General features: G+C 30.7%; 7 protein-coding genes and 2 pseudogenes across 15 annotated transcripts; 4 read left to right on the forward strand and 5 right to left on the reverse strand.

Annotated features, from left to right (window-relative positions):
• Positions 1 to 2425: 2425 nt before the first annotated feature.
• On the reverse strand, positions 2426 to 3886 carry LOC111317525 (nudix hydrolase 18, mitochondrial-like; annotated as a pseudogene). The gene is made up of 5 exons (XR_016333609.1): positions 3681 to 3886; positions 3276 to 3381; positions 3063 to 3146; positions 2823 to 2951; positions 2426 to 2713 (listed from the first exon to the last, which is right to left on the reverse strand). The product of XR_016333609.1 is annotated as a nudix hydrolase 18, mitochondrial-like (transcript).
• A 15493-nt stretch (positions 3887 to 19379) lies between these two features.
• Positions 19380 to 19826, forward strand: LOC149520174 (uncharacterized). The gene has a single exon (XM_089754380.1). It carries the CDS (start codon positions 19404 to 19406, stop codon positions 19722 to 19724), a length of 321 nt encoding a protein of 106 aa, XP_089610506.1. The 5' UTR covers positions 19380 to 19403; the 3' UTR covers positions 19725 to 19826.
• Positions 19827 to 20137: 311 nt separating this feature from the next.
• On the reverse strand, positions 20138 to 23751 carry LOC111318087 (Rubisco methyltransferase family protein). 2 transcript variants are annotated; one of them, XM_022920728.2, is made up of 6 exons: positions 23325 to 23751; positions 22192 to 22358; positions 21579 to 21878; positions 21205 to 21468; positions 20603 to 20691; positions 20138 to 20429 (listed from the first exon to the last, which is right to left on the reverse strand). In XM_022920728.2, exons 1-6 carry the CDS (start codon positions 23641 to 23643, stop codon positions 20312 to 20314), a joined length of 1257 nt encoding a protein of 418 aa, XP_022776463.2. In that variant the 5' UTR covers positions 23644 to 23751; the 3' UTR covers positions 20138 to 20311. The 2 variants fall into 2 exon arrangements, with proteins under 2 accessions (XP_022776463.2, XP_022776462.2); XM_022920727.2 differs by having other exon boundaries at positions 20138 to 20691; positions 23325 to 23745.
• A 1201-nt stretch (positions 23752 to 24952) lies between these two features.
• LOC111317527 (putative calcium-binding protein CML25 pseudogene) lies at positions 24953 to 26112 on the reverse strand (annotated as a pseudogene).
• A 4907-nt stretch (positions 26113 to 31019) lies between these two features.
• LOC111317709 (L-ascorbate peroxidase 2, cytosolic-like) lies at positions 31020 to 32822 on the forward strand. The gene is made up of 7 exons (XM_022920131.1): positions 31020 to 31028; positions 31754 to 31802; positions 31901 to 31983; positions 32244 to 32345; positions 32473 to 32531; positions 32626 to 32688; positions 32789 to 32822. The coding sequence occupies exons 1-7, from the start codon at positions 31020 to 31022 to the stop codon at positions 32820 to 32822; spliced, it is 399 nt and encodes a 132-aa protein (XP_022775866.1).
• A 3102-nt stretch (positions 32823 to 35924) lies between these two features.
• On the forward strand, positions 35925 to 38973 carry LOC111318090 (ankyrin repeat-containing protein At2g01680-like). The gene is made up of 3 exons (XM_022920735.2): positions 35925 to 36464; positions 36963 to 37372; positions 37922 to 38973. Exons 1-3 carry the CDS (start codon positions 36149 to 36151, stop codon positions 38795 to 38797), a joined length of 1602 nt encoding a protein of 533 aa, XP_022776470.2. The 5' UTR covers positions 35925 to 36148; the 3' UTR covers positions 38798 to 38973.
• Positions 38974 to 40063: 1090 nt separating this feature from the next.
• LOC111318088 (ARM repeat superfamily protein) lies at positions 40064 to 49215 on the reverse strand. 6 transcript variants are annotated; one of them, XM_022920729.2, is made up of 20 exons: positions 48853 to 49215; positions 48626 to 48739; positions 48468 to 48533; positions 46950 to 47039; positions 46738 to 46857; positions 46618 to 46646; positions 46360 to 46502; positions 46184 to 46278; positions 45850 to 45936; positions 45531 to 45638; positions 45310 to 45401; positions 45040 to 45121; positions 44208 to 44273; positions 43056 to 43171; positions 42744 to 42864; positions 42383 to 42544; positions 42123 to 42251; positions 41383 to 41451; positions 40837 to 41118; positions 40064 to 40521 (listed from the first exon to the last, which is right to left on the reverse strand). In XM_022920729.2, the coding sequence occupies exons 1-19, from the start codon at positions 48940 to 48942 to the stop codon at positions 40840 to 40842; spliced, it is 2058 nt and encodes a 685-aa protein (XP_022776464.1). In that variant the 5' UTR covers positions 48943 to 49215; the 3' UTR covers positions 40064 to 40521; positions 40837 to 40839. The 6 variants fall into 6 exon arrangements, with proteins under 6 accessions (XP_022776464.1, XP_022776465.1, XP_022776467.1 ...); XM_022920730.2 differs by having other exon boundaries at positions 40064 to 40580; XM_022920732.2 differs by lacking the exon at positions 42123 to 42251.
• A 5019-nt stretch (positions 49216 to 54234) lies between these two features.
• Positions 54235 to 64517, forward strand: LOC111318091 (nuclear pore complex protein NUP155-like). Of its 2 annotated transcripts, XM_022920736.2 has the most exons (13): positions 54235 to 54701; positions 55254 to 55423; positions 56123 to 56249; positions 57541 to 57803; positions 58057 to 59716; positions 59797 to 60009; positions 60153 to 60400; positions 60497 to 60911; positions 61116 to 61321; positions 61783 to 62140; positions 62652 to 62870; positions 63054 to 63382; positions 64224 to 64517. In XM_022920736.2, the coding sequence occupies exons 1-13, from the start codon at positions 54543 to 54545 to the stop codon at positions 64339 to 64341; spliced, it is 4485 nt and encodes a 1494-aa protein (XP_022776471.2). In that variant the 5' UTR covers positions 54235 to 54542; the 3' UTR covers positions 64342 to 64517. The 2 variants fall into 2 exon arrangements, with proteins under 2 accessions (XP_022776471.2, XP_022776472.2); XM_022920737.2 differs by lacking the exon at positions 62652 to 62870 and having other exon boundaries at positions 54253 to 54701; positions 64224 to 64464.
• A 1600-nt stretch (positions 64518 to 66117) lies between these two features.
• RIE1 (RING-finger protein for embryogenesi) lies at positions 66118 to 70857 on the reverse strand. Its single transcript, XM_022920743.2, has 5 exons — positions 70007 to 70857; positions 68032 to 68151; positions 67444 to 67576; positions 67190 to 67348; positions 66118 to 66554 (listed from the first exon to the last, which is right to left on the reverse strand). The coding sequence occupies exons 1-5, from the start codon at positions 70516 to 70518 to the stop codon at positions 66393 to 66395; spliced, it is 1086 nt and encodes a 361-aa protein (XP_022776478.1). The 5' UTR covers positions 70519 to 70857; the 3' UTR covers positions 66118 to 66392.
• Between the last annotated feature and the right edge of the window lie 182 nt (positions 70858 to 71039).

Raw genomic sequence — 71039 nt, forward strand, 5'->3', positions numbered from 1 at the left:
CACATCATGCAATTACCTTAATATCCTGAGAAAAATCTGGAAGCCAAAGGCTTTTGAGAAAAACAATAAAACATAAAACAGGGTTCAGGAAAAAAAAAATCTTAAAACAACATGGTGGGTCGAAGCAAAGCATGACATGCCTCCCACATGTAAACTAATTTTGAGGGCTTGAAAGTAGTTGTGTAAAGTTGGTAAATTTGAAGGAAAAGCAAAAGGTATGGTTCTCCTCAATTTTGAGGCTGTCAAATCCAAATCCTAACTTGACTTTGTACGGCTTATATCCTATTCCAACCTAATTAAAAATTAATACTCATAAGTTCCATAATTAATGTTAGAGTTTGAATTTTTTTTAATATTTTTCAATATTTATTGTCTTTTATTTATAAAACTATTTTTAATTAATTTAAAAAAACTCTTTAAAAATTTTAAGCAAATAGTAATTTTAACTATATATTTTTTAAATTTAATTTAATCAGAAATCTAAAAAATGAGGTTGAAATTAAAAAATTAAATTTATCATAAAAGTCAAATTATGATAATATTTATGACATGGAAAAAGAAATATTTTAAGATGCATGATATGTCACAATTAATTTCGATAAGGATCAAATTTCTCACTTTATTAAATTGAAAGTTTCAAACCTCCTTTTTTTTTTTTTTTACATTTTTATACAATATCACTACCTTTATTCAATTTTTAGTGCAATTATACTATTATTTGAGTGAAAGAGGAATATTACATTAAAAACTTTAATTATTTTAGAATAAAAATAAATGTTTTATTTATTAAATAAATAAATAATTTTGTGGCATGACATAAAAAAAATAAAAACAAAAAAAATGGGACGGAAGGTAACATAAATCCATCTCAATTAGTATTAAAACCCCAATTAAGTAGTACTATGATTATTAAAAATGTTTAGTGAATTAGTTGATTTTTTTTTTTGTTTAACTTAATTAATAAACATTTCTCTGGGCATAATTTTCGTGGAGTGTTGGACACAATAAAGAAAATGAAAAAGGTGAGGAAATAACAAATTCAGAATATGATACCTTAAGCAAATGATTGAATGAAAGAAACTTTTGCTTTTGGCCGAACATTTTTCATGCTATTTTCCACTGAAGGATGGATAGGAAAGACGAAAAGGAAAAAAAAGAGAGAGAGAGAGAGAATATATGCCCTATTATCCTTGATTTGCAAGATGACCTTGATCTCAATTCATATTTGAACAATTTGGTTTTGAGTTTGCTTTTTCTCTTCAATTATTTCTTTTGAAGATGTGGGGCAGATTATCAATATCATGTAGTTATTTTTCAAAACTCAATAGCCACTAATTGGGTTGGCTTGATCTCACATCTTTATGTTCACATCATTGATAGCTACATATCATTAAATTTTCTAATAAAATTTATAAAGTTACGTTTTGAAATTTTGAATTTAAAAAAGAAAGATTTAAATTTCAAATTTAATATAAATTATATGTTTTTGAATAAAATATTTATAATTATTTTCAAATTCATAGATTGGTTGGATATTTGAAATACATGTGTATTTTGGAACTTATAATTCATTTTCTTATACTTTTTTGGTACAAATAAGGTTTTAATATAGGGATAAACATATTAAATTTTAACTAATTTGTGTAAAATAAATGCATTTATTTTTATAATTTACGTACAAATCAAAACAAAATTTACTTTTTCAATTTCATTTTTTCAAACATATATGCAATAATTATTTTTGCATCATGCAACATTTATTATTTGCCTACCTTCACCTTACAAACCAATAAGGGTGGCCGACATCTTAATTCAACATCATAGAAAAATTAGGGTCACGAGTAAATAAACAAAAGCTTATGCTAAAGACAGCTCTTGAAGATATTGCACTTGATCATTTGATTATGTCCTTTGCTCAAAGGAATTAGGTTTACTTCTCCTTCTCCAAATTTATACCTTTTTTTTTTTTATTTTTGTTAATAGATGAAGCATTTGAACTCTGTTCTTTGACAGAGATCTTGATTTTGCACCAATAAATTGAACTAAATACTCGAATGTATTTAACTCAAAATTGAACTTAAGTAATAAATGATATTTAGGAAAAAAAAAATACCAGTCGTAAATCGCATTGCTTTTTCTTATGTACAAAAATGAAAACCGAAGCGCATTCTTATAGAAGAGATTTGCAATAAACATAAAAGAATCATGAGCAAAGGGAGCATGGCTCATGCAAAGTGGATTGATTTTGTTTTTTGTTTGTTTTTGTTTTGTAATTCAATCATGGCCCATTTGATCACAAGTAATGCTACTTGTTATGATGGGCATGGGTTGAAATATACAGCTTGTTTTAAGATCTCTTCACCTAGGTTTTTTTTTCCTTTCAAATGAATTGCTTCCTAAGAAGGTTAACTAGCAGCACCAACCATTGCATCCACGAATTAACAATTTTTTGCTGAACATATCTACCAGTTGCGACTGTCTTCTTGGGAGTCAACAAATTGGCCCCAACCCCTGCTTTCTAACAAAGATTCAAATTAATGAGCCTGGCAATTCCCTATTTACAAACAATCCATCTTCACTACTAAATCAGAGAACAAATTGAGATATTTTGCTCCTTCTGTTGCTGCGGGGATGTCAGTCTATCAACCAGTATGTCTAAGGCTTCCTTCATCCACCAATGCTGGCACACATCCCTGGCTTCTTTCACATTCATCTATTTAAAAAAAAAAGACAAATTAGACTCTTAATTTTGAACAAATCTGCTATATAAAATATGAATTGGAAGCAATTAAATTGTTCGAGGAAGAAGAGTAATAGCTTACCCATGTCCTTCGGCGCACATGTTGCTCAGGCCAGAAGGCAAGTTCCTCCTTCACAAGCAAAGGGAACATGTAACCTTCATAATATGTGCCATTCCTTTTGCTTATAAAATCCCATTTGCCCAATTCGCTCTGTGTTCAAGTACAAACATATATAAAAAAATTAGTTCAAGATTACTCTTGGGATTTTGATTATATAAACAATTTCAGAACAGGATTAGCAGTTAATTAACTAATACCAACCTCAACATTGCCTAGAACACCAGCTTCTTCAAGTGACTCTCTTAAAGCAGCTTCTTCTCTAGATTCATCAAGCTCCCAACCACCCTGATAATTATAAACAAGAGATCATGGTTAATCAACCCTTTAATCAAGTTTTTAAAGTTTAAAAACTTCAAAAGAACATCATATTCCCTTTTATTTTTGTTTAACATGAAAAATGAACTTTGTGTGTACCTTGGGAAACATCATTTTTTGACATTTCTGGGAGGAGATTACAAGAACCTCCAAGTCATTACTAACAGTTCCATCACTGTTACATTTGTATCTATAGGGAATGCATCTGCAATTATCAAAATTGAAGAAAATAATTAATTTTTCATCCTTCATTGCAAGTAAGAATTGAATTTTTCATGGACAAAAAAAGATGGAAACAGTCTTAGTATGAAAAATCTGACCAAAAATGGCATAGCCCAAATTCAAGGAATTACTTTTTTCCTATCGGACGCCACGCCCAACCCCCCGCCCCCCCCCCCCCCCCCCCCCCCCGCCAAAAGACAAGCAAAAAGAAGATACAAAATCCAACAAACTCTTTTCAGAATGAAAAAGACCATAAACTCTATAGGAAACAGGACTACTCACCCGACAACTTGTCGGCGACCCAAGTTGTCGTATCGCTGCAAGTGCCTCCCGGTACGAGAAACCAAGCAAACCATCCTCAAGGAAATTGAAAGAAACAATTGAACAAGAACTAACACAACCCAAAACGATTAAAAAATCTTCAGGAGCAAACAAGCTTAGCCCCAAACAAAATTGAGAAGATTCTTGAAGTTATAGCAACAACCCAACAAAGGGAACTTGCTCCTTTGGAGTATCAATAACCAGATTATTACAGGAAAGCAACACCAATCAGATATGGAAATATTGTAAGTTGGATAAAGCCAAAAAGAAATTGAATGGCAATTGAGATATGAGCGGAAGACCACGGAACAACAAAATGGCTATTTATAGAAGGAAAAGAGAGTAAACAAATTAATTAATTTATTAAAATAATCATAGTAATAATGATGCTGATGATGATGAAAATGACGTTTAAAATTAGAAATGGTTGGTGATGAGACGCGTCTCCTTTTATGAGCTTCGATGTCGTTTCGTCTACAAGGATTTTCATATTTGAGAAAATGGTTATTTATTTATTTATTATAACACTTTTTTTTTCTATGGAAAAAAGGGAAGGAAAAAATGGTTTGAGATTTTCTCGCGGCCAACACAGACACGGTCGATGCACTAATGGGATCTGATGTAAAAGCCGTTGACCTTAACAAACAGTATCACGTGTGCGAGCATGGCAACTTGCCAGTTGCCGCCCATTTTTTTCTCTTGTTGGCTGTTTTTCTTTGAGAAAAAAAATTAAAAAATAAATATAATACAAATAATAATCACATGATAATAGAAAAACAAAAAGAGGAAAAAAGTGCGTGGTGGGTCTTATTTTCCCTTATCTAGTCTAGTTTAGACTGTGGTTACTATTGGTCAAGTTCAGGTTTAAGAATAAACAAAGCCTTAAAATAAAATTAAATAATTATTTAAATTTTTATTATTTTATTATAATTAATTAAATTCTTAAATATTTATTTTTATTCAATTAAATTCTTTTTAAACATCATTTTTATTTAATTTAACCCTTAATTAAATGAAAATAAGTGTCAGCCGTTAATAAATTTTTTACTAATAAAAGCTCAATTAGTAAAAATAAACATTTAAAAGCTTAATTAATTGCAATAAAATTATGAGAATTTAAATGATTATTTAATTTTAGTCTATGAACATTTTTTACAATTTTTCTTTAAATTTAGTTTAAGAATATATCATTTTGAATTACACAATTAAAAATAATTAATTATTTCTTGTCTCAAAATTCAAATTCAAAACTTTTAGATTATATTTTACAATTTTCACTTTGAGGCATGGAAAAAATATCACTTGCAATTTTCATAAAATATTTAACATGAAAAATTATACACACATAAAAGTATTCATACATATATATCCATAATTGATGCTTATCATATCAATTTCTTTAATGTAATAAAAAAATTATCTTAATTTTAAAAAATATCATCACAAACATAGTACATATGAGTGTATATTTCTTTTATATATATATATATATATATATATATATATACACATTTACAATTTGGATGTTGAACTACCAACCGACACTTTTGACTATGTAAGTATTGAAATTTAAAACCCAATTTTGTGAAAAGTTCATTTACTTACCAATTTAATTAATTGTTCGTATGAATCAAACAATATGTGAAGGAAAGCATTTTTTTTCTTTTTTAGTAAAAAATAATTAATTAATTTTTGGTAACAAAAATCCTAAACGTATTTTTTAAAATTACAATATTAAAAAAAAATTATCATTAAAATTTATGAAATTTATTATCATCTCTTTAGCATGTTGCTTGCAAGTGTTGGCGAAGATTATTGTATTTACAAGGATGGATAAGTACTCTTGTATGTTCCAATGGAACGAATCTTTTAGTTTCCTTTCGTACTTTCATTTTAATTATATTAAAAAAATAGAACATCATTGATGACATTTATCTGGGAGGAAAGTAATTCTCTAGGCTAGTGTTTGGATCCCGTTGTTTTCTGTCGTTAAATCTGTTAAGAAAAAACATATCAGCCAGCCACCGTCCATCACAGTCAAATTGAGATCAATATAAAAACCAAATATCAGGCTTACAACTAAGAAAAAAAAAACATAGATTCTTGTACTTATAAGAGAAAAAATTTAACACGGTTCAACGCTCTCCATCTACATTCACGTGTGGAAAAAAAAAATCCACTATAATTAGGAAAAATTATAAAATTATAAAAAATTTATATTTAATGTATTGTAATGATATTATTTTATTAGTTAATAATTATTAATTTTTAAAATAAATATAAAAAATTTAAATATTAATAAGATGATATGATCTAATTCACCTCATTAATAAAGTAATATTATTCAATTCACAATATATATAAAAAAATAAACTATAAATACCAAAATCAATAGCACAATCCCATATATAGATCAAAACTCTTCCAAACCAGACAGCTATCCATTTTCTACTTCAGGAATTTCTTTCTTCATTTATTTAAAACTCTATTACCTTTATACAATCAAATAATTATATTTACCCAAAAAATCCACATGTAGTAATAATTCTTTTTCGTCAAGCAAACTTGTTTAATAGATAAATTAATGAAATTTGTAGTAAACCCTTTTTCGTCAAGCAAACTCTTTTAAAAACTTTGAATTTGAAGAGAAATTCCCAACAAAATTCAGGAAAAATACCAATAATAATTTATGAAATTTTATCGAGATTTAATATAATTGATTTATTCAATTATTTTTTAGATATAACATTTAATAGTTTTGTAATTCAAATTTCAATTCTTTTAATCTCTTATCCTATTCTCAAACTATAACTTTTTTTTTTATAAAAAATTATGAGATTTCTAACCTAGGATAAATCAATGTGAAGATTTGAATAATTTATAGTTTTGCTGTATATGAAGCGTAGATAGGCTTACTATTCAGCCACCACATTGGAAATAGATGCCATGTATAAAGGTTGGTGACACCTTTTGGAAAGGATTCGGGACATTCACCTATTAAAACGCAGCAACGCCATTTAAACGAAGGCTCCAAGAAATTAGCTTAAAGTCTAATTCTGAAAATTAGATTCGTCCATCGCCAAGCATCTGCCAGACGCGCTGGGTCGAATTTCTAGCATAAAAAAGCTTCAAATTTTCTGCACCAAAAAAAGTTACTGCCATCAATCTAATTTATTTATTGGAAGGTCATGAGGATCAATAATTACGCCTCCGAAATGTAGATTCCTATTGTCTAAGTCCATTTGTCAATTGTTTAAAAAAAAAAAAAAAACATCTAAGATGGAAGTTGGAATTTTATTATTCTCATTCTCCTATTTCTTTAGATAAAAAAAAATATAGATTTCTGTCATCATTATTATGCATGTATTCTTTTATTTGGATTTCATTTATCCAAATGAAGGAAAGGGCTTCACAAAAAAAAAAAAAAAACTAAAATTATGTTAAATGAGAAATTTTAAAATTTTATCAATTAAAAAAATAACAACATATGTAATTGCATTATTTTGATAAATATAATTTAAAAAGAAAATTTGAATATTAAAATTTAATGAGACAAAAATTAGTTACAATAGAAAAATAATTATATCAAAAATAAAAAATATTAAAAAATATGTTTAATGTGGGATGTTAATAGACTTGTAAAATGTAAAGGTATTACTATGAATACAAAAAAAAAAAAAAAAGCTCATTATGCCTAGTGACAATAATTAAATTGATATTTAAAGAAAGAAAAGTATGATTAAAGTATTGTAGTCTTTTGAATTTAGTGAAAATAATGTATTAAATATAAATTTTATTTTTAAATACTATTTTAACTATCCTTCTGAAACAGTACCTACAGTCTACAGATAGCCAAAAGTTTATATAATGATCTAAATAATCCGAATAGAACACGTAGTCAAAAGATTCAAAGCCAATCTATAAGTTATTATTTTCTATGGTTTTGAGGGTTTCACTGTTGTTTCCTTAAAAAAATATGTATCATTTTAGGGAACATATCACCAACAATTCTTATAATATAATTAATCAATTATAATTTAGAATTATAAATACAGCTTTCTTACATACACTAATATAGTATTATTTTTGTGATCACAAGTAAAATATGTCTTAAAAATTTAAGTTATTTACACGTACAATATTTGTTTTTAATGATTAAAGTCCGAGATCCTTAATGTGAAAGCATAATTTGCATAGTTTATTGTTATATACTGAGAGCCTTCATATGATAGATTAGGCTTCTTATATCTTACGGTTCTAAGTGGCAAAACAAAAAATTTTCCGATACCGTTATATGTAATTTGCGTTAAAAAAAAAAACAAAAATGCTTCTTCTTCGTACCAAAACGAAAATTTTCTATGCAATTTTCTCCAAGGAACATTGAACCTTTGGTTAATCTTTGACACTCGTATAAGTTTGAGCCCACACCCTTTTTTAGAGTCTTCCTCGGATTCTTTTCTATTTTTGTGGGCGGGCGGATGGGTTTCGGAAACGGAATTAATCACAGTAGTTAACACAATATGATCGGATGAGCTTTTAGTGAAAGGATTTTCATGTTTCTCTTTTGTTTTTTGCATGCTTTCAAACTTAAAGTTTACTTTTATTATGCCGACGAAAGGACTCAACCGGCAAAAATCAATGTTATCAGCTGCTGCCTTCTACTTTTTTGCAGTTTTCACCTAAGTCATAAACAGTGAGCAATATTTTTATAAAGTTCATGCCATAAAAATCTTACCTCATATTTGACCGCCATCCAAAAGTTGGAGATCAACTTCATGGCAAATATTTCCATACAAAAAATATTTCACTTTTTCCTTTCAAGTCAACTAAATATATGACAATCATGATAAAGTTAATTCTATAGATGAGATTTGTTACATTAATCTTATCTATAAATTAACTACAGCATCTGTCTCTAAGATGGTAACTAGAGATTTTCAAAATATATTTTGAATATACAAGTGAAAATGCACACCCATATATATATACACAATGTTTTTTTGTTTGTTTATATCAACGCATTATATACAAATGAGAAAAAGAATCGTATAATGTAATTGGCATTAATTAAGTTTGAATTAGATTAACCCATTGTTGTGTAACGGTGAAGGTTATATCCATCAAATATTAAAATGTAAGTAAGCTGACATCGTGAGAGGGTGTGTGAAGTGGAAAGAGTGAGTGGATGAAACCTCCCGTAATTCTTTATTTTGTTTCGTCCTTACTCATTGAGCAGTGGCATGCTATGAGAGATTCGATGATCTTATGCAAACTAAATAAAGATCATGACTATTTTTATATATATAAAAAAGCTCTTTTTCAGCAACTTCTTCCAAAGGGCAATTATTTAAAAAGAAATGAAAAATATAGCCTTTCACACACACAAAAAAAAAAAAAAAACAACAACGTGTCATCTATATATACACTTTTTTTTTTGTGTATATATAAACATACCATACGCGAATTAATATAGTATTTGTTTGAATGTAAGTCAATCATATTTGCAATTGAGCATTTAATTTAATGTTGAGTGTATGTTTAACCTGATAAAAACCTGAATTTGAGTCCTTTATTATCTCAAAAATTGTATTGGTAGAAAAGAAGATAAAAATTATATCCCTTACCAAATTAATAGTCAAAAACAAATTTATCCAAATGAGCATTTAGCTCATTGATTGTTATATACATGTATTCCTTGCTTAAAAAATTAGTGCCACCTTTGATTGGTTGTAATAGCCATTCTATTATTGCGTCATTCGAGTTGGTTTGTTTTTGTTTTCCCTCAAAATAGTCATTTGATCATCAGAATTAGCTATTCCTTGAAGATAAAGAACAATCATTTCAATTTTCAAACTCCATCCCAAGAATGGCTATTACAAAACTATCAGAAATGGAGCTAATAGTTTGTGGATAATTTTGGCTTCATTTATATAATAAAACTTTCATGAAATTTTTTTAAAACATAATTTAATAAAAATTTGATTGATAAAATTAAATATAAAAATCAATAATATATAAAAAATTTTAAAAAATTTATAATTCAAATTTGATCGATACATATTTACTAATAAAAATTTTATTAATATTTTTAATAAAAATATCTATTTAAAAATATATATCAAAATTTATTAAATTTTTTTATAAAATTTTACATACTTAATTTATAAAATGAGAACTTTTAATTTATTAATTTTAATTTAATTATTTTTAATAAAAAAATTTTACGACCTTTACTTAAAATTTTTTATTTAATTTTTTTCTCATTTATAAAGCTCAATTTTAATCTTATCTCAATACAAACACAGAAACTTGACACGAATAGTTCCTAGCACCACCTTCAATGTCAGAAATTTCATTGAAAACAAGAAACGCAAGCACCCCAAATCCCTTGGCCATTTGGAGCGCCGTGGTCGAATCTGGCAGCTTGAAGCGGATTAGCCTGTTTGTTGTCAGACATGGAAATGAAGAAAAAAAGAAAAAAAAAATGAAGGCAAAAAACTAATAAAAACTTAATAGTAAATTTTTATTAATTATGGTTAATATTATTTTTAAATAATATTAAAATTAATTTAATAAAATATCATAAAATAATCTTTATATATTTATTCCAATAATAAATTTTAAACTAAACAAACATATTATTACTATTTTTAATAATAATAATATATTCCAATAAACCAAACCTTGCAATAACTTTTTTACTTTATTCTCACTCTAATATATTCTCACAAAATAGCTATTTTATTCTGTCCCTATTTCGTTCAGCAAACCAAAGGTATAGTAAGTTAAAATCTCTCATCTTTCGAAACGTATATACTTATTAAAAAAAAACTTGGCCGACCTGTTTTAAAAAAAATTAAGAAGAGAAAAGGAATAAGACAATCTAATTTGCATTAATTAAGTTTGAATTAGATTAACCCTTGTTGTATAATGGTGAAGGTTATATCCATCAAAAAACTAAAATCCAAATAATCTGACATCTGAGAGACATTGAAGTGCAGAGAATAAGCAGATAAAAGCTCCCGTAATTCTTAACTTTACTGCGTCCTTATTCATTTAGCAGTAGCATGCTATAAAGATTCGATGATATATATATATAAAACTTGTTTCCTGCAACTTCTTACAGAGGGTAATTTTTTTTTTTTATAAAAACATGAAAAATATAGAAAAAATAATTTGCAATGTGTCGCCTCCTACAATGAAGACTTGGTGATCCTTTGTGATTTGAAATGGTCAGACTCACATGGGAGTGGGAAAAACAGGCAATGGCGCCTACTTCATGTGAATTTATTCCGTCTCTCTTTTGTCTCCTTTCCTGTTTTTTTTTTTCAAACTTATACAAATTTAGAATGACTTGAAAGCTCTCTTCCAAGCCAAAATTTAATTTAATTAATAATGGACCAGTTGGAGTTTTAATTTTTCTATGATAGCTGCCCCACGTGATTGTCACCTTTCGCCTTTGGAGTTTTGGGATTAATTTTTTTAATCAGAGTATATATTTATAATATATAATTATTGTTAGATTTATCAATTTTATCCACATAAAAAATGTTTAAAAATTTTTTGAAAATATCCGGAGAAATTTTTTTAAAATTTTTATAATTTTCATGGATTTATTCTTCAAAAGCCCTAAATTTTTTATTAAAGGGATTAATAATGTTAATACGGTTGGGAGTTGGAGACTATTGATCTTTGTTTGTTGGGAGGCCTGGGGCATGCCAAATTTGAAGTTAAATATAAAAAATGAAATAATGTGGGTCACATGGGGCATTCGATTGATCATAAATTTATTTGGATTGACCAATTAGTGAAATAACAATGGAACATTTACAAGTTAGAAAAGCTCTTAATCATTTCGTAACTCATGATGCAATTGATGGGCATTTAATGATATCAATTAAAAAATTAAGTAGATTTTGATAAAATTATATTCAATTCTTAATATTTACAATTTTTTTTTCAAATATATAACTTTTTAACCCTCAAATCAAGCCAAAATGTGCGCCTCAAATTTTTGATTGATTGCATTCAAGATTATAATAAAATAATAATAATAATAAAAAATAAACCAAAGTCGAACCCAAGTTGTCATGTAGCCAACTTTATTTTTTATATAAGATAACCAACTCTTTGATCGAACAATTTGTATATAAATCAAACCAAGAGTAAGAAAGTTGCTCATGGGTTAAACATGCAAGCTACTTCGTACATTTGCTTTTTTTATTATTATTATTATTATTTGTGTCTTATTTTCAATTTATTTTATTTTTTAATAAAAATAAAAATAAAAATACTAATCAAACGGAAACTCAAAATAATTTTACAAAAGAATTTTACAAATTAAAGAGAAGAAACTTTCGCCTAAATCTCATCTTTTAATTTTAATTACTTCATTTATTTTTTGGAGAAATTTTCATTTTACTAGAATACCACAAAACCTCTCATCAAAGATCAATTAAAATGTCAAATCTTCATTTCATACAGCGGCATAGTGTGGAATGAAGAAAGCTGAAAAACCTGTGTGCTTAACCTTTTGAGTTTGATGACCATATTTTGATTTAATTTAGTCCATAAGAATCTTCTAAATTTCTAGAAATTAAATGTTGCAAAAATGTATGTCAATACAAGAGACTAGCTTAGTGACAAATATTTTAATTTTAAATTACTAATAAAGATTCGACTTATGCTCACTTTTTTAATTTAACACTTCATTTATTTTGATAGATTAATTTTTCATTTCGTTAGAATCTCAGAAAAACTCTCATCAGACTTTCAATTAAAATATAAAATCTTAATTTCACACATTGCTAGTGGATGGTTTAAAATCAAAAAGAAAGCTGAAAAACCTGGGTGTTGTACTTTTTATGTTAATTTTATCGACAAGTTTGATTTAAGTGTAAAAGAATCTTCTAAATTTCTAGAATTTAAGTAATCATTCTCAAACTGGTTCAAGAAAAATTTGTCATATGAAGAAAATGTAAATGTCCAATTTTTCTGCCACCGTACCCTAGTTATTAATATAGCTATAGCTATCTACTTATCAAACCCAAAATCCTAAATCTGTGGACTGTTGGTATCGCTGTAAATTATTATTTATTAATAGGATTACCTTTTATAAACTAATAATAAAATTTGAAAATATTTTTTATAAAAAAATCGTAATTCGAAAATATAGTAAAAATTACAATTGTTAAATTTTAAATCTTAAATTTATTAAATATTATTTTTTAAATAATTAAATTAAACCTCAAATTTTTTTATAAATATAATTTAATAAAACATGTACCTATCCAATCTCTTTATTTATTTGCAAAATTTTAAAATTTTACAATATGAGACAATTTTTCTTTATAAGTATGCTATTCTGAAAGTGGAAGTCGTAGCACGTGACCAGAAAATTGGAGCCTCCAATGCGGATAAAATGAGAGCTGAGTCATCCCGGCCGTGGCCTGACGTGATCTGATCAATTGGAAATTAAGCGCCTCATGTCCGTCTCCCCTATCCCTAATTAATAACCATTGGCTAAGAACATTGGAAAAATCCTTTGGCTCCTCCGGATTTTGTCTGTGGCCCTCTCGTACGTCATTTGCATCCACTAATGTCCAATGTTCAATTATTGCTTTGTTTTCCTTTTACCATTTCCTCTCATAAGAGGATAAGACGATTTGTGTAGGATATGTATTTTTTTTATAATATAATCAAATTTGACGGAATTTAATTTCTTCTTTAAATAATTTTATAAATAATTTTTTTCGTATCGATTAAGTGTATTTAAAAATTTTAGTCTTAAAATGTTCCTAGGAAAATCAAATTTAAATTGACAAATATATTTTTTTATTCTTTAATTATGATTATTGCATAAAAATGACAAAAATTATATTAAATAAATCAATTAACAAATTAATACGTAATATGTTCGAGATTGTAACCTAAAACGTAAAAATCCAAAAACTTTCATTGTTATTTAGACAAGACTTCGTCAGCAAGGATTCTAACACGGAAATTACTGTAATTGCATGCCGCAGCTCAACATTCAGACACTTTAGTCAATTTAGATAATGAATCCGTGGGCTAACTGATTTGTTTTAAATATGATTGGCTTATGTGTCACCTGAACCCATTCTTATCAAGCAACCGTATCATAAGTTTATTCAAACTACATTGGTTTTCTGATGTTTTTTCTGTTTGCCTTGATTTGAGGTGCTATGTTATGAAACTATGATGTATGCTTTGCGAGGGTTGCCTCATTTTTTAATGAAATTTGACTTTGAAAAAAAAAATTATATAAGTTTATTCAATTAATTAGCTTAATCCACTGCATAAAAATGCCGGTTAATTGGGGCAGGTTAACATTCTAGAAACAGTTCCTCCTATTGCCAACACCCTATATATCCCATTAATTTCCGGCAATTTATCAAATCAATTACGACTTCTTTTGTATAAAAAATAATCAAAACCGACTAAAAAAATTTATTTTATTTTTATTTTAAATCGTTAATGGTTTCAAATATTGACCGGAAAAAGTCTTAAGTTGTGGAGTTTGTTTGCTTCATTTGAAGTTGACAAATGTAAATTTCAACTTTGGTTTATTGTACAATTTGTTATGAGGTGAATGTAGACATTATATAAAAATTAATAACGATTCAGTGTATTTATGTATTTTTTTTTTAAATGTAAATGATAAATTTCAAATTTTTTTAGTTAAGGAAGATCTAACTAATTAATAGAAATTTTAGAGTAATTATGAATGTCTTATTTCCATTGACTTTTTTTAAAATGTTTACTAATTCTAAAATTAATTCAAATCCCTCATTTTTGGCAAGTACAATTTTTTTTTTTTATAAAAGATATCAAGTAAGAGAAAAATTATAAGTGATAAAATTTGAATTTAAAATTTATTAAATATCACTTTTTAAAAATATTTAAACTAACTAGATTTTTAATTAATTTTAATTAAATTTCAAATTTATTAAATGTTGCTTTTTAAAAATATCTAAACTAACTGGGTTTTTTATTAATCCTAAATATTCATGTTTGAAAGAAAAATTGGAGAAATGAAAACATAGTAGGTTGTGCCTATTTGGTTGAAGCTGCATTGATTCACTAAGTAGATAACAAAATGCATTATCAATTATAAAACACAAAGCCCAAAAAGGAACAAAAATGCAATATGAGCTATAAATGCATTATAAATTATAAAAAAAGCCCAAAAGGAAAAAAAATGCAATATGAACTACGTATAAAAGCATATACAAAAGAAAAAGAAATTAAAAAGCAAAGGATGAGACCTTATCGATCATACATACGGTAAAAAGACTCTAGTACAATCTCTTAAGTTTTAGATTCAAATACCAACTTTTCTTAAAATAAATATATGTTAATTTGTTGGTTATTAATTTTTTTAAGCGTATTAATTATTTTTGGAACTCACTTTTGCTTCTTGCACAGTATATGAAGATTGAAGAACTAGGAATAAGCAATTTATAAGATCAATTGGATTAATTACCTAATGTGATGCATTATTTTTCATGTTAATAATTCCATATATATCTCAATTTAATTACCCAAGTTAGTATATATCTCCCCCATTCTATGCTTTTAATACTTACTTTTATAAGTATTAAGTGCATATATATCCCTTAATTGAAAAAAATTAAAAAAAAATTTTGAACATTTGATTTAATAATTGATATATATATATATATATATATATATATATTGAGTTTTAATATCTCTTCTTTCAAATTAAAAGAAAAATCAAAATTATAATTTGAACTAAAAAAAATAGTTGAAAAAAATTGGATGGTTATTCAATTTCCCAGGTCTCGTAACAATTTATTTTTTTCCCTATTATGGACAATACAGGCAACATTAACACTAAGAATCAAGCCCACTGCCCAGCCCTTCATCATCAGGGACATACAAGGAAAGCGTTTCAATCGGGCGAAAGGAAAACCAAAATAATGAAATTGGGCCAATTTTATATGATCTAGCAACTAGGTTGAACAGGCTAGCCTGGTGGAAATGCTGAAAGGTCTGGGCCTTGGCCATTTAATTGGGCTGTGGATTTCAATAAAAGAAATATACAGAAAAACTAGCTTAGTAGCTTATTATTTATAAGAGACGCATGTGTCAAAATTCAAAAAATATGATTATTTAATTCTCACGCCACATTGACATCAGTTACTAATATGTGATCCATCACCTCTTTTCAATTTTATAATTGTTGTATTCTCTTTGCAATCTTTTTTCTTTTTTCTTTTTAAATTGCACTTGTAATTAAATTTATAATTAAATATTATATTTGTATGATTAATTATTATGTAATTAAATAATTAATTAATAAATTATATCTTTAATTAAATAACTAAACTCACACATAATAAAAATTAAACTCCCACGTAATTTTATCATGTTTATAATTTTATTATGTTTCCAATCTTATACATTACTGTATACTTCTATAAAATATGTGAAAAAATTAAATTAAAAATTTATTTAATTAAATTTATTCAATCATTTTCAAAATGAATATTTAATAGATATGGATACAAATTTTAATATTTACTGTAATTTTTATATAAAAATAAAAAAAAAAAAACAAAAATGAAAAGAAAGTTAATGAATTGACGAGGTTGATGACATCTTATCCTAACTCTTATGGAAAATTGACTTTGAGGAGTCGTTAGCTGAAGGGAAATTGGGTTTATCGAGAATGAAACTTATCTCGAAAGGTGGAAGGTTCTATCTTTAAGAAAAGAAAATTACAGGATTTATCATTCAAAATCAATGCTAGTCAAACCCATTGGCTTGGACACGAGTTGAAATCCTATTGGCCTTGAGATTACCACAAATTCTGAGCTGAGCCACGTCAACGTGCACATCTTCCAAAAAATCAAAACAGTGGAATTGGAAACCCAACTATAACAGGAAATCTTTACCGTTTCTTTTTATACGAAATCTCTACTTTTCTATAGAATAAAATCTCAAGCAAATCCTCTTCCGCCTCGTGGCAGCATTGCCCTCTTGCTTCACGCAAGGGGACGCTGCAGGCGGGCCGACAACTCGTAACTAAATGCTCATATGCTAACCCATCTCCTACTTAACCCATATAGTTCATGAAATTTTACAAAACAGACCTTCGAGTTAAACTTTTTTAGTTATTGAAATTTCCGATCGATACTAATAGTTACATGGAAGGCTAGTAAAACGTGAGAATTTTAATTTTTATGATTAGGATTTGAATTTTAACAATGTTAATATATTAAAAAATAATTTTAAGATATTAAAAATAATTAAAATAATAGACCAATGAAAGAGTGAATTTCACTATTAATAATTACAAATTTTATGCTAAGAACCATCATAAGTCCACCTAATAATTAATTAAGCAAACATAATCAAAAAATTTTACAAGAGAAATCTAAGCTTAAACTTTTATTTATTAAAAAATTAAAACAAATGATATACATTCATCAGTAAAAATGGAACCCACAATTGCAAAATTCGAAACCAACGATCCTATTAATTCAACCAATTTGCAATGGTCCTTCGATTAAATTTTTGAAAACGTGATAACGGTGCCAAAGTCGTGAGTCATTTTCGTCAAATTTCAGGTATCGAGTGAAGATCACGTGGAAGAGTGTCTGCGTTTGGCACCTTAGGACTGTCATTGCTTTCAACGTTGGAAAAATTGGCTTTGTGGAAATCAATTTAAGATGGAACGTGGACCCAAAACCAAATCCTATTAAATAAATGTATAACAACTTTTGGTTTATTAGGTAAGTACAAAATGAAATTCAACCACATGATTCTCCATATCTTGAGAATTAAGGCTCCGATTAGTAATGATGGAATTTGAATTTTTATAAAAAAATCGTAATTTAAAAAAAAATTATTGATGTTAAAATTTAAAATTTTAAACAATAAAAATATATGATATATATGGAGTGTACTTAATGCGTCCGACTTGTCTTATTAATATATTAAAAATGATCATTTATGATGGATATAAAGCTAAACAAATTATTTCCACTCTAAAAAAAAAAGGGCAACGAATATTTAAATTAGCTAAATTAAATTCTTGATCAATGAAACATGAAGAATTGGGTTATATTCGTTAGGCCAAAGAATTGTGACACTAACCAGATTTCTACCATTTTTATGCGTATTTAACATCAATTATAATTTTATGCGTTATACAATTGAATTTAACAATTTATTCTCTATAATTTTTTATTATAATATTATAATTATTAAATAATAAAAAAATATGTAAAAATCCACCACTTATATGTATAAGATTTATATAAAATTTTGATAGATATCACATAATTTTAAATTATAATTGATTAATCAAATGAATATTTTATAATTATTGTAATTGCGAGTTTTAATAAAAATAATATTTACTTAAAAAGAGTCATGTGATAATGACATTTAAATTCAAATTAAAAATATTATGATGTATAATATTTGCATCTAAAATTTAAACATATAATTCGTATGGATTAGAATTTGGGTTATTACTTATTCCAAAATTTGAAATGCAACTTCCTTCCATGGGTGGATAGCTTTTCAAATGGAGTACTTCATTTTGTTGGAAGGGAAAAACTCCCCTTGCTCAAAATTAAATAGGATTGAGCTTTTTAATTTTGAAGATGATGTGAAGTATGAATGGGAAAACGTACCTCTTCAAAATTTGAAAATAAAATGCGAGGTTGATGCAATTATGTATACCCTAATGTTTTGGTACATGTAAGTATCCCCATCCTAAATCATTAACATATACACGTAAGTAAATTACCTTTTACAAGGTGTAAATGTGACTGACTCCGCATGAGTCATAACCCAAGAGCCTAAGGTTGCACAATTGTTAGGCTTAAATTCTTAACCTGTGACATAGGCATCATAATTACCTTTTAAAAGGTGTAACTATCACAAATTTCGCACGAATCTTAGTCTAAGAGTCTAAAATCGCATGGTTATTAGGTTTAAGCTTCCAGCTCATAGACATCAACCTAACAATGATGCAATGCGAAAATATCCATATATGATTTTACATTATTGCCCACACTTTGCACCACCATAATTCACTTTTTAACTTTTGGCTAGATAGGAATTACTGATTTATTTTATCCTTTTAACCATCCTCAAAATTGCAACAAACCGAAAGAGAAACAAAAAGCACATAAATATCGCCCTTTTGAAATGGTCAAATTCGAATCCATCTTCTTCAAAATAAAAAGGAAAATTTCTATCAGAACTCTCTAGTCCACAAGAGGTAAAAACGTGGTAAACTTTTTCCAACCACAAATCATCAAATTTCATTGTTTATTCCAGGTTGACCAAAGTCTGCATATACAAAATTTTCTACAAGTTGAATCTAAAAAACCAGTCAAATGAGAAATTCCTCTTTCACATATGTGAAGGAGCAGTTGGGCAGCCCAGCAACTTCTAGCAATTCACATTATTCGTTGAAAGAGATGAAAAAGGAAAAGAGAAGACAATCCAATATCTTAAGGGGCATTTTGGGCATGCAAAATTAAGATTTCAAAAGTGGAGAAAGTTACATACCCTTTGCCTACCAGCTTCCTTATCCTCGCTATTCATGAAGAAATCACGTCTTTTTCATTGTTCACGCCCTATATAAACCCTTAAAACTCTCCAAAAAAAAAAACAGGTATGCAAGGCCTTTGGCATGAAGCATTTGCAATTTGCAATCTGAAAAGAGAGGGTGTGAGTTTTGTTTTACAACTTCAGAATATGGAGCAAAAGAAGATCAGCAGCAGCTACGAAAACAATAGCAACAACAACAACATAGCTATAAGAGATGAAGATGGATATAAAGGTTTTCCAATTCACAGCCAAGTCATGAAGATAAAGCAAGAGTTTGAGAAGATCAAGCAGCCAAATATGAGACGGGTGGTCCGGGAGATCGCCAGGCAACGGTCCCGTTCCCCTCTGGGATTAGCTGAAAGACCCATATCTGTTGGAAATTCATAGAAACTACCATCGCAGTATGGCTAATCATCTGTAGAAGAGAAGAAAGAGAAATGGTTACTCTCATGGCGGCAGGTTTTTAGGATTAGAAACAATTTTCTTTTATCTTGTTTCTGGATCTTTTTTCTATCTGTTGTAGATATCCTTCAATATGTTCATGGAGAAAACCTTTTTCCTTTCTTCTCTTTTTCTTCCCTGTTAAACCAGCTCCCTCGGTTTCCTTTCCTTTTTGGTTATAGTAAATCACCTCTCTATTTTTGAAACCCAGTTTCCTCTTTACCTAAACTCTTTCCTTCAGCTTTCTATTTTTGTTTTTTTTTTTTAAACATGTATTGCCTGCAAAGATGGAAGGATAACAGTGATAACACCACAATTATGATATAATGATAAAAAATACAAAATGGTTGCACCAAATATCATCAGCAGTTAAAAGCAGACAAAATTTTCCATAGATGTAAAAATTTAAATGACTGAAACCAGCAGCAAATCGTATTACAAATATGAAATTTATACGGGTTATAACAACATAGATGACAAAACCAGAACAAGTGTCAAAGAAGGAACAAACTGCAGTTGAATGATTCTATATCCTAATAAATTAGGCAGTGGTGGTCTCCTTTGATAACAGAAGCTTCACCCTCTTTGTGAGATCTCTCATGACATCTATAATCACAGATTTCTTCTGCATCCGGAACTGTATCGCCAACTCTGTTGAAATGGAAACATCTTGTTTCAGTAGAGACTCATCATCCATTATCTTCGTTGGGAAGTGTCCCAATGCAATCACACAAAGTGCAATAACGGTACGAAAAGCAGCTACTTGATTCGCAACTCCAAGGGGAGCTTCAACTGATAAAGATTTGAGGGCATTCAAATCATACCTCTGCACTGATTCCATGTCATTTGATAGTAGAACTCTTAAAGCAGCCAATAAGCGTCCCTCTACCAATTCAGGACCTCCTATGATTACCTATCAGGAATAAACAAAAGGGCCAATAAATATTAGAATTGACCAGAACCATTAACAAAAAACTTTAACCCTTAGCTGAGTTTGGTACAACTTAGGACTCATGAAACTGAAAGGGCAAGTTGAAAGCATAACGCCAAGGGATTTATCTGGCAGGCAAAAAGGCAGTTTTCTTCATCTTTCTGCAAGCCACATACCACAAAAGGTTTTTACTTCTTGTATACTTTATCAGGGCAGTCTTATTCCAATCTTTTGAAATAGAAGCAAAGAGAGAAAAGATCCTCCAATATAAAAAAGGTGAAACAGACAAATCAAAGTGTACCCACGTCGTCAAATTTTGAACTTTGAGAATTCTTAGTAATGGCATTTAACAGTGAAACTTATATTGGAAAAGTGATTTGTTACAAATCATAAACTGTTTAACATTAGCAGCCATTACTTTATGTACTGTTCAATTTATTGAAAACAATCCAAAAGACGACAACTATTTAAAGTAACATGAAGGAAAGAAATAACCTTGAGATTTGGAGCTTCTCCATCTAAATTAAGCTGAGAGAGAATTTCTTGTTGCCATGGAGCTGGTGAGGAGAAATTAGGTGAAGAAACACCAGCAGCCATACTTGCAGCATCCATAAGAGCCCCATCATATTTGAGCTCAATATAGTCATACGGGTTTGATGGTATAACAAATCCATAATCCAATAGGAAAAAGTCATTGCTTAGACAACCATAATTCAGAAGTAAAGGATCACTTTGTTGGATCTGCCTTTCAGCTACAACCTGATATGAGAGAAAGAGATATGTATGAGATAATCTATGGGCTATTTTAGCTATTTATCAAATCAAAACTGAATGAAATTACAATGATAAAATTATTGACAAAGACCTGCCTTTATTAGCATTTTTGGATTCCCTGCATCTTGTTCTTGCAAAATTCGGGCATTTGGATTGAAGCTATGGTTGCACATATCAATCAGAGGGAGCATCATTGGGATATCACTGTGGGTTCCATCTGGAAGCTTTTTCCCATACAAACGAAATGCCCTTGATGAGACTGCTGACATTGCCCATCCAAGGGAGGATGCATCTACACCTTGCCCACCAAAAGGGTGTTCACTTGGTTTAAGACTTTTAAGAGCATTTTTTACTTCTTGCTCAAACTCCAGAAGAAAACAGCACCTTTTATTCACCTGCTTGGGGGACAAAATCACAATTAACTTTGAAGCTAACTGCAGAAATCAACAAAATTTCAAACAAAATCGAGGGAATGTATACCCAAAATGGGCCAAATTAATTTGAACATTGGCCACGTTTTCAAACATATATTTCAAAACAGACCATAATTTGGTCAGTCAAACCATTAGTTCAGCATAGATACTGGCTTCCATCATTTTTTTCCCTTTAGTCCTACTAGCTTCCATCAGATTGGATCAACGAAAGTTCATTGACACAAGGAAAATAAGATATTTCCTTCCCTGTAAGGTAAATGATGAAAATATATACCTGGTAAAGCAGAGGAGCATATTGCAAGTTCTTTATATCCTCTCCAGCAAAGAAGATGGGTACACTGTAAGTTTCAGGGAGATTGCTGATGTATGTCCACCAGAAGGATCCAACCTTTGCTCTTTCTTGCAAAAGCTTCAGACCCAACTTCATTGCCCATAGTTCCTCTGTCAAATGCTCCCACAGAGTCCAATTTAAAACTCTAAACAATCCAATTTACGAAACTTGGTAGTTATCAACCTATATGAATAAAGAAAATTTCCATGATAACACTCACTAAACCATAGTAGTGTTTGGTGCTATCAAGAAATTGATACCAATCTCTAATGCAACTGAGTAAGCTTGCAATTTACTTAGTTGTGAACAATAAGAAAGGAATGTTCACTAAACATGTGAAGGACGGCGGAACCAGAAATGGATACATCAAACTCTCTTCTTTTTACCTTTAATTTAACTTTGACCCTCAAATTCTCCAAACATATTGCAACGTGGGCCACCTTGAAACCTAATGAACTGCCATTAGCCTATGATGCCATTGTAATACTAGGCTTAATAGCTACCTCAAAAATATGTTCATTTAGCTTTAATTTCAGGTTTACTAGGTTAACATAACAGAATTTATAGAACTTCAGTGGAAAGTAACTCCTATGCATTTAGAATTAAACAAAAAAAAAAACATTGCAAGAATCATAATCTCCTACGTTTCAGCTCATTACATTAATTCATTCATCTCTTGAGCAGTACGAAAAGGCATTGTATATACACTAGCAACTAAAGCAATTCAGTGCTATGAACCAAACTGCATTATAATATAGATGGATCACAATTGAACTTCCACATTTAAGCTAAATGAAGTTATTGAACCTGATAGAACTTAAACATAACAGTAGGGCCCTTTCCTAAAAGCTTAGGCTTTTCGAGTCACCTAATTTAAGAAAACCCACACCAAAATCACTCAAATTCAAATCTTTATGGAGCATAAAGGAGTTAATGAGCAGTTCCAATGCTGCGAAGCGCCAAGAAAAAAAATCCACATAAATTTTTTTTTTTTTTAAGTAATATCAAACATTTAAAAAACAACAAAGAAACCGAAGAAAATTGGAGTCCAAAAGATAGGGGAAAAAAATACATACCAGGAACTTGGTTAGACAAATGGAGCAAGACAGAGCCAGCCCCATCGCCTTTGTCTGATTGAAACTTCAAGGGAACGTGATCAGGGAGGACGATAAGATCAGAGCCTTTGGGGATTTCTCTAGAGGCGACAAGGCCTAGCCCGTGGGTAGTGTCCTGGGTTATCTTCACTGCCTCGTGCACGAACCCACCTTCCCTTTTGACCCACTTCAGGAGGTCGGGTGGGTGAGGGACCAGCCGCCCCGGGTATGAGGCAGTGGCGGCGCATGTTAGAGGGCGGAAGTGGGTGAGAGTGGGGATAAGCATCTTAGAAGCAGCCATGTTTCCAACTGGTAGGCTGACCACTGCCGAGAGTGGCGATGGTCTATCTGCTTTTGCTGCCGCTACTATTGTAAAATGTTGGTTACAAACGTTTAAAAGTAATGGAAAGGGCAACAGATACCAATGTACTTAGGTTAAATTAAACTTTTGGCTCTGGCTTCAAAGATATTCAACACATTTACAATGTAAAAACAACTAAAAAGCATCCCAATTTGTTGGAATTTCATGTAATTAACTGTTGAATTCACTTATTTAAAGTACCAAATCATTTTCCTATCAATTATATTTATATTTAAGTATTATTTGCCTTTTTTATAATCTAATTAGGGTTTTTTTTTAATTTTATTTAGGTTGCAATTTTTTTTAGATGATTTTAAAAGTACATTCTTTCGTGTTAATTTACAAAAAAAAAAAAAAAAAAAAAACTCACATTTACTGAACTAATCATTTGTGAATTTTGTGTCATTAATTTATAAAAAATTATTAAATATATTGATAATGAAATATTTTATTAAAATGATGACACTCTCGCTTAGCTGATATTTGGCTTCTTTTTCTTTTACACTTCATAGTTAACTTAATTTCGTTTATTTACAATATCAATTTTTTTTATTCTCCCTTGGCAGATATTTGACATGGGATGATTATTTTAAAAATTATAATAATTTATATATAATAATTAAATTATCATATTTGGTAAGAATTTAATGATTTTGTATGATATATAAATGATATAATAATTAAATTATCATATTTGATAAAAATTTAATAATTTAATATAATATATAATGGTGATCTTAAATAATGGAGAATAATTAAATTATATCTTAAAAAGTAATTTAACTTTCATCCATGAAAAATTTTTCATTACCGAAGTAATGTGAGTTGTAAAATTAACTATGTTACCGATGTGTAAATTAAAAATTCTATTCCTCTCAAAATTATTGTTACTTTATATTATAAATTTTTATTTTTTCAAAATAATATTAAACTGATATTATATAAAAAACCAACTCTTTATTTTTAATTAAAAAAAATTTCACACAATTTGACGCTACCACATCCAATTCTGGCTTTCATTAACAACTTTGACAATTCATCAAATAATAGTAGACCCAAACACCCAAAAGAAAATAATTTTCTATATAAATTCCAAAGATTAAAAAAAAATAAAATTTAAGTCAAATCATTCACTCATCTCTAAATTTCTATAAAACCTACCCTTTTTTAATCTCTAAACTTACGGCCTCATTGTAAAAACTTAAAAAAAAAAAAAAAAAAAAAAAAAAGCAAAAGGAACAAATCTATATTACTACTAAAATAACCATTAAATTCCATTGAAAGTAAAATCCAAAATAATCCAAAAATATGCACAATTTCGATATGATCAATAAGGAATTTGAAGGAAAAAAAAAAAGGCCGCTCCTGACTAACTAGCAAGAGATCCAGAAATCCAGAGAGCAGAATAAAACAGAGTTACCCTCCAAAAACTGAATCATATCATTCGATCTTGACGATAACACCTCTCTGAGATTCCATGGAATCATACCTTGGCCCCAGCCATCATCATAACCTTAAACTCTTCAAAATCAATCATCCCGTTTCCATCATTGTCCACTCCGCTTATCATCTCCCTACATTCTGCAATCGAACATTCATCTCCAAGGCTTTTCAGAACCTCATGAAGTTCCTCAGGCGAAATCGAACCATTCCCGTCTATATCATACACGGAGAAAGCGTCCTTCAGATTCTCCAAAACCTCGTCGGAATCGACTCCTTTGGTGTTCAGCTCGACGAATTCTTTGAAATTTATGAACCCGTCACCGTCAGCATCGAATTCTTTGATCATATTTTGGAGTTCTTCGTCCGAGGGCCGTTGGCCAAGGGAACCCATGATGGAAGCTAGTTCAGATGATGAGATCTTGCCATCGCCATTGACGTCGAACTTTTTGAAGACTTCTTCGAGTTCTTGTAGTTGGGTTTGGGTGAAATTTCTCGACGGGGTTTGCATTGGAGATTGAAGGAACGATATTCCATTGGGAGGAACAGCTGGAGAAGCTGTTGAATTTTGGGAATGTTGCTTCTTTTTTCGATTGAAAATCGACCCAAATCCCATCAGATTGTATCTATTTGTATAAAAAAGAAAAACAAAGGAGATTGAAGAAAAGCAACGACAGATTGAAAACGCAGCAAATTTGTTTTTGAGATAGAGAAAAAAAGGGGGTTTGTTATGTATATATATTGAAGAAAAAGAGATCCCAATCCCAATGGAATTGGAATTTGAAAGAAAAAAAATTTTGGGATTTTGTTTTTACAATTGATTTTATTTTTATTTTAAATTTTGGATTTCTAAATATGGAGGATGGGTGGTTCTTTTAAGAGGGAGTTAAGGCGGTGGTTTGCATATAAATTTGTGGAGAAAAACAGAACTTGAACGCATGTTTTTACAATTTTATTTTGTGTGAGAGATCTTTGGTGTGGGGCAGTGGGGATCCAAATATTAAATAACCTTTATTTTTATTTTTTATATTTTTTAAAATATAAATATAAAAATTTATATATTTTTTTAATTTTTTATAAAACCTTTATTTTTATCGTATTTAATTTAATTTTTATATTTTTATCTAATTAAGTAATATAGTATAATTTTTTTAAAAGATTATGGTAGTATTATTTTTGTGTAATTAAATCTCTAAAAAATTTTAATCAAGATCTTATTTAGCATTGTGTTTAAGTTTCAAGACGTAATTTTTAAACACAAAAGCAATCCTAAACACTATGGTTTCTATTAAAATGAATCATTTATAAAAGCTAATTAAAAGATGTAATTACAGTTTGAAATTTATGATTTAAAGATAAAATAATAAAAATACCTACTTAATTTTTTTTTTTTTATAAAAATAACCCTTTTTTTTTCCAACATCAAATAGTTTTAAACATTTTAATTTCTCACTATTAAACACTAGAAATCTTAAGCCATAGTTTTCACAATAACTTTTTACTAAATCGAACTTTTTTTCAATGGCAACAGATAATCCCTATTTTTTAAACTGTTTTTAATAGTTTCATGCAAAATAAGGACTTAATCAAACAAAAAAAAAACTCTAAAAACTCAATTAGATACAATAAAATGATAAAAATTTACTTGAAAATTATGAAAAAATATAGGGGTTTTTTAATATTTTAGTATTTTTGTTTTAGCAATTATTTTTACTTTCTTTTTATCATGCTGTATTTAAATTATGAAAAGATTTTATTGGATTTTAAAACGTGATAATAGCCTATGATTTTGCGATTTTACATGCTACAAAGTAAATTAGGAGATTTAAGATTTTTTTTTTTTTTATGGAATAGATTTGAGAATTATACATTGAAACTAGCCTTTTTTAACCGGTATGACGCATGAGATTTTTTTATTAAAATTTTCATAATTTCATGATTTTAAATTTATTTTTTAATTATTGATCTAATATATAATCATATATTTATAAATGTTAAATTATAATTAAATAACAATTTATAAATAATATATTATAAATGATATTGTTCATCTAAAATAAGTCTAAGCATTTGTAAATTTTCAAGAATTATAAAAATCTTTTCTTTTTGATAAAAAAATATTTTCTTTGATTCATTTATTAAATATTAAAAATTTTGCTACCACTTTTTTCTTGTTTGATAAAAAATCAAGAATCAATATTTAAATAGTTAAGATTAATAATTGATTTTATGATAAAGTTGATATGGGTGTGTGTGTGTGTATATATATATATATTTTATTAAACAACAAATCATAATTATTAATTTGGTTATAACCATTTGTTTTTTATTAGTTCTTATAATTTTTGACATACTTCATGTGATTATTATATAAATATATTAGGCTAACAATTATTTTATATTTGTCAACAAAATAAAGTTATTTTTTAGATAAAAAGAAAACAATGATTTTTTATGTTATGCTTAAAAATATTTATTTGAAATATTTTTTTATTTTTAATCATTTTTAACATATTTGATAGTATTTTTGTGGATTAGATGTTGCAATGATCATCATTCTTCTCATACTATCAATCGTATACGAAGAAATTTTATTAGTAAAAGGAAATAGAGAATATAAGTTTATATATTAATTTGTCAAAATTAAAGATATATAATAATATGAGCAAATATGCTAATAAATTAATAGAGAATAAAAGCATTAAAGAAATGAATAAAACAAATATATATATATATAATACGAAAAGTCAATTCTAATCATTCTAAGCAAAATTAAAAAAAAATTATGGATTAAAGAGAAATAAATAAATTAACAAAATATATAATATAAAAACATTTGAATTAGAATATAAAAAAAATATTATATTTATTTTCAAAATAAAAATAAATTTGTATCTATTTTTTTATCAATATTCAAATGTCTCATATCCAATATATATATATATATATATATATATATATATATATTATAGGATATAAAATTATCAAATAAGATATGCTGGCATGTACACCTATGTGAATAGTTTTTTTTATGACACATACGATAATATTTATATTATATTATTTATCAAGTAATTTTATTTAATAAATTATTTAATTTTAATATGTTCAAATAATTATGTAAATTTAATATGCTTGGATAATTATTTAAATTCAAATCAAAATCTATAAAATATTAAAAATTTTACATAAATTTTTAATTCAAATATATTAAATCGTAAATTATCTTTATTTTTAATTTAATCATAATTTCAATATATATAGGCTTAAGCAACTTTTATTTGCTTTCAAATAATTTTATTTAATAAATTATATAAATTAAATATTGTTTGGTAACTATTTAAATTCAAATAAAACTTTATTAAATTTTGAAAAATTGACATAAATTTTGAATTTAAATATATTAATTCATAATTTATCTTTTTTTTTTCAAATTTAATCATGGCTTTACATATATATATATATATTATATATGCATGTGTAAGTTTAATAAATTTTTATTTGTTGAAATCAAAATCTCAATATAAAAATAAAGAGCTTATAAAATGAGAGCATTACTCTCTAACCAATGGTATTTGTTTGTTGTTATTAAAATAAAAAATTGAAAAATATAATTTTTTTATTTGACGATTATAATTTATAAGTTTTAACATGAATGGGTAAAAATTAAAAAGATTAACAACCACATCATACTTATAAATAAGTAAATTTATTTTATCCATTTATTTTTCTTTTATTTATTTTATTATTATTTTTTTAGTTTTAAAAATAAGTTTGTGATGGTGTTAGATTGTTTTTTCTTTGTTTTTATAATATTGATTTTTTTTAATTTCAATAATAAAAGAAAAATGAGCACATAATTAGATTGGTTTCAACAAGGTAATAGGTATAGTTCATTATTTTTTTTCCTATTCTATTTCTTTTTTTTTTTAATTTTCCTCTATTTATTTGTTTCTTCCAACCTTTTATTTGGTTTTATTTACATTATATGATACATATATACATTTAGATTTGATTTATTCAAAAAAAAGTTGGTTCATATGTATATATATATAGTTAAATTGGATATTTAATATGCATAAGTATAAGATATTTAAATTATATATACATTCTCAATTTGTATATTTAATCAAATCAAAATCTATAAAATATTAAAAAATTTACATAAATTTTAAATTTAAATATATTAAATTATAAATTACATTTCTTTTTTAATTTAATCATAATTTCAAATATATATAAGCTTAATAAACTTTTATCTATTGTCAAATAATTTTATTTAATAAATTATATAAATTTAATATTTTTAGATAACTATTGAAATTCAAATCAAACTTTATAAAAAATTAGAAAGTTTACATAAATTTTGGATTTAAATATATTAAATCATAATTTATCTTTTTCTTTTTAAATTTAATCATAACTCTATATATATGTGTGTGTGTGTGTGTGTGTGAGCTTAATAAATTTTTATTTGTTGAAATCAAAATCTCAAAATAAAAATAAAGAACTTATAAAGTGAGTGCATCATCTTTTCACCAATGTTATTAGAACTAAAAATTAAAGAATACAATCCCTTTTTTATTTGACGATTATGATTTATAAGTTTTGATAGAAATGGATAAAAGCTAAAAAGAATAATAACCACATGATACTCATAAATAAGTAAGTTCATTTTATGCCTTTATTATTTTTTTATTTTTACTTTTTAGTTTTAAAAATAAATTCGTGATGGTGTTTGATTTTTGTTTTTTTATTTCAATAATGAAAAGAAAATGAGAGCATATTTGGTTGGGTTTTAACTAGGTAATAGGTATAGTTCATTACTTTTTTTTATATTATATATTTTTTTTATTATTTTCCTCTATTTGTTTTTTTTTAATTTATTATTTGGTTTTATTTACATTATATGATATATGCACCTAGATTTGATTTATTATAAAATAAATTGGTTCATATGTTTATATATATATATATATATATAGTTAAATTGAATATTTTAGTTGCATAAGTTCAAGAGATCTAAATTATTTATAATTCTCAATTTGTATATTTAGTTTATATTTTGATAAAAAAAAACAACTATGTATGTTAAAGTATATATGTAAGAAAAAAGAATTAATAAAAAGCAAATGGTTACGAGCAAATTAATAATTATGTTTTGTAGTTCAGTCATATTATTATTATTATTATTATTATTATTTGATGTTTTATTTTTTATTTAGCTTTATAAGATTTAATAATTTAAAAATATTTTTGCTAATATAAATGTCTTTTACAATTTAATCAAATGATATATTTTTTATACATTCGTATCAACATATAAACAATGATTAATCCTGACTATTTTCTCTTTAATAAGTCAAAGTAAAATTTTATTAAAAGTAGTGAAATGATTAGAAATATCCAACCACAATTAAGAGTGCAATAAAGTACCAAAAAAATATGTAAACCTTAAAAAGATTGTATCAATTATCACGTAAGGAATCTAAAAGCGTGAGATAATAACATTTTTAACACTAAAAAAAATATAAATCAATAATAAAAATCTTGATTATTTAAAACTAAACTTTGCTTTTTTGATTGAATAACAAAAAACGAGTAGCAAAATTTTCATTGTTTAGTAAATAAATTGAAAAAATAATTTTTATGAAAAAGAAATTTTTTTTATAATTCTTTGAAATTTTACAAAGGCTTTGACTTAGAAAAAATATTACAATATATATAAATTCTTATTTAGTTGTACCTTAACATTTATAAATGTATGATTATATATAATAAATCAATAAATGTTTATTTTTTTTATTAAAGTAATATAAAAAATTAAGGTTAATAAATTTTTTTTAATTATTAAAAATAATAAAAAAATCCCGTGCATGGCACAAGTTAAAAAATTAGTTTTCATATAAAGATATAAGCTCTTATTATTTTAAAAATACATGTTTTATAGTCAATAATTCATTAACTTATCTAAAAATATTAAATTTAAATAATCTATTAAATAATTTTCAATCTTTAATAGATTTTGATTTAAATTTAAATAATTATATAAAAATATTAAATTAAAATAATTTATTAAAAAAATTATTTGACAAAAAATAAAATTTTATTAAGTATATATATATATATATTTGAAACTGTCATTAAATTTAAAAAGAAAAGATAAATTATGATTTAATATATTTGAATTCCAAATTTATACAAGAATTTCAATCTCAAATAGATTTTGATTTCAATTTAAATAATTATCCAAAATATTCAATTTAAATAATTTAATAAAAAATTTGTTTGATAAATAAAATAATATAAGTATTATCTTATGTGTCATTAAAAGAGATTATCCACCTAAATATCCACATAAGTAATTTTTATTATATAACCTTGTATATTGTCATATAATATATATATATATATCTATATTAGATTAATTATTTGAAAATTCAAAGATAAGACTAAAAATAATAATTTTTTAAATAAATTCTTGAGATAAAATAGTTATTAGATCCCTAGTGAAAGAATCTTAAAATTATTAGTCTTCAAAGATAAAACTAATCACACCTTAGTTATATGACTGACCTGTTTGCTTATACATGACTTGTATTTATTTCAGGACAAAATTGAACCACCTCCAGAGGGTCGCTTGCCACAGGCCACCAAAGGTCAGTTTGTTTCGGTTCAAATCATGCATAAACTGATAATTACAGGTGTTTGATTGTAAAGTGATGATGTTTCCAATCTTCAATTTGTTTCAATATAGGTTCGGATCATCTGAGAGATGTGTTTGGGCACATGGGTCTCAGTGATAAAGACAATGTTGCTTTATCCGGTGGTCATACACTGGTGAGTTGATGATCATTGAATTATGCAGTGAGATTCTGTTTCAGATGTTCAAAGTTTAATGTGTCCTTTCAATCTTGTCAATATTTTACAGGGCAGGTGCCATAAGGAGCGCTCTGGCTTTGATGGACCCTGGACCCCCAATCCTCTCATTTTTGATAACTCTTATTTCAAGTAATAACTATTTATAAAGTTCTTTGTTGAGAGTGGATGCTCAATTCCTTTCCTTGTAAACCATATTCTTGCATTCTTGTTTGAACAAGGAACTTCTCAATGGAGAGAAAGAAGGTCTGATCGAGTTGCCAACCGACAAAGCACTTTTGGAAGATCCTGTCTATCGACCTCTTGTTGAGAAATATGCAGCTGTGAGTATCAATTCATGTCTTTGTGTCGTTTGCTTTATAAATCCAGTAGAGCTCTATTCAATTAGCCACCATCATGTGATTCAATGGTTTAAAAACTTGAGCTTTAGGGTATGGTGTTCTGGCTTAGGATGAGGATGCCTTCTTTGCTGACTATGCCGAATCTCATTTGAAGCTTTCAGAGCTTGGGTAAGTAGGAACAAACCCCATTTCAAGCCTCTGTATAGAAATCCATTTGTCCAACGTCCATTGTAATCTTACAATTGCTTTGACCACCTTTTAGATTCGCGGATGCTGAGTGGGAGACCGACAAAAGGAACATGACCATGCTGATGTCGGGCGTCTGGTTTTGTCATGTTTAATTTTCAGACAAGTTAGTGCCATCGTTTATGAGTCTTCGCCGTTGGGATAAACATGTTGCTGTAAAAATTTGTATTGTGTTGCAGTTATGGTTCTGCCCGTTTAAATAATTACTCGTAAACACTAGAATGATGTAATTGATAAGCATTTAGGTTTCCCAAATAATGCAGTTGACAAACCATTAGAGTGTAAAACCATCCACGAGTTTGAACTAGCCCCTCAGACACAAAATGCCCCGGAAAACTTTTCTCAAAAAGTTACAACATTCTCAAATGGATAATGGATGTAAGCATAAGGCATTGATCCACACTCGAAGCAACAATCAAATACATCATCTATACGTCGTAGCACACCAAACTCTTGACCACAGGTAGCAGGTACAGTGATATGATCAATATTGTGACGATGAACATCAAAGACCTTAGCCCGAAAGCCTTTCAAGTTTTTCAACAGAATCCATGACAATTGGGAACTTCATCCCACCATGCAATGAGAAAAACCAAGAGAATTGTGTGACTAATAGCCCGCCACCCAATAAACACGAAAGACCATGTAACCCTTGGGACCATTGCCGCGGTGGTCAAAGCATATATAATTCTGTTTAGTAATTTCGATTAAATTATTATATAAAATATAAAAATTATTAAAAAATATGTGAAAAAAAAATTAAAAAAATTATTTTTTTAAAGAATGAAACTATAATAATAATAATAAAATATATTTTGAAAAAAAGTTGTAAACAAAAAAAATAAATTACAATTGTAATAGAATATATCTTGAAAAAATTTACTAAAAAAATAAAAAATTAATATATAACACATTACATTTGTAGTCTTAAATTTGTAGAAGAATTTTTTAGTGGTAATTAAGATTAAATATATAATTTTAAAATTTAAAATTGACATATTAAGTGATAAAGATAATATTAAATTTTTTACATATATTTGAAATATAAATTGGATAATTAGAGTTCCAATGGATATAATCATTTTAATGATTTTATTATTTAAAAATTTAAGATGAAAAGTTTTGAAAATTTCAAAATCTTATATAAAGTTGCCAAAATTTTTAATATTTTACATAAATTTTTTAAATCAAAATAAAAAATATTATTGAAAGATTTAGATAAACTTAATCTTTATAGTTTTTAAATATGTTTGAAAGATTTTGATAATTAAATAATTTTTTAAATAAAATTATTTGATAAACAACTAAAACTATTTATTAAAATAATAAAATCCATATTTCATATTTTTAACTTTATAAAATATATTTTTAAATTGATTTGATTTTTGGTTATAATTTGAATAATTTTGATGTTTGAATAAACTTAAAATTATCTAATTTATAATTAAATGAAAATATTTTATTTTTAAAAAAAATTATTTGTGTCATTTAAGAAATTTTTCAACGTAAATGCCCATATAATAAATTTGTTTATGTATGTTGTTATAATATATATATATATATATATATATATATTAGATAAGAGGAGATTAGAAAATCAAAAGTAAACTAATAAAATCATAGCATTGCTTCATTGTCTTGTAAATAATCACAGGATCTTGGACATAATATTTGCTGTAATCATTACTTTTTTTTTTATTTTTCACCTTAAAAAATGCTTAATAAAAAGATGGAAAAAATTTTGAAAAATTTTTAAATGACATTATAAGTTTTGTTTTAATATTTTGATGTGTGGTTGTGTTGTCCTTCATTATCGTCTGAATATACGAATCTTTGGCTGAATGCCAGATTTAAAATTGGAAAGAAACGGCAAAACCAAAACGAGATTACGGGAAAAAAGCCAAAGCCGCCACGCACCCTTCATTCACCGACGAATTTCTCTTTACTGATGATAAGCCAGGTGTGCTTTTGATTTTATTTTTTAATAATTTTTTTATTTAAGTTTAAATTTTGAATTATTCAATGAAGATCGATCGATTTAACAAGATTTGAAGTTCATTCTCAGTAATATTTTTTAATGAATAATGTATAAATTTAATATATATTTTTTAATTTATGACTTGTTCTGATTTTGAATTAAAAAAATCTTCTTGATCCTAATTTTTTTTATAGCAAAAAAAATTTAAACAAAGCAAACGTTTATCAATTATCTAATTTATACCTATATTATATCTTAGTTAATACTATCAAATGGAAGGCAATTCAAACATATTTACCTTTTTTTAATTTTAATAAACATATTTACCTTTTTAGCCCACCACAACAGCCACAATTTTTATTAGCAATTTGGGCTCCTAGAAAGCAAACCCATCCATTTTGGGTTTTACCCACCCAAGCTATGAAGGGACCATGGAGCCCCATTTATATTGTTTTTTAGTGGGCTGAAGATGAAAAAACTCAAGAGTCCAGCCCTTTTCCGAGTCTCAAATATGGGCCTCCCTAAGTCTTTTATTTCAGATATAGTTTAAATATTGAAATAGATAAATAAATTTCAGTTGAATTGTTTCAGAGTCATAAAGAAATTTATTCTAATTCAAACTGATAAACATTTTAAAGTCACAATCGATGAATTGGAATTTTTTTTTATAATTTTTAATAGGAATATATTATCTTTTATATCACACATTTGATAATTTAAAAATAATATAATATGAAAAAAATATATAAATATGATATAATTTAAAATTCTTATAAAAATCGTATATATTTTTTAAAAAAATTCTGATATGTTAACATAAATTAAAACATCATAATTTTTTTACTTTACATTAAAGCTAACAGAAATATATGAATTCGGTATCTAAATATTACTATTTCAAACAGGAAGTTGGTTAATCCTCTTCAGTCCTTGCCCAAAAAGGAACAAATATAAGCAGAAACAAAGCTGAAGGTTTGAACAAGAAGTAGACATGAAAGTTGTCATCACAAAACGAAAAAAATACCAAACTGAACTCAACTGACTGTGTCACTCCCAGAGCAAGAAGTGTTACATTGTACAACTTACCCAAGAAAGAACAGCACACATAAGAAAAGCAAGTATTCCCTTAAAAAACAAAAACACCCAACAGTTGAGATTCTTAGAATCTTGACAGCATTGAAACTTTCATTATACAAATACATTAGATTGTTATTGTATTTACATTTCATGAGATACCAATTCCAAAAGAGAAAATAGTGAAGTGTTTGTTGGGTTAACCAGGAATATCACCAGATTTTGTCCCTTCTTTAACAGTCAACCCTGCCACATGATTGCAAATAGAGACCCCATTACATTTCTCATTCAATCAAATAAATCATGACCATAAAAGTATAAAACCTTGCAAAGAAATTCAAAGGCCACCACTACTCATAAGCCGTATAGCTCTATTATTGTCTTTTACAACAAAGGAAACAACAGCTTTTAAGCTTTACAAAAGGAGAACAACCCGTTAAATGAACAGAGAAGAAGAGTGAAAACTGAGGAAGAAGGAGGAGAAACTATGATAGAGTCAAAGCCTTTACGTTTCCTTACTCAGCAATCTTTTTTTGCAGCTGTCCGATCTGGGGAGCTTGAGTCTGTCAAGCAGTTGTTGGATAAGTTGACAAAAGATGAACCGGCTGATGGATCATCAGCGGTGTCCGATTTGATGGCAGCACAAAGTGAGTTAGGAAGGACTGGTTTATATATTGCTGCAGAGAACAATTACCAAGAGATTTTCAGTTACTTGCTCAAGTTCTGTGATGTTGAGGTTGTTAAGATCAGGTCCAAGTCTGATATGAATACTTTTCATGTTGCTGCTAAGTTAGGACATTTGGGTATGATTCTGATTCTTTTGCTAATCTTTTACAATGGGTTCTATTGTTCAGCTTGATTTTGATGGGAATTCTTTATTTTATTTTATTTTATTCTGTGAGGGAGAGCGAGTGAATTTTGATGAAAACATGCATCTGGTGGAGGAATTGAAAGAAATTTTGAAATCAGTTTAATTATTTAATCAACTCATAATTGTCATTGCCATGTGTATGTTCTGTTGTTCAGCTTTACCTTTTGTAATTTGGGATAGCACATACAATTGGATCGAAAATTTTGGAGGTTGGTGTTGCCTGATAGCTCAATTAGTCTAATAAAGCAGCTTCAAACACCAGCAACTTTGGCTGAAAATGGGTATTGTTAACCATAAATTAAAGTTGAGCCTGGTCTATATAGGATTATTATTGTTATTTTGATGCATCTTTTGTCTGCAGCTGCATCTTGCCACTAGTACTTGCCATTAATGAATTGTGTTTTGACCAATATGGATTTATGTATTGTAGGCATTGTGAAGGAACTTTTGGGCATTTGGCCGGAGCTTTGCAAGTTATGCGACTCTTCAAATACCAGCCCCCTTTATTCTGCAGCTGTTAAAGATCATTTGGATGTGGTAAATGCAATATTGAGTGCTGATGCGAGCTGCATAAGGATAGTGCGCAAAAATGGAAAGACGGCATTGCATACAGCTGCAAGATATGGCCTTATCAGTATAGTAAAAGCCCTTATAGATTGTGATCGAGGAATTGTGAGCATTAAGGATAAGAAAGGCCAAACTGCACTCCATATGGCTGTGAAGGGTCAGAGTCCTGCTGTAGTAGATGAAATTTTGCTCGCAGATCACTCCATACTGAATGAACGTGACAAAAAGGAGAATACAGCATTGCACATAACTACGCGGAAATCTCGTCCACAGGTATCTCTCTCTCTTTCCCTGTGCATATACCCCATTTGGTGACAGCAGATTCTATACATTGTTCTGCATTGGATAAACGTGAAACTTCTTGTTCAGTTTTATGTTGAACACAACTCATTTCAATTACTATTTGGTAGCTCAGGTGCACGCATCTACTGACATCCAAGGAGAGAGGATTGTAAATAGATTTCTGTACGTATACCAAAAATGGTGGAAGTGAAATTTTTATTAAGGATTTGATGATGAGCTTATTTTGAGAGCACAATTTCACCAGTAAAATATGTGTTGCTTGCTAAAAGTCTTCTTCTCAGTTCACCCTTAAAAGGGGTAAAGGGGGCAAGTTCACTTAAGAAGGAAAATAATGGAAGCATAATGAGAACTAAAAATTTAAATTTTTGACTTCTGTGCATTTGCAGCCACAGCTCTCAATTGCATGAAAATCTCTTTATTTAAAACTAATGAATCACAGAAATTATGCGTTATAACTATCCTCATATTCATTTTTAGTCTTGTTCCTCTACTAATAATATACTGTTTTCTGCTTTTCAGAATGTGAGCTTGTTGTTAACTTATAGATCTATCGATGTCAATGCCATTAATAATCAGCATGAAACCGCAATGGATTTGGCTGACAAACTCCAGTATGGAGAAGCTTCACTTGAAATTCAAGAAGCTCTGACAGAGGCTGGTGCTAAGCATGCTAGGTATGTTGGCCAAGTAGATGAGAACATGGAACTTAAGAGGACTGTGAGTGATATTAAGCATGAGGTGCACTCACAATTTATACAAAACGAAAAAACCAACCGAAGAGTTTCAGGAATTGCCAAGGAACTTAGGAAACTTCACAGAGAAGCTGTCCAGAACACCACCAATTCTGTTACTATTGTTGCTGTTCTCTTTGCATCAAATGCCTTCCTGGCAATCTTCAACTTGCCTGGTCAATATGTAAAAGATGAACCTGATAGCGGGAAGGCTAACATAGCTGATCAGGTAGGTTTCCGAGTGTTCTGCCTCCTGAATGCTACATCCCTCTTCATATCTCTGGCTGTTGTCGTTGTTCAGATCACATTGGTTGCATGGGACACAACTGCTCAGAAGCAAGTTGTATCAGTAGTTAACAAGCTGATGTGGGCAGCCTGTGCTTGCACTTGCGCAGCATATTTATCCATAGCTTTTGTAGTTGTGGGAAAAGGGTATTCATGGATGGCTGTTGCTATAACCCTATTGGGAGCACCAATTCTTGTTGTCACACTTGCGAGCATGTGCTATTTTGTTTTTCGACAACATTTTGGGATTTTTTGCAGTGACTCTCAAAGACGAATAAAAAGGGCAAATGGGAGCAAGTCTTTCTCATGGTCATACTCAGCAAATATATCAGATGTTGATGACTATAATTCTGACCTTGAGAAGATATATGCTTTGTAAACACTGTCAAAAAACAAAACTACTGTACGGTAAAGCTGCAGAAAGTCTTTGTGGTCTTAAAGTATGGCTCTGTGTAACTAAATGGCCTATGGATTCTAGAATTCTAATATCAAGCAGACAGTTTTGAATCCGATTTCTGTATAAGAAAGCTTTGGTTCATGCTTCCTACTTGACAACCACAAGGCTGATCATAGATTTGTGTACAATCATGTACATGAAGGAATAGCCTATCTTATTCATGATTACATGGTTTGATTGTATTTTCTACTGGTGCTAGATTTGGAAGCTTGGCAAATTGCAAATACAGAATGGTAAAAGGAATGATTTAAGTAGCTAATATGACAATTCAACTGTAACTAGGTAATTGTGTGTAGTTGAAGGTAGTCTTAATGTCACGGACAAGATTCGAGCTCCAGATCTGTGCAGCTCCAGCTTGGTGTCACTCGGGCAAGTGTCCTTGCTGCCCTTGGATATAATCCCTGGCCTAGATCAGTGCACAGACCGTGACACTACCGTTAGCATAATCAGGCTGAGCAACTGCTGGAGTCTAGACTCAGTCTTATGGTGGACTTTAGAAAAAAATAATGGTAACATATAAGGACTGCTTCATGTAGAAGAATTGGCAGTTTAATACGAACAGGAAAAATAGAAGTTGGAGCCACCGAAATTCACAGGTTTAGTCAACAGCCACCAATCAACGTGCCTTGTCCTGGCGCATTTATTTATTTTTTTAAAGAGAAATAATGTCTACTTGGAGGAAGGGACTTTTATGCTTTGTTTGACTCAGAAGTGAGAGAAATGGAAATAAAAAGACAGGACTTGAAAAGCAGTCCTTTCTTCGTCATATAGACCATATCTTCTTTTCTAATAATAATAATACCTTTGGAAACGAGAGGTTCCAAAATGTATAAGAAAACAGAAAAGATAGTAGAAGTTGTCATGCCTCTTACCTCAACAAATATTTGATTAATGCTTCATTTGAATGACAAAAAAAGAGATTTTAATGAAATTCAAAAAAATCTCTTCCTGGAAACCGTTCTAACGAAGCCTAAATTGTTAGATAATAAGTCAGTCTGCCCGCAGATTCAATTTCCTTGCACAACTTTCAATAAAAGGACAACTCGAGTGAATTTCAGAAAAGTAACTTGAAACCATATCACAAAAGGTTAAACCCGTTGGCATCCATTTTTTATGTTGGATAGGGTCCAATATAATTTCCTTTTAGGCCAGCAAAAGGTAGCGATTGGAGAGAGTACAACAACCCAATAAAATCAACTATGTATCGAATAAACGGTTCAATAAAGTGTACATGAATTGGCAATTCCCCTTACTTTATAAGATCGCTACAAGACATGAACAGACTTAAAAAGAACAAAAATAATAATAACAAACTGTATTTTCTAGATTCATTACCTCCCTCTAATCCATGTGGTTTTCAATAAAAATAACAGAACCACATGGTCGTATCCTGTTTACAAAAGGAAAAAAGAAAAGCTGGGAATACACCCAAAGATTATATTCATAACCCAATTTTCACCGTCCCAACCTCCATGAGTTTAATAGAAACAAACTACTATTATATACAATTTTACAAACTATACTAGCTCTCACCCCAGGCTCAAGTATCATGAGATCATCGTACATTTGACCTTGAATTGTCAATAGGCAGCAGGAACAACTAAATTTGCAACTGCCCGCCAGGGTTCTTCTGCTTTTAGCCCCTCCTGCATACCGGAGAGATATCACAAGTTGATTCCCATACAGTGGAAAACCATAAAAGACTCTGTGAGACAGGAAAGATGTATAAAGATGAAACCTTCGAAAGAAAGGACAGTCAACAGGACCTTCCTTTTTCTGCCAATTGCCCAACATAAAGCATAATTCAAGAGTTTGAAGCAAACTCTTCTTACGGGAGAGGTCTTGCTTTCAACCTCTCTCTTAACAAACAATCAAATGTTCTAATTTGCCATATGTCTAACATAATCATTAAACTAATGATGCAGGACAATAAAATGAGACTCAACAAGCAGCTCACACACCTTCTATAATGAAGTGGAACTGTTTCGTGATTGCACTTGTGACATACGGTGTTGTTGCTGCATTTGCTCAAACTGTTGCAGCCTTGAAGCAAAGTTAATTCCATTCTGTAAATTCCCATTCTCTTGGTTTATGTCACCATCCTCAGTGATTTGTGATCCACTGTGATGTAAAATTTGGGAGTGCGGGTTGCCTGATGATGCTCGATTAAGTTGATCACCATTGAAGGAGTATGATGGCACAGTTTTCAAACGAGTTTGCAGTATCTTGAATGCAGCACTTTGCTGCAGTTAAATAAAAAGGTCAGAATAATTTAACAATGAAAAACTAATGCACAATGTGTGTGTCCATTAGTGACAGGCACAAACACACGAGAGATGTCCCCTTAAAACCAATCAACCATCCCCATACCCAACAGTGGAGTAAAAGAAAATGTTGACCCATTTTGACAAAATCAAGTTTGCACTGATATTCATTTTCTTTTATTTATTTATTGTTTGGCTGGCTTGATTGCAGGGTGCCTTGAAAAGAATGTAGCACAGACACACCTGTGGAAGTAGCATTAAAAGTCCATACAAGGCTTTCAGCAACCATATATATCTTCCGGGTTCAAGAAGCTGGAAATCAGAAAGAGGTTCAGATACATGACATATTCTAAATTTAAAAGAAAAACAAGGAAAATAGAAATAAACCAATTACTTACAAGAAAAATGCAACTATAATGACAACTAATGAATTCACCAAAGCTAATATATTTTGGCATGGAAAAATGACCAGCAAGCTGCAAACTATCTTTCAGTGCAAGAAGATATGCAACTGTCTGATAAGGGCACTTGTTCATCAAATAAAAGTTTGATGACCAGTCACTAATATGCTGGATGCATAACTGGATGCATAACCTTTTCAATAAGGCAATGCCCATCATAGGCAAAACATCCCATCATAAAATGGTTCGGCTCAGGCAAAATTCTAAACGTTATGATTAGAGTGTGCATCTATATTATGGCAAAAACGCATGCTATCCCATAGTTTAGTTTTAATAAAGTATAGTACAAAAGTGCATGCCAGTGGGGGGAAGGAAGGAGAGAGAGATTATATGTAGACAAATAACCATAAATAAAAAAAATACTGCCCCAAGACTTGCTGAAATATGAGCAAATATCAGAAGTGAACCAAAACTAAATAAAGAGAGAACATATGCAAAGTTGCAATTCCCTACAAATCAAGCCTATTAAAACTATTAAAATGACAAGACTGTAAGGTAAGTTGTTAGTATCTATTGAAGCACCTGCAATCTAAGATACGCAAAGATTGGAGTTTCGAGCAAGCGAATCAATTTATCAAGCTGGACCAAGAATTTGACATTAATATCTTCCTCGACCAGGGATTGAATCACAGCACTGGCATGCTGGTACGTCTATCAAGCAAAGAAATACTAGATTAACAACCATGACAGTAGATGGTGCAACCCCAAACCTCTTCCCTCACCCCACCACACACGAGAAGGGAGAGACTGGCTACACATTTAAAGGAGTTACAGATTCTTACCTGAGCTAATAAACAGAGGCTTATGATTGCCATGGTTGAATGGCACCATGAAGCATACAAAGAAACAAATAAATCTTTTCCAGCAGCATTAACTAGTGACTGTTTCAAAAGTTTCCGAAGATCAGATAGCTCAGAAGAAGTGAGTAGAATTAAATTCAAAGCCTGAAACACAAGAGGAGAAAATTTAAAATTGGGTGCTTAATGGAAATACCATTCTACTAAAAGATAAAGAAAATACTATTTCAAGTTAAATAACAACGTCATGGCTATCATATATTTAAAGTTATGGAGTTGCTTCATTTTATTACTTTAACCAAAGAACATTATTGCATTAGTTGAATTCTTAAATGCATGACAGAACCTGAACCATAATGCAGGCAAAATCTAGGTCTGCTTCTCCCTCTAGTATGGTGGATAGCTCACGGTACACTCTTTCAGCATCCAAGAGAACACAAAGTCTACGGATTATCAAAGCACCACGCCTAAGAAAACAGAAGAGTCATTTGCAAAAGAAAGAGATGAGACACATGTACATAATTACAATAATCATAGCATCATAGCAAGTTGGCCATGTACCCAACATGAGTACTCATCTGAACAAAACAATTCCTGATGATAATAATAATATTTTTCCCAAAAAAAAAAAACTGGGGCTTGAGAGGCCTAGAATCACCTCTCCAGAAGATTATGATCAACCCGGAAATTATGCACCAGAAAAACAACAAGCTGGCGGAAGTGTAGGGGATCTTGTGCTATGCATGCATGAATGTCAAGAACCAGGAGTACCACCTGGCGCAAAAATCCAAATTGCAAGATAAATTCGTATATACAAACAAGAGAAACTTTAGGTTAACACCACATAGACAAACATACATTAATAAAGAGACAAAATATGTAAAAAGTTGGGACTCAAAATTCATAAAATCAATATGAACAGTATTAAATTTCAATTTAATGACAAATAACAGGTATTTCAGAGGACGAGCAGAGCAACATTAGATACATTCCAACACAATAACATCCATCTATGCTTAATAAATGGAAAAGGAGTACGGGTAAGATGCTCTCAAAACATTCCAAGGAAGTAAATTTCCAAAGCATTGTTTCATTATCATCCATTCAGCCTAATAAAAGGACAAAAGAACTAGTAATGAGCTTCAAGACAAGGGAAGCAGTAACCAGGACCAATTGTTGGAATAAAAGAAGAGCTACAAATGATGGAAGATTGCAGAAAACAAAAGAAACTCAATAATGAATGTTAAATGGTGACTGAGAGTAACTCATACTAAATTTTGAAAAACAGTCGGGGAGATTAAGATAGAAGTTTTCTAGCAAAATTAAGAAAACAACCAAAAGGCAACAAGCAAATTACTTGAGTTCAAAGCAGAGATATCACACTCTCACAGTGAAATATAGGAATTTTAGCCTTCTTCATAACACTATAGTTTGCAATCTCCCCCCCAACCCCCAATTTTTTTGTTAGTTATTTTTTAGGTACAATGTTTTGACAACAGTATAGACATATCCTACACCCATCATTAATCCCCAATCTCTTCCAAAAGAAAAGGAAGAAAGAGAGAATGGGGAAAAGAAAAACCTCTTGAAAAGGCAAGACTCTTTCTAGGTTCTTGAGAATATGACTATAAGGATATTGCCAGCTGAGTTTCAAAAACAGTTCCATCCAAAAACCAAAATAATATATGGAAGACACATTCTATTGTAATTATATGATAGTAATATAAGAAACAAGAGTAAAGAAATTTAGAAAAAAAACCCTTAAAGGAACAATTAAATACGAAACACATAAAAAGGAGCAGAAATTTACCTCATCAGAAGAGTCAGATAGAGCTTTCAAAAGGGTGTCAAATATGTCATTTAGAAAACTCAAGACCTGTTTCAAGTAAAAAATTAAACATCATCCATATCGTAGCAACAGTTGCATCAGAAATTGCAAATGAATCTAACATGCAAATAACAAATTTTACAAGAGATTATTCGATTTATGTTGAAATTATCATGCCCCTACACAGGGAACATGGTCTTTTTGATGTACATGAGAAGATTACAGGCATGCAGCATCAGATGTGCTTCCACCAAAAGTGATAATAATGTTCCAAAGAGAGGTCACTTAGGACTTTATTGAGACGCAGATACCATGCATATCCATGTTACAAAAAGAATAAGTCAAGAAGGATTGTTTTTAGCAGCCATCAAGATCTCATTGTTGACCATTACATCAACTCTACTTTCAGAATAAAAAAGGCTAGTGGAAATTTAGATTGAGACATTTCATACTTTGCATCTACTTGTAATGTAACAACCATCATCTTTTATCAATTTAATGAGAATTATTACTAGGACTAAACAAATCTTGAAGCACCAATGCATAAAAAAGTGGTCGACACTCCTTGAAACTTCAAAGTTACGAGAATGGTAGAAAGGAACATAAACATGAAAGCCAGAAACCATATGAGGTAAAATTTTAAAAGATTTCAGATTTATTGCAAGGAGTGTTTAGATACTCCATCGCTAACACAAAGTTGGAATTTAATGAAGTTTTTGCGCAAGCAAGGCCATTATGATGATAGCAAAAAAATTAAAATATGAGAAAACACACACACAACCAGCATGAAATTCACAAATAACTGCCCTCTCACCTCAGTACGATGTCTGTTTAAAAGGGCTGATATCCAGTGCAATGCTTCAATTCTAGTGGCCTCCCACTCACTACCAAGTTGCCTGATCAGTCAAAATAATAGTAATTACTACAAAATCAATGTAAAGTGAAATTATTTCAGGAGTGAAATAAGCACCACTTTAAACACTTTTCTATAGCTCTTCAAAATACGGAAGCACTACATATAACCATAGCAAACTGCTAGTAACATTTCAAATGTAGAAATTTTCCCAGGTAACAAAAACTACACCTCCTCGCAATGGAGAGAATGGCACCCATATTATAGGCTTCTGCTGGATCAACCTTGATTGCACGAAGCTCCTCATTGGTTTCACGAGCAACCTAATAAAAGAATATGAAAACAAACACACAAAATGAACACAAAGGAAAGAACTCCACATGAGTTTCTACAAGATATTGCAGATAGTTATTTAAGATACATTAAGGAGACCATAGAAGAAATAAACTTACCACTCTAATTTTCTCTTCTTTATCAGATATGCAGGGGAGAATGGCTCCCAGTATGTCAGCATAGTAAGGAACAAGCTGGTCTCCACCAAGTTTTACAAACTCATATATCTGTACAATGGGAAAATCAAATTTGATCCTTCTATAATGTGAAAGTACCAGATGAAATAATTAGTATATAAATAGAAAGAAAAATAAAAAATATCGTAGTATGAACAAATATATTGAAAAGGAGAAGAGTCCATTATCAAGATTTTTTTCCTCTTTTCTACTTTAAAATTGTTCCCCTTTCTGTGGCAATGTAAAGTCCAATTCTACTTACCCAAGTGATAGCTGTTAACCGAGTGAATTCATCAGGAGAAGCTGCCCTTTGCACCAGTATTTTAGCCATACGGCAATAATCTACAGACTTCAAGAGTAGCACTGCTCGAGTCAGAAAATTACAAATGAACAAAATATTTTTCTTTTTATGAGAAATGCTTCGGTAAATTAAACATAATAAACCCATAACTTTTTTTTTTTACCAAAAGATTGAGGTATCAATCATGCTATTCTCATAAAAATGTGTAAAAAAAATCTTGGCATAAGAAACTTTATGACAAGAGGCCATGGAGCCAATCTAACAATCAAAGACAGAATGTTATTAGAAGTCTTACTGGGGAGTTCTTAATCTCTTGGAGAAACTCTGAAAGTGCTGAATCAGCTTGTTGCCGTATTTCATGACTAGAATCACTTAACATATTAAATAAACCTGAAAGTTATCAAGACCAAATTAAAATCACTTCTAGTAGAGAAGTAAAACATTAGTTTAAAAAGAACAGAACTTTATTACCATCAAGAAAATCGGGGAGGAAACCCAACATGTCAATATCTGGAACACTATCCAGTACAGTTATCCATCCAACCAAAAACTGACGGACGTAAGGATTCAGGACATTCATCCGCTCTCTCAACAATGGTATAAATTCTTCAATACTGAAGAAAAAGCAACCAATTAAATAACATTATAAACATAGTTCCCGGAAAATTCGAATGAGAGCTCTAAATATAACAAGATTCATAGGCTGAAATTGGAAGGGAATAAAGACACCTGAACTGGTCACTTTCAGTAACAATGTCCTGTTTCACATGGCAAAATAGGAGCAATAAATTCCCAAATTTCACATAATTACCAAGATGCCAACATTTAGATGAGAGTGCAACTATTAACCTTCACAAGCCTATCCAAAAGGTGAGCAGCACTCTGTACATTGGCATCTGAATCAGTTGATAGCTTGCATAAAGCATCAAAAATCTGATTGAAAAATATGATAAAATCTCCTCGGACAACCTGCACAGAAGAAGACAGCATATCATGTCCATTATTAGTCAAAAAGCAAAAAATCATAAGAAAAGGTCATAAGCAAACCAATCTCCTTTCACCTTTGCAATGTTATATAGAGCTTCACAGGCATAATAGCGAACTCGGTTATCTTGGTCAGAAAAAGATTTAAGCACTGGAGGCACAATTTGCTGGCAGATTGCATCAAAAGTAAATTAATCACTAAATTATATACAAAAGAAATAGAAGTTAACAAACTAAACAACAGGGAAAAAGAACTGACGCTTTTTCTAATACAGGAAAAAAAACTAATCATCCAACATAACAGCAGGCAACAGTTTTCCAATTTTACATTCTATTCTACTTGAGAAAGAGTAAATTTTGAAACAATCACCATCCCCTCTAACTGCATTAAAGAACATAAAGTCTCAACCCTTATAGCCTGCCCCATCCCAACACCCACCCTCTCTTCCCCTGCAAGACTAAAAGGAAACATAAAAAAACAAAACACCCTAACACCCAAGCCAAGCTACAAAGGCAGGCATAGAACAGAAATCTAGCAATAGATGCAGCAACAGTACCAGGCTACTACACAGCTTGGAAGCTTTTTAATCAAAATTTATAATTACTGTTTACTGGCGAATAATGAAAACAGAGCTTATGACGGAACAAACAACCAGCAATATTTACATCTGATCTTTCCTCAAGAGTAAGAGATCAAACCAAAAGCAACAATAATTTATGTACTTGCTCAATTATGTCATTCAATGTGCATCGATGTCTAATTCAATCTTTTAAGCGTTTCCAATTCTTTTAGAAGTTTATATAAGTATAACTGAAGAAATGAGGAAAGAGCTCATGTGCACATTAAACAAATAAGAAAATACACCAATGCATTACCAATTACCAGAATGGCTATTGTTAGTAATAATTCAATTTAATGACACATATTAAGCTATATGTCAAGTGGTGGAAGGATACATGATACCAAGATCAAATGTTGCCTAGTTATAACTTGTTTCTGTACTTCATGACACTTCTATACATGACACCAAGAGATATGATCCTTTGGCCAGAAAGTATGAAGCATTTATAGGTTTATAAATTTGATTAGTTGGTCATTGGTCTTCCACCTTTCTAAAATTTGTCTACTTATAAATTTGATTATTATCAAGTAATCATAATGGCAATACTAGAAATTCTCGAACCAAGTCAGTAAGAGGAGTATTTATATCCCATTCAGATTTCATCAAAAGCAAGCCCTGATTTCCCATGTTGAGTAGATGTATCTCCAACTTCCCACCAAAGATCTCAGAAGTCTGAAGGTCAAAAACTAAAGTTTACTAAATCTAGAATGAAAATTCCATAGCTTATGTCAGGTAATAACTAATAAAGCACATCAAATGTATGCCGACAGCAGTTGCTTTCTTATTAATAAACAAACACTATAACCGCATTAACAACCCTAAAGCATTACAATCATAGAGCAAAATCTTTAAACCTTGAATCGTAGTTCTCTGTTCTCAAATAACAATGCCATGGTAAACATCATTCTACAGGCTTCTAACAAGAATTAAACATGTTAACATACAACTATTTAAAGGTGAACTAATCCTTACCTCAAGATATTGGGCCGCTTCGTAAGTCAACCCAACAGTGGCAGCAGCTAAACCTATCAATCCTCCCTACATAAACACAACACCAAAATTTATATTAAATAGATACAAAATCTCATAAAATCTTTCACAGTTCAGGAAATTATTCATCATCCACCAACCTTACGGTGATTGGCTTGTGGTGAGTAGGTAAATTCCGTGGTCAACGAGTTAATCACCGCCGATATCTTCTCGTGATCTCCCGACGACGCCAGCTGTTTCACAATTCCTTCAACCTACACACAATTATGATAACAAAAAGTTAAGTAATTCAATCATTCGACAAAAAAGACAGAAATTAAATTCCACGGAAATTAAAAAAAAAAAAAAAAAACAAAGGAAAGAGAACCTCAAGGGCCGCGTTCTTGCGCTTCTCGTATAGCTTGTCGGAGAGATTGCGGAGAACGGAGGTGGGAATCACGGAGACGGTGTCGGCCATAACAGATTTTTTATTAACAAAAAGGAACAAACAAAAAAATTCCTTCGATTAAATCAAATTCGTTTCCTGATCTTTTCAAATTCGAATCTGAACATATCTTTTTTATTTTCTTTTTCCCCCTCTTTTGGTCTTTTTAGGGTTTGCTGTTTGTTTTTTTGGATCGAGAAATGAAAATCCAGGGAAATCAGATCTAGTGAAATTGAGTAGAAACGATTGGATTTTCTATTTTCTTTCTTTTCTTCCGTACTTTCTTTTTTTCCCAGTGATATTCTTAAAAAATAATTTTCTGAGTAAATTTGGGCTTTTGTGTAAAATGCTTGGAGAAAAAGAACGAAGAGTGTTGGAACAGACGTGGTTAAAAGGAAATGACCAAGTTACTCATACAGTCTTTGGTAGTATTTGAGAATTTAGAGCAAGCTAAGCGTGTCAGAGTGAGACGGACTGGCCAGACAAGTTAGTTATGCTGGGGGCTGAAGGGCATAAGTGGAATTTCGTGGTGTTAGAAAAATGTTCTTTGTCCACCTAACTCTACCATCAATTAATCATTAAATATCTTTAGTTTAAATCCGCTTATTTTCGTTGGTGTAGTAATCACTTTAGATAACTTTAGGCATTTTTATAAGATTATTCTGGTAATGTAACTATTATGATAATTTTATTATCAATGTAATATTAATGATTGTGATTTGAAATTATTTTATTTGGTTAATAATAATTAATTTTTATAAATTAAATATTATTGTATTTGATTTATTCAAATCAAATATTATTTTGTTTAAAAATATAAAATTAATCATGCGTATTGTATTAGTTGCACAAATTAATAATTTTAAAATTGTTTAAAGATAATAATTTATAAAATATTAATAATTTTTATTTATAAATTTATTATTAAATTAATAAATATATTTATTTATAGATAAATTATTTTTAATATAAATTATATAAAAATATTTGAATTATAAAATAATTCAATCTATTAAATTCATAATAAAAGAAAAACAAATATCATATTGTATATAAAATATTAATAAAAGTAAAAATACACAAATTTAAACAAATATCATATTATATATAAAATATTAATAAAAGTAAAAATACACAAATTATTCTAAGTTTTTTACAATTAATATTAGTTTGAAAATATAAAAATTATAATATAGATAATTAAAATTTAAGATACAACAAAATTTTAATTTAGATATTAAATAAGTAAAATTAAATTTTATTAATTTTGTATATTACTTCAACTCCATGATAAAAAGTTTTTTATTTTTTTATATGAAAATTAAATCACCATAAAAAATAGTGATCTATCACTCTTGATGATTCAAAATCATTGTTATGTAAATCATTAAATGCTTGTCAAATACAGTAATTTAATTATCTTATATCAAACATTGTTTTAATGTTTTTAATAAATTAAAAAGAAACTTTCATAACTTATAATTTAATAAATGTCTCGTTAAAATTATTTTAAACAAACAAAAAAGTGAAATGGTGTACTAAAAATAAATTATTCAATTAAAGTTGAAAATCATAAATCTGTCTAAGGGTTAGATTATGTATCTAAACCTTTATTTGTTTGATATTTAATAAGTTTGGATAAAAATATTAAATTTAAATAAATTTTGAACAAAAAAAAGCCCATTTAGAAAATGATTAGGTATTGATTTTGATTCCAACATTCAATCTCCTCTAATTCGATATAATTTTTCAAATATATGATATATTATTTTATATTTATAAATTATATAAAATATATAATATAATATAATATATAATGTAAACACTAAAAAAAATGCTGTAGGCTGGAAAAAAATCTAAGGATGGACACTTTTGTTATTAATTATTTCTTTGGCTAATTTTTAAATCAATGCTGATATTTGGATTGAAAGTTATTCTTGTTTTAATATATAGTTTAGTTTTTATCATTTTTCTTTTCTTTGTAGTACTCATTTTTTTGTTAATTTATTTTTTCTCCAATGGAAATGTAGGTTACAAAATTTGAGTTTGAATAGTTTTTCTTTATAAACTTGTAGTAGATGTTTGCGGTTTGAACTTTGTAATATTTAATTTTAATATAAATTGTAATATGGTTTTGTGAATTTAGATTATGTAATTATTATTTTTATTTATTATATTGGGAAGTCATTAATTAATTATTGTATTTTGTAAAATTTTAAAATCGAACACCGCTTTTGAACTGCATTAAATCAATGTTGCATAGGTGATTTACAATTTTAGAGATTGATAAACCACTCTATGACCGAATCATTTCAAAATCATTTTTATATGGATGCTCTATAATCTTGGTTTTAGAATTTTTAGTTGGACTATGTTCAGGTAAAAATGTTCATGAATCAATTCGAATCTAGACATAATCAATTTAGTTTTATGCATATTATTTTGTGGATTTTGATTTTTTTTTATATTTGACTATGAATATCGCAATTGTTTTTAATCTTGGTTTTACTGTTGAAATTTAAGTTTTTGATGTTTAAAGTTAGTGGATTTTCTTTTTCTTTTTCATTGGCATTTGGTTTGGGTTTTTTAAATTACTATTTCATTGTATGTGAGTCATTTTTTTGGAAATAAAAAGATTTTGTGTTCTTCCTGAATTTCATTCTGTTTCGATTGTCAACTGTAAATTGATTAGTGTTTTTTGTTGTATGTAGATTGAATTAATTTGTAATATACAAGAGATCTTGAAGCTGAAGTTTAAGAGATTGAAAGCAAAAGGGAAAGGTGAAAAGAAGAAAACTATTTCAATTTTTGCAAAACAAAAACTTAATAAAAGACTACATTGGTCAAGGATTCTCACCTTTATTTTCTTTGAAAAAAAAAAAGAAAAAATAAGCCCTGACGCCAACTAGGCGAAGAAAATAGGCCAGCATCACATTTAGGAAAAGCACAAAGCTGCCCACAAGTTATCCAATCCAGTTTAAGCACATGTATATGCTAATTTGATTCTTGCCATGACTGATAATGATCCTATAATAGCAACAGAAAGCTATAGGTAAACTTGTGAGTTTCAAATTGTCCTTTCAGTAACCTTAAAATACAAATTCGGTTGGTTGAAAAGACAATAAGGGAACTTAAGTCCTTATTGGCTGCATTTGCATTCAAGTGTATAGATAGTCATTTGCGTTTGAATAGAATAAGCATAATAGACAACTAGAGGGGCGATCCACATGAATCTAGTAAGAAGGTTAATAATACCACTTTGTTTGACATTGCTATCCTAACATTTTTCAATTTCTAATTGGGTGGATTATGTTGTTTTGTCCTTACTTCTAGGGAACTTGGCATAAGTACTTTAAATAATTATAAGAATGAACTGGAACTTCTTCGCGTGGCACAAAATATGTTTGATATGAAATTACCTCATAGAGTGGTAATGCTGCAACCATTATTTGAAGACTCTTCCATAATTTTTTTTTTTTGTGTACAGGTAAAGGCTAATATAAAAACACTTGATCTTTTGCTTGCTCAATTTGATGTTATGGTCTGAAGCATTCACTATTCTTACAGAATTTGTCTTTTCATTTAAAATTTATGCTTATTTGTTTCTTTATCAAAAGTTAGCTAATAGTTTTACATGATTACATCATTCTAAAAATTACAACTATTCATTTGCATATGATGTGCACTAACGATAATTGTTTTATCAGGTGCTAACTACAATTGAAAACTTTTACATTTGCTCAATTACAATAGGCACGATTATTGAGATTGTGGTGATGTATCCAATCCGATATCAATAGTACAGGGATGAAATAGATAATCTCTTGGTTTAAAGTCTATTATTACTACTTTCATTGTCAAGATTTTACCATGTTCATCGAAATTTATTAATGCAATACCTTTGCATATTATATAGTGAATATATTGAATACCCACTTTTCATGTTATGGAAATGAGGGATTAAATGAAATAAAAAAAAAATTGTCAAATTTGAAGAAAAAATTTATGGGTAATCACAAAAATCATGGTTACACAATTCTTTTTTTCTTATAAATTGTTTAATATTTATATTATTAAAATGTAATTTTATTTGACTTTTTTTAACTAAATTACAAATATATAATTTTATTTTATTTATGCGACGAAGTGCGAGCTTACAATTTAGTATTAATAAATATGTATATGTTGAATATTTGATTTGATAATTCAAATCTTAAAATTTTATTTAACCTATATATATTTTTAAATGATACAAACCAAAGGTGGCCATATTATTCTTTAAATTAAAAAATAAAACATATTATTATTTATTTATTCTTTAAATAAATTTAATTTTTTATAATTTTTTTGAGCTCATTATTTTTTAAAACATAAAATAACTTAATATAATTTATAAAATTTAAAATGAAACAATATATATTTATCTTCTATATGATATAAATTATGTAAAATATATAAATATAAATATAAATATAAATATAAATATAAATATAAATATAATTGAAAGGCCAAATTGGACTAGGTTGAAGTATTGAATGTTAAAATTAAGGTTTGACTCATTTTTTGAGCTTTATATTTTTATTTAAGCCCCTTTTAAATATCAACTGAATCTTTGCACTTAAATGAATAATTTAGCTTTAGACAAATCTAATATTATGTAAATCATAAAATAAACCCTATAAAGTGTAAATAAAATAAAGAAAATTTGATGTTCAAGAAGAATGCATGATTCTCATCTTGGGGACTTTGAATAAAAAGTAAAAACAAAAATAAAAAATAGTAAAGAAAAATATTTTTAACAAAAAAAAAGTATCATGAAAGATATGTTAAAAATTCCAAGTAATGTGATTGAATAAAATGTATAAATATCTTTTGATAAAGTATATACATATATTTTTATAATTTATATTGCCGATATAAAAGATTGAAAGAAAAAAACAATGTCAAACTATTAAATTAAAGTATCACATTATTATTAATTTTAAAATTATCATCATAATTAAATATTACATCTATAACTAAATAAATTAAAATATAATTAAAATTAATTATTAGAATATAATAAATTAAATAAATAATTAACAAATTATAATATAATTAGATAATCAAACTCACACACAATAAAATTAAAATTTAAAACTATTTTATTTTCATTGCACCAAACCCTTGTTAGTAAATCACATTATTATTTTATTAAATAAAAATATTTGTGCTTTTAAATTTTGGGAGTATTATCATACCTAGTTATAAATGTAACTTAAATTTTTTTTTTAAAGTATTGTTTATTTACCAAATACGCAACCGGTTAAAGGATTTTTTAAAAGAGGAAACAAAAATTTGGTTGGAAACTCAAATCTTGAAGAGCCGCTCTGAAAAAAAAAAAAAAGTCCCGCCATTTCCCAAAACCAAAAACCCTTGAATAAACCCTAGTTTTTGCACTCATGCTTTAACGCTCTCTTCTCTTCTTTCTTCTTCATCTTCCCCCTTTGATTTCAATTAAACAAAAACGTCTTTACGAAAAACCAAAGGCAATCTAGGGTTGCATTCAATTTCACGCCCGTAAAATAAATCCCAGGGGCTCTTCTTTTTTGAATCAAATCTCATTCTCCTCCTTCTGATTCTAGGGTTTTCCGATGTCGTGGGAGGAGGAGATTGTGATGCGCGATGTCACCAACGCGGGGCTTGTCGTCAGCGACCGCATTTGCCGTGAAGTGGCGGCTCAGTTGGACCTCGAGGAAGCTCTGGAAGCTTCCAGATATGCCAGCCATCCGTACTCCACTCACCCCAGAGAGGTAACCTTTTAGCTAATTCCCAAAAAAGAAAAACAGGTCCTAATTTTTCGAGTTATTCACAAAAAATTAATGGAGAATTGAGGTCTTTTGGTTTTATTTGCTTGGTCAGAAGATTTTGTTTCTGTCCAAAAAGAAATTGAAGTTAGCGTCTTTCCATTTATATTGAAATTTGTAGAAGTTTTAAACTTGTTCAGTCTTATTTTCTTCTATGTAGGTACTAAGCATTCACTGGGACTCTAAAATGTTTCTCTGTCATTTGATTTTTTTTCCGTGTAATAAATTCGTTATGAATGCTATCTTTAAGTTTCATTAGTGTAACTTGAATGATGTTTTTGCCACCACCATGTTCGGCATTCAGTTAGCTGGATTAGATGCTTCCTGCTAATTTACATTTCAGTTAATTTTGAGCTCATGTCATGTGCCTTCCTTATCTTTTTTATTATTTATAATCCAACATTTTGGATGGCACAATTGGCCAGTCTAAGTAGGTTGGATGGTTTGATATGAGTTACCCTCCTTGTTAATGAAATTATCATTCGTATTCCATTGCAGTGGCCTCCTTCGGTTGAAGTGGGGGATACGTGGGAGCTGCCTCCTGTACTCATTGAAAGGTATAATGCAGCTGGAGGAGAAGGAACTGCATTATGTGGAATATTTCCAGAGATACGAAGGGCATGGGCATCTGTGGATAATTCTTTGTTTCTTTGGCGTTTTGACAAATGGTGAGATTTTGTTATTTGCTTTGATTTAGTGATTTTTAATTTATGAGATCACCCATTTTATTTATGTGAGTTTTAGTTGGTTGCTTGTTGAGTATCTAAAAAATGGTAACCTATTTTGATGGAAGGAACACGAATCTCATAGTAAGAGAAATAACTTGCTTGAAGGCAGCATTAGATTTATGTAATTTTATAAATTTGAAATAGATTTGATAATTGAAACCATTTAATGTTTGAAAAAGTTTGCTATAAAAAAAAAAAAAAGAAGAGGCGGTAAATTTGTCAAATGTCTTCTAATATAATGTTTTCTCATGGATATTGCTTTGTAAAATATCACCAATTAAAATATAAGGCAAGCCACATCTGTTGTCAGGTCAAATCATGTTCTTTGTTGGATGAAATATTTAGGCCCTTACTAGGTGTCTCTTGATAGATTTGGCCTTTGGTTCAATGGCTTGAGTACATCATGATGGATTGCCTCCACTTTTTCTGAAGTCCCCTAAATCCCAGGAGCCACCCATTGGTTGTTTGAATCTGGGACCTTATACTTCACCCCTCTAGTGGTGCTTCTTAAACAACCAGGCTAAAAACACTGTTTCTGCTTTGTAGTTTTCAGAAAAGATGCTTGTCTTCTTCTATCTTGTCTGCACTTTTTTGTGATATTTATTTGTTTTCCCTTCTTAACATCTTTCTTTTGATTAGGGATGGCCAATGTCCTGAATACAATGTGGAGGAACAAGCTATATGTGCTGTTGGCCTCACCAAATCTAGACCAGGCATTTTTGTCGAAGCTATACAGTATCTTTTAATACTAGCAACTCCTGTTGAGGTAACAACATTGGCTTTTTTATGCCTCTGGAAGATGTTATATTCTGAACACTCTATTTATATTTTTGAACTTAGTATTGATAGAGTATCATGTTGAGTTATTACCAGCCAAGTGACATCCTTCTAACTGCTGGCAGTCTGTTTTGCCCTAGACACTGAAAGGAAAAGAGCTAACTGGTATTTTAAAGCATCAAGTTCTTATTAATGTACTAATTACAGTTGGTTTTTTGGCTGGTAATAATATTCATCTTGTTTAAGGATTTTAGGCTTCAACCTTATGCTTGGATTAGCTATTGATAAAGCTTCTCATTCCTTTTATTCTCTTTGGGTTGGGATTATTTTGGTGCATGAAATAAGGTTAGATTGACAGTATCTGGACAAATTTTGTTTCTATGAGGTTTAGTTGTCAACATGAATTTCTGTTTATGCTGCATTGAACTTGTATGATTGGCTCTTTTTTAATTTTAATTCACTCAATTGACTGATAATGTCTGTTTACTATTTTAATTGGAAGATGCATATTAACAAGTTAGGCCAAAAAACATTATAGGAATATATATAGTTAGTAATAAATTTGAGAAATGAGAAAATGAATATTATGGGTTTTTTAAATATTTGATAATTTGTATTGAATAGATTTTATGAAGCATAATTGTATTGAAAATCAATGAAAAGAAAAAAAAATCAATGAATTAATTATCATTATAGAGAAATTTATTGATTTTTATATGTAGTAAGGAAACTACCATCTTTATGATATTTTAGTTTGTAAAACGTAATAATTCTTTACAGAACTTTTTGTTGTGATTTTTGGTTGTGAAGTGTAGAAAAATATGAAATACCAACAATTTTTTGTGGTTCTTGTGCTTATACTTATGCTCCTATAAGTTCTATTACTGGTAATTGAGTTGAATAAAATGATAAATTTGGATGCCTCAATTGAAGACTGGCCCAAGGGCAATGGCCTATTACCATACATTTAGTATAATACTTCTGAAATATAGTTAAATTCATTATCTTTTGTACTGAACCAACGAACCCATTCAAAGCTAGGATAGATTTGTCATCAATTGTAAAGGTTAGTTACTAAGTTTTTTTTTTTTTTTGGGGGGGGGGGTGTGGGTGGTGTGTTGGTTTCATTGCACCTTTAACATCATTATTGATTTTTGGCAGTTTCTATTGAGTTATATTTTCTTGCTAATTTATCCTAGTTTATAGGTTAATGAAATAATTTATATATTTCTTAATTATAAAAAATTATATTTTCCTTACCTGAATTTGCTTGCTACCAGTTGATTCTTATAGGAGTATGCTGTTCTGGGGGGGCTGATGGTACAGATCCTTATGCAGAAGTTTCACTGCAGCCTTTGCCAGAGTATACAATACCTTGTGATGGAGTTACTATGACTTGTATCACTTGTACTGATAAGGGTCGTATTTTAATGGCTGGTCGAGATGGCCACATCTATGAGTTGTATTACACGACTGGTTCAGGCTGGCGTAAACGCTGTCGTAAAGTTTGCCTCACTGCTGGTGTAGGCAGTGTGATTTCGAGGTGTGTTCTGCTATTTAATCCTTCTGGTTTATGTGGTAATTTTACCTTCTCTATTATTTTATGTATATTTTTAGAAGTTTTGTATCTATATGAATTATCCCTTTCTGAATTTAAAAGTGCCATACAACCTTGCACTTGAGGACCTTGAATGTTTATGATTTTAATTTGGTTAACTTAGATGTAATGATTTTACTTCTGATTTGGTAAATTTTCAAATATTGGTTATCAAATAGAGATCTTTGTTGGTTTCCAGGTGGGTTATACCGAATGTGTTTAAGTTTGGAGCTTTAGATCCCATTGTTGAAATGGCTGTGGACAATGAAAGACAGATTTTATATGCAAGAACTGAAGCGATGAAAATTCAGGTTTTTGTTATGGGGCCAAATGGAGACAGTCCATTGAAGAAAGTTGCTGAAGAATGGAACCTGTTAAATCAGAAAAATACACATTATGGAGGTAGACAAACAGCAGCACCAAGAGCATCAAATCGATTGGCAAAGCCATCCATTGTTTCAATTTCCCCTATATCCACACTAGAATCGAAGTGGGTGCATCTTGTTGCTATTTTATCAGATGGTAGGAGAATGTACCTTTCCACCTCCTCATCTAGTGGAAGTAATGGTACTATTGGAGGTTTGGGTGGATTTAACAATCAACACCAAAAGCCAAATTGTTTAAAAGTTGTAACAACTAGGCCTTCACCTCCTTTGGGGGTGAGTGGTGGACTTACCTTTGGGGCAATGTCTTTAGCTGGTAGGGCTCAGACTGAGGATCTCTCATTTAAGGTAGAAATGGCATATTATTCTGCTGGAACTCTTGTCCTTTCTGATTCGTCACCACCAACCATGTCTTCTCTTCTCATTGTAAGCAGGGACTTAAGCTCACAGTCATCTCAGTCAGGTAGTTTAGGAGCAAGTTCTAGGAGTCCCCGAGTGTTACGAGAATCTGTTTCTTCCTTGCCTGTTGAAGGCCAAATGCTCTTTGTGGCCGATGTTCTTCCTTTACCGGATACAGCTGCCACTGTGTTATCACTGTATCCCGAGCTTGAATTTTGTGGATTTGAAAGCTCAGCAGGGTCCTCTGAAAAGGCATCAGGAAAGCTATGGGCTAGAGGGGACCTTTCAACTCAGCATATACTGCCAAGGAGGAGAATTGTTGTTTTCAGCACCATGGGCATGATGGAAGTGGTTTTCAATCGGCCTGTTGATATTCTGAGAAGATTGTTGGAGTCTAACTCTCCAAGATCTATATTAGAGGATTTCTTTAATCGTTTTGGTGCTGGTGAAGCAGCTGCAATGTGTTTGATGCTAGCTGCAAGGATACTTCATTATGAAAATCTTATAAGCCATGTTGTTGCTGAAAAGGCAGCTGAAGCTTTTGAGGACCCAAGAATTGTTGGACTGCCGCAACTTGAAGGTAGTAGTGGATTAGCAAACACTAGAACTGCGGCTGGGGGTTTCAGCATGGGGCAGGTTGTTCAGGAGGCTGAGCCTGTGTTCTCTGGTGCTCATGAAGGGCTTTGTGTGTGCTCATCAAGGTTGCTATTTCCTGTTTGGGAGCTCCCTGTTATGGTTGTGAAAGGTAGTTATGACGCTGCATCAGAAAATGGGGTGATTGTATGCAGACTTTCTACTGGGGCTATGCAAGTCCTTGAGAACAAGATTCGTGCTTTGGAGAAGTTCTTAAGGTCTAGAAGGAACCAAAGGAGGGGGCTGTATGGATCTGTAGCTGGTTTAGGTGACTTGGCTGGTACTAATCTGTATGGAACTGGTTCAGAATTAGGTGCTGGTGATAGAAGCATGGTGAGAAATTTATTTGGTGCTTATTCCCAGGGTATGGAGTCTAATGCTGGTGGAATATCAAATAAAAGACAGCAATTGCCATATAGTCCTGCTGAATTGGCTGCAATGGAGGTAGGGTGGAATTTCATGACGCATCCATTTATTATGTGGTAGGTCTCATTTCTGTTTCTTACAAGAGTGTTGTGCTACAGGTGAGAGCAATGGAATGTATCAGGCAGTTGCTTCTTAGATCTGCTGAAGCACTTTTTTTACTACAGCTTGTTTCTCAGCATCATGTAACACGCTTGGTTCAGGGGTTTGATGCTAATCTCTGCCAGGCATTGGTTCAGTTGACGTTTAACCAATTTGTTTGTTCTGAGGAGGGTGACCGCCTTGCTACAAGACTTATTTCTGCTCTGATGGAGGTAATTGAATCTTACATAATGTATCATAGTAAAAGTTCCAGTAAATGAGCTCTTTTCCCAAGTCTCAATATTTTCTCTTATCCTTCTAAATATTATTTGATTTTCTGAATCATTTCACTAATAAATGTCATTCATTGCTTCAGTATTATACTGGCCCTGATGGCAGGGGGACAGTTGATGATATTAGTGGGAAATTACGTGAGGGATGTCCAAGCTATTTCAAAGAGTCTGATTATAAGTTTTTCTTAGCTGTGGAATGTCTTGAAAGAGCTGCTGTAAGTCCTGATCCTGATCTGAAGGAAAATCTTGCCAGGAAGGCCTTCAATTTCCTAAGTAAAGTTCCAGAATCTGCTGATTTGAGAACTGTTTGCAAACGGTTTGAAGACTTAAGGTGAGTTAATTTAATAAAGGTGCTAGAATAGGCTCATTTTAATGAGATAATACTTAAATCAGATTGTTGCATCTTTAACTTGAGATTTCACCACAGATTTTATGAGGCTGTGGTTCGCTTATCTCTACAAAAAGCTCAGGCACTTGACCCTGCAGGTGATGCTTTCAATGAGCAAATTGATCCTGCAATCAGAGAATATGCAATTACTCAGCGTGAACAGTGCTATGAAATAATTACTAGTGCTTTATGTTCTCTAAAAGGTGAGGGCTCACAGAGGGAATTTGGGTCTCCTGTTAGGCCTGCTGCAGTGCAGTCTGTCCGTGATCAGGCTTCACAGAGAAAATATATATGTCAGATTGTTCAGCTTGGTGTTCAATCACCTGACAGATTGTTTCATGAGTATTTGTATAGAGCTATGATTGATTTAGGTCTTGAAAATGAGCTGTTGGAGTATGGAGGTCTAGATTTGGTGCCTTTTCTGCAGACTGCTGGTCGTGAACCTGTGCAAGAGGTATTTATTTATATATTTTTGCTGTTGTCTTTCGTGCCTTATTTCAAGCAAAAAAGTTGGGTCTCCTACATATCAAAGTTTTGACTGTCATACTCATAACTTGTAGTGAACACTCTGCTTCGTTTCTTCAGAGCTTAGACAGTGAATTTCTGCAATAAGTTTAGTATTTAGTATTTCCTCATTTTTCTGTTTTCTGCCATATAGGTTCAAGCTCTCTCTGCATTGACATCAGTTACCCCTTCAGTGGGTCAACCTGGAGCACCCATTAATTCTAATCAAGCCAAATATTTTGATCTTTTGGCTCGATATTATGTCTTGAAGCGGCAGCATGTACTTGCAGCACATGTGCTATTGAGGCTGGCTGAAAAACGTTCAACCGATGGGAGCAATGATCCTACTCTTGAACAAAGGTTGACAGCTTCTTTTATTTTAACAATTTTTATCCATGAAATCTGTCTCCTCATAGATAGACTTGCTCTGGATTGTAAATTGGTAAATAAATCTCTATAAGCATATGCTGGTCTGATTTCTGTTTGGCATATTAAAAATCCAAATCAGTGTTCATTGCCCTTTAATAGCAAGAATAAAAGGAAGAGCAGCTGTCATTTGGCTTTCTGGAGTACTATGCATAGACATGAATGTGTAGGAAGCAGTTGAATGCAGACAACATGCTGGTTGTGGTTTTGGACTGTACTTTTATAATTGGGCTAAATGAATATTAAGTTGTTTCTTATTATGTGGTTTCTGTGTACTTCTACTCCATCAATGATGAAATTTAGTTAAGATTGGTTTGGTTGTAAGAGAAGAAAACAGATCCTTTCTGTTATCACAATTATTTGTCTAAGAATTGTTTTGATTTTGTCAATGCCAGGCATCAATACCTAAGTAATGCTGTTCTCCAGGCCAAGAGTGCAAGTAACAATGATGGTCTGGTAGGTTCTAGCCGGGGTGCTTTTGACAATGGATTGCTAGATTTACTTAAAGGGAAACTTGGTGTTCTCCAGTTTCAAATAAAAATAAAAGAGGAACTGGAGGCAATTGCTTCCAGGTTAGAAGCTACACCTGGTACGTCGGAATCTGTTCAAAATGGATCTGTTCCTGATAGCAGGTTTAATGGGGATGCCAATTTAGCAAATGCTGCACGAGAGAAGGCTGGGGAATTATCATTAGACCTGAAGAGCATCACTCAGTTATATAATGAATATGCTGTTCCTTTTGAACTTTGGGAGGTATAGATTCTGGTCTTTAATTCTCTTTTTGTCTGTTTTCCTACTCTTAGTAGAAATTCTGTATATAAAAGAAAGGTATCTAGAATTAATTGATTAATTTATATATATATATATATATATATATATCAGAAACTGTGCTTGGACTTTTTGAAAAAGGTGTAAGATATTGGACATCCTAAGTGGAGCAAATGGATAGCAAAATGAGGGTTGGGAGAGAATATATCTTATGTATAATATTCTTCACTTTTATTATTCGGTTGTTGAGACTATCTTAAACTGGATTGTGTTTCCAAATGTTTTAGCATGATTTTAGGAATCGATTTACATTATAGTTTTTTAGGTTAATGAGTTCTTTTCTTGAATAAAGCGTCTGTGAACTGAGTTGAATCAACCACCCAATGTTTTAGCATTATTTCCTTCCATCTAATTATGTGATAACATATATTCCTATGTTTATTTTTATTCTTCTTGTTATTTATGAGATTCTTTGCCTTTTCATTTCTGCTTTTAGATATGTCTGGAAATGTTGTACTTTGCAAACTATTCTGGTGACGCTGATAGTAGCATTATCCTAGAAACCTGGGGTAGACTTATTGATCAAGCTCTTTTAAGGGGTGGAGTTGCTGAGGCTTGCTCTGTTCTTAAGAGGGTTGGTTCTAGAGTATATCCTGGAGATGGAGCTGTTTTACGTCTGGACACTTTATGCCTTCAACTAGAGAAGGCTGCCTTGGTATATCTTTATCTTTAGCTAGTTTCAATTTAAATAGTTACGTATACTTGTTAGATTCTCTTGTTCAATATATATATATATATAATATTTGATTCTCCTTAAAGTAGCTTACTTGAATGCCATTTTGGTTCTTGTTTTAATGATTTCTCTTTTTCCCTCCTGCATTGTCTTCCCATTTGGTAGGAGAGGGTGGACTCTAGGCTTGAATCTGTTGGGGATGAAGATGTGGTAAGGGCTCTTCTTGCTGCTTGCAAGGGTGCAGCTGAGCCTGTATTGAACACTTATGATCAGTTATTATCAAATGGAGCTATTTTGCCATCACCAACCCTCAGATTACGCCTTCTTCTATCAGTGCTAGTGATACTTCGTGAGTGGACAATGTCTGTATTTGCACGGAGAATGGGCATGGGTGCTACTGGTGCTTCTTTAATATTAGGTGGAGCATTCTCATCCGAGCAGACAACAGTTTTAAATCAAGGGATTCGAGACAGGATCACAAGTGCAGCAAACAGGTGAGTTTCTTCATGTTCTGCGTATTGAACATGAACCATGAAGCATTAAATGTATTCTTGTTTCTGTTGGATTGTCTCAACTTATTTTTGATTAAATAGTTAAGCTCGCTTCTTAAATGGTTTCACCAATTCTACCCAAATTGGTGGTCTAGGTTTGATGCCTTAATGTGTAATACATTTGGTTCCCAATATTCTACTATAACTCTCTACCCTGGACATTCATTTCCTTCCTCATCAGAGTACTAGAGAATAGTCTGTCATACCTTCTCCTTTTCTCAATTTTTATGGCACACGATTCATCCTCAAATGTTCTGGTCAGCAGCTTTAGGCATTAATAATTTTCTACTATTGCATTTAATAAAACTATAACCATAATGATTTAAATTTAAATCAAACTAGAAGAAACAGGCTTGGGATAAAGACATATATGACCCTTAAATACTTGTGTGTGACCGGTTGTTTTCATTATTATGTTTACATAAATGGTTATTACTATAGTTGTTGACATCAGAATTTGTTTTTGTTGGATGTTGCTCTATATTATTTTGAGAGAATCCTATTACCTAGCTTTCATCAAAACTGTTAAAAGTCTTTTCTTCTTATTCAGTATGCTACTGGCACTGTTGACCCTGAGACACAGTAGCAAAAGAAAGAAAATAGAAAATGCATGGTAGGGAAATGATTCAAATCTCTGTAACCGGTCTTTTTGTTATAATATGGATGTCTCTGTACCACGTTTTCATTTTTCTAATGTTGAAGCTTTTGGTATTGTTGTGTTGTCGGCTACAAAGGATTTAGCATCTTCAGTTTGAGAATTTAAGTATTATTTTGGGGGTTGCAGGTACATGACTGAGGTGCGGAGGTTGGCCCTTCCACAAAGTCGAACTGAGGCTGTTTATAGAGGATTTCGAGAACTTGAAGAGTCTTTAGTAAGTCCATTTTCTTTTGATCGATTTTGATAATTTGTTAAAAATATATTGTTGTGTGAATAAACCTATAAACATAATTTATTTCGATTCAAATTTGCTAATGAAGATGAAAAGTGAATTCAGTGTTTGTATTTATTGTTTTTTTAACTCTCATTTGTGACATGTAAGAGTACTAGAGTAGAATACAAACGTCTCAATTTTTTGCATCGGATGAGACAAAAAAAAAAGCAAAAATACAGTTAAGAGTTTGGGTTTCGCAAGCCTCGTCCAACCTGAATTTGGATTGGGTCAAGACCTGTATGATACAAAAATGACACAAATAGTCTTGTGGTGCGCAAAAACAAAATGCTGGTTGAGCTTTCTGTCAGTGACACCAAATGGTGGCCAACGCTAAAATCAGGCAGAGCGAGCAGGAGTTGAAGCTCATCTTGCTAGACCAATGGCAATGATCGCTATAAATCTTTTTTTTTTTTTTTCTGGGTACGTAGTAATTAATTTCATAATTTTCGCAAGATGAACCTTCAGCACCCGTAACTGCTGTAAGTTATGTGCACTTTTTATACCAGCAACGAATCAGGCTTCATGGAGCAAATATATATGCCAGATTGTTCAATCACTTGACAAATTATTTCATGAGTAGTGCTATGATTGATTTAGGTCTTGAAAATGACCTGTTGGAGTATGGAGGTTCAGATTTGGTGCCTTTTCTGCAGACTCCTGGTTGTGAATATTTATTTATTTATTTATTGCTGTGGTCATTCGGGTCTAATTTCAAGCAATAAAGTTTGAGTCTCCTGTAATTTTCAAAGTTTTGACTGTTCTGTTTGTTCAGGCCTTGGATAATGCTTGCTTGTGGTCCTGTGCATAGAGTGAAAATTGGAACAGAGCATCTATGCCTCAAAACAAGCAAGAAAAACATTGATTTCATGATCAATTTGTTACCCCAAACTCCATCCTCTTAACTCGTCTTATCTACATGCTTATTTACTATTCAATCAGATTCTTGTTCACCCTTCTGCACCTTCAGCTCGAATTAAAGGAGTATCTTCTTCTATAAATTCAATCACTTTCTTTCTTATTTTCATCCAATCCTTCCGAGTTATCCTCTGTTTTCTTTCTTTAATCTTCTTGTGGCCAATCATCAAGCAAATGAGCATCCTAATGCAGCGATGCAGCTGCATTAGGATGCTCTGCATTAGGATGCTCATTTGCTTGATGATTGGCCACAGAATTAACGTCTGGAAATCCATCCTCTACTGGCATTTCGGTTGGATCACATTCCTATATACTCTTCTTTGAATTATTTCTTCTATATTAATTTTCTTTTCATCCAATCCAGTCCTTTTCGGATGACAACTATTCGTTTGCTGTTTACATAAGACACCAGCCGGTTTTGCCTGTGCCAACGAAATTCCATATTATTGATGAGTTGTCATACGAGTTACAAGAAGGTAGGCAACTTCAACTCGGAGAATAAAACCCTTGGACGTTATTACAAATACCATCCATGGGAGCGAGTGGCACAAGTAACCGCCCTGCCCTCTGCCGGTAACACTGCTGCAAGACAGGGTGAACAACAAGGACTTTACACTTAAGAATGCAGCAGCAGCCTATCAATGCTGTACTATTAAATAAGCCAAATAAGCGAGTTTGAATCTCTGATCCTTGGCTTTGGCCTCTAAACCAAAAAGTTAATTGCCAGCTTTTTCTTTTCCCAATGCTATTTTTCGGATCTTGACAAACCAATACCATCCATGGACATGCAAAGCAATTCTCATGTGCAGTGCGGAAATAAGGAAATACAACTGTCAAAAATTCGTTTTCAATATTTCATAGCAAAACAAAAGAAGGTAACTGTGTATGATTGGAAGGTGACATCGGTGCAGAAACAAATATGCAATAAGCCACTTATTTTTCATTCTATCAACAATGAAGTACAACTGACAGCATTTGAAGCATGAAAATCATGAAGAGTACGTGGAAGAACTCACAATCAAGTCAACCCCAAAAAGCCAGTTAAACAAAATATGAAGGCCAGCTAAGAATATTAAGGCGTGTTGCTCTTCATGACTTGGTTTCTTTCATTCCTGTTCGTTTCCCTTCAAAATATTGTACTTACAGAGAGGACATGTTGCATTCATCTTAAGCCATTTCACAATGCATGTTGAATGAAAGTGATGGTTGCAAGGGAGAACATGGAGGTCCGCACCATCTTCATAGGAGCTTAGACATATACAGCATTCCTACCAAAAAATAAAAAAAAGAAGTAGAATAATAGCAAAGCAATCATCCAAAGGAGTAGCATTGAGCAATACTATGCCCCCACCTGCTTTTAAATATTTTATACCTCAACAACTTCAAACAAAGAGTGCTTTATCTTCTCTAACAAGAATAAGAAAAACCTTGAAAAATAATTTATTTTTTAACTAACAGAAAGAGCTTTCTAGTAGTCACCACAAATAAGGAATGCATCTTTAACTGCCCCTTTTATTAAGCTTTCGTAAACAACATAGAGATGTTATTTATGCAAAACATATTAAATATATTAAAATTTGGAAAATTTAGCAAAAATAAAATATAGACATATTTTTTGGAACATAAGAATGGGTAAAGAAAATTTGAAACATTGCAAAGATTGATTGCACTTTATGATGAAACTTCAAAAGCTCAATTGATCAATTTCCTATATGTGCATACATATGCTAGGAACATATGAAACAATTAGAAAACAAAGCATTGAATCTAATGTCCACACAACCACCAGCCCCCACCAAATAAATAAAGTGTGCAAAACAGGCTGGAATAGGGTAACAATAATGTGATGGATCAAAATCATTGTGAAAAAAATTAGTAACCCTATGATAAAGTTGTAACTTACTGCATCCTCAGGAAAGAGTATGCGCTCATTTGCCAAGTATCTGCTACTCGTTTCTATGGGGACCATTTTTCCTGCCCCCACATGAGGCTTCTCACCATTGTTTATAATCTGAAACCTATATTTTGGAAGGATACTAAGATCTGCTTCTGATGCACCCTCCTAATCAATAGCACAAGAAATGAAAATGCTATTAAGCTATTACCAATTTGTTCAAGATTTTTCAGTCAGTATTACCAACAAATGTTTTCCCATACCTGCCCTGCAACAGCATAAAGAATTGCAATGATGCAAGGCAAGCAGCAGCAGAGTGCAATCCCAATCAAACATGCCAAAACAACACAAAAGATTGCAAAGAACACATCAAATGCCAGAAAAACCACAGCCAACCTGCAGATATCATGAATTAGAGATCCTGAAGTCTTTCTCAGCATACATCATAGTATAATACATGCCATAAACAACAGAAGACAAGAGAAGTCTAGACATACTTTTTGGGAAACTATATTTGAAAATCTGAAATTGTTAACAGGTAAAACCTTTCTGCTTTTTTTTTTTTGGCCTAAATAAGACATCAACTTTATTTATGGCACAGGGAAAGATATTCTAAAGGTGACAGTAAGATTGTGATAGCATTTCAAGGAGACAATATCATAGATTAATTATATAAGAATGAGATGATAACTGCTATGCAATTTTTCAAAAACTTGGCAACTTAAGGTAATAACTCTTGTAAACATTTGTTGTCTCCATTGGGGTGGAAACTAGAATATGTTATTAACAAATATGCCACCTAAATTGACAAATAAGTTGCTTGTCAAATAACAGGTTGGTTAACAGCATACCAGTATAAACGTGGAGCACTTTGCAGAAGGATATCACCACCAGAAACTACCCAATAGAAGCCTACTATCCACCAAAGAAATGATGCCATGGTATTAATCGATTCACATCGTTTAGTTACACTGCCCGTTCATCATCAAATCAGTACGACAATAAAAATATAATCTTCCAAAGTCACAGTTTCTAAAACAGAAAATAAAAGCAAATCGAGATCGATAATACAAGAAAAAGATCCACTTAGATGATATCACAGCTAGGTAAATTGGATTAAGCAATCAAAATAATATCTATACTAATATATAATGCCAGTAGATAAGTTGGTGTGAGAAGTTAAGAGACATTAATTCAGTTCGTAAAATGACCAAAAGAAGAGGGGAGATAATAAAAATACAAATAAAAGTACGATTATTTTAGTAATTTACAATCATACAAATTAGGGCTTCGCTCTCTAATTTTTTTAAACTTAGTTATTTATTCAAGTTAAATTTCTTTTTACTTATTTTTTTCTCTCTCTTGAATAAATGTATTTTTGGTTATTTCTACTTCATTTTTTTTTCTTTTGTTTGTCTTCAAAATAACATGGTAGGTAAGACTTTAACTTTTTTATTCTCTATTAAAATTTATCAAAAGATAAAATAATTTATTTTTTCACCAAGATGTGCATAGGACTAGTATAGCCAACAAAAACCATTATACACCAAAGAAAAATCTCCAGTATTATACACTGTTCTAAAATGCCAGAAAGGTGATGAAACTCAAACCTTTGCAACAATACCATCTTCGAGGCTCCATCTGGTTATCTTCCATCCATATAGCATAAAGAGTAAGTGATACACATGCTATGCTTGTGAAATTTGATAAGTGTATATCCAAGCTACCCCTGTTGGATTATGTGTAATTCCTTAAACCACTGTATCTCCAGCACAAAACCAGTTCAACCACTCTATATCCATGCTTAATTTTCAAAATTTAATGTAGGTATGTTCAAATGGAAATTCTCTATAATTTAACCAACTAGACTCCAAGCATGCTGATTGTCATTGTTAAGAAAATAACAATTAGGAGCCTCCTAAATGCAGTTTTGTTGGATACAAAGACAGACATAGACATTCAGTTTCTCTTTTCTCAGAGAAGAATAACTTTCTACCACAAATTTGAAGGGGAGTCATACATCTTAGGTCATTGACTTCCATCAATGTTTCAAATGCCTGATAAACCGTTCTCAAACATCCAATCATTAATCTAGATGAACATCCCAAATTGATTTCTCAAGCTTCTCCATCTTGCATAAAGGACAAAAAGTTTCATAATTATATTTAAGTTCTTCTATCAGCATCCAAAGCTCAATGCTAATCCTTTCAATAGATGACACTTAAGTTTCCAATGCTATGGGTCTAATTCTTGTAATCGAATCAAGGAAGTATTCAGAATACCCAATGTAGCCTAATATGCCCGGTCCATACATATTTCCGAAATTTCAACATACCACTGACCTTGAAAGCAAAGATTAAAAGGATAGTGATAATTCAACCAATTACATTCCCTCAAACCATCAAAACTTGCCATAACTGCATATATGATAACTCCAAAACAAAACCTACCAATTCCTTGTGAACAACCAGATGCTCAATGCTTAGAAACCCAGACGCCAAGATAATATTCAAACCCTTATCTAATTCATCTCAAAAGCCAATAAAATCCCAAATTGAAGTAAAATCTTCAGCCAGTTTAGCACAAAAACAAGCATTATTTTCATCAAAATTCTAACTTAACAAACATAAAACTTCATGCTCCAATACAAATTAGATCCAAAAGAAGAAAGAAAGCCCGAATCCGTATCCAAAATTTCAACTAAAAAAATAATAAACCACTAAAAAATTATCAAATTAAACACACAAAAACCCCCCAAATCAAAATTTTAAGTTGAAACACAAAACCCACATCAAATTTTAAGTCAAACCATACTAAAAAACTGACCTTGATTGATTTGAACCAAAAGTACCCCTTTCAGTTCCATCTTCTTCATCTTCACTATCATTAACATCTCCAGCAGCAGCATCTCCTCTCTCCTCATCCCTAACAGGTGTTCTTCTATTGGTCCTTCTCCTATACTCCAACCACACCAAAACAACATGCACCAAGCACTGCAAAGCATACCCACAGATCCACAGTCTAATAGGAGTATTGGGACTCTCATCCACCGTACAGATCAACATCACCACCGAAACCGCCACGAACGCTGTGTTCCACAGCATGTCAAGTGCCACCACCGGCTTGGAGTAACCCCAGTCCGCTCGCCGCTCCTCTAACTCACGTGCCGCCGTCTCCCTCACCATCATGGACGCGCCACGCCGCCCCATGGTCCGCCCCAATAAAAGCGCCAGTGTGGCAGGGCGAGCCGCCGAGGCATCAGGCTGGCGCGAGCGGAGGAGCGGCGCGTGGGGATCGGACGCCGTCGAAGTTGTTTCGGATGAAGATGTGGACGACATATAGGAATTTTTTGGGGGGTTTTAAATTTCTGGAGGGTTTAGAAAGAGAAAATGGACATAACTGAACTATTTTTAGCCAAAGAAAAAAAGCAAAACCCTTTTTTGTTTGAAAAAAGAAAGAAGGGAGAAGAAAGGAAGGTGAGAGAAAGGGATTTTGAAGGGAGAGTTAAGGAAAATTACAGGAGGGAAAGTGAAAGAAGGGAATGTTTGGATGAAGAGTTTGGGTTTGGAGCTGACTGTTAGATGGCAAGAGGATTTTGTTTTGTTGGTTGAAACTTGAAAAACATTGCTGTCTGCTACCGCTTTGCTGTTTTTGTTTTCCGTTTGGTTATTTTTACCTTTCGCTCCTACCATATTTCTAATTTTACCGGGTCGGCACCGCCATGCAAATCCGTCTGCTACGTTTTGTTTGGATTTTAACTTTTTCTTTTTTGTATTTAGAAAATAAAAGACTAATGTCAAATTATTAAACAAATCGATTAACATTAATAAGGGATAATGTCACCGTGCTAGTTGAATTA

This window comes from Durio zibethinus, chromosome 2, assembly GCF_047325235.1.
Source record: "Durio zibethinus cultivar Kanyao isolate XHJ-2024 chromosome 2, ASM4732523v1, whole genome shotgun sequence".
Lineage (NCBI taxonomy): Eukaryota > Viridiplantae > Streptophyta > Magnoliopsida > Malvales > Malvaceae > Durio > Durio zibethinus.

Excerpts from the sequence above, each read along its gene's own strand:
- LOC111318087 (XM_022920727.2), bottom strand. The coding sequence starts at position 23,643 with ATGGCTGCTTCTAAGATGCTTATCCCCACTCTCACCCACTTCCGCCCT. Across the intron at positions 22,359-23,324 it reads TTTGTCTAACCAAGTTCCTG|AGGAACTATGGGCAATGAAG; the intron begins GTATGTATTTTT and ends AGCATTTGACAG. Across the intron at positions 21,469-21,578 it reads ATCCAAAAATGCTAATAAAG|GTTGTAGCTGAAAGGCAGAT; the intron begins GCAGGTCTTTGT and ends CTCTCATATCAG.
- LOC111317709 (XM_022920131.1), top strand. Across the intron at positions 32,346-32,472 it reads TTGTTGAGAAATATGCAGCT|GATGAGGATGCCTTCTTTGC; the intron begins GTGAGTATCAAT and ends GTTCTGGCTTAG. Across the intron at positions 32,532-32,625 it reads TTGAAGCTTTCAGAGCTTGG|ATTCGCGGATGCTGAGTGGG; the intron begins GTAAGTAGGAAC and ends ACCACCTTTTAG.
- LOC111318090 (XM_022920735.2), top strand. The coding sequence starts at position 36,149 with ATGATAGAGTCAAAGCCTTTACGTTTCCTTACTCAGCAATCTTTTTTT. Across the intron at positions 36,465-36,962 it reads TGCTAAGTTAGGACATTTGG|GCATTGTGAAGGAACTTTTG; the intron begins GTATGATTCTGA and ends TATGTATTGTAG. Across the intron at positions 37,373-37,921 it reads CGCGGAAATCTCGTCCACAG|AATGTGAGCTTGTTGTTAAC; the intron begins GTATCTCTCTCT and ends TCTGCTTTTCAG.
- LOC111318088 (XM_022920729.2), bottom strand. The coding sequence starts at position 48,942 with ATGGCCGACACCGTCTCCGTGATTCCCACCTCCGTTCTCCGCAATCTC. Across the intron at positions 45,639-45,849 it reads GGTTAACAGCTATCACTTGG|ATATATGAGTTTGTAAAACT; the intron begins GTAAGTAGAATT and ends CCCATTGTACAG. Across the intron at positions 42,545-42,743 it reads TTGCCTGCATTATGGTTCAG|GCTTTGAATTTAATTCTACT; the intron begins GTTCTGTCATGC and ends CTTGTGTTTCAG.
- RIE1 (XM_022920743.2), bottom strand. The coding sequence starts at position 70,518 with ATGTCGTCCACATCTTCATCCGAAACAACTTCGACGGCGTCCGATCCC. Across the intron at positions 67,577-68,031 it reads AGTGCTCCACGTTTATACTG|GTTGGCTGTGGTTTTTCTGG; the intron begins GTATGCTGTTAA and ends TGATATCTGCAG. Across the intron at positions 67,349-67,443 it reads TTTATGCTGTTGCAGGGCAG|GAGGGTGCATCAGAAGCAGA; the intron begins GTATGGGAAAAC and ends GCTATTGATTAG.
- LOC149520174 (XM_089754380.1), top strand. The coding sequence starts at position 19,404 with ATGCAAGGCCTTTGGCATGAAGCATTTGCAATTTGCAATCTGAAAAGA.
- LOC111318091 (XM_022920736.2), top strand. The coding sequence starts at position 54,543 with ATGTCGTGGGAGGAGGAGATTGTGATGCGCGATGTCACCAACGCGGGG. Across the intron at positions 60,401-60,496 it reads AAACGGTTTGAAGACTTAAG|ATTTTATGAGGCTGTGGTTC; the intron begins GTGAGTTAATTT and ends ATTTCACCACAG. Across the intron at positions 60,912-61,115 it reads GTCGTGAACCTGTGCAAGAG|GTTCAAGCTCTCTCTGCATT; the intron begins GTATTTATTTAT and ends TCTGCCATATAG.